General features: G+C 50.5%; 3 protein-coding genes and 1 non-coding gene across 9 annotated transcripts in view; 1 reads left to right on the forward strand and 3 right to left on the reverse strand.

The window, feature by feature from the left end:
* The first annotated feature begins 6,846 nt into the window (after positions 1 to 6,846).
* Positions 6,847 to 28,927, forward strand: CA6 (carbonic anhydrase 6). The gene is made up of 7 exons (XM_066374971.1): positions 6,847 to 7,003; positions 14,856 to 15,004; positions 15,681 to 15,773; positions 19,850 to 19,919; positions 23,414 to 23,571; positions 26,159 to 26,282; positions 28,486 to 28,927. The coding sequence occupies exons 1-7, from the start codon at positions 6,847 to 6,849 to the stop codon at positions 28,596 to 28,598; spliced, it is 864 nt and encodes a 287-aa protein (XP_066231068.1). The 3' UTR covers positions 28,599 to 28,927.
* Positions 21,867 to 21,942, reverse strand: TRNAA-CGC (transfer RNA alanine (anticodon CGC)). The gene has a single exon. It is a non-coding gene; the product is annotated as a tRNA-Ala (tRNA).
* Positions 28,928 to 40,826: 11,899 nt separating the features above from the next.
* LOC136399609 (solute carrier family 2, facilitated glucose transporter member 7-like) lies at positions 40,827 to 57,952 on the reverse strand. 4 transcript variants are annotated; one of them, XM_066374953.1, is made up of 12 exons: positions 56,993 to 57,952; positions 55,633 to 55,731; positions 55,377 to 55,537; positions 54,071 to 54,195; positions 53,524 to 53,676; positions 52,690 to 52,815; positions 52,061 to 52,248; positions 50,542 to 50,652; positions 48,201 to 48,302; positions 45,512 to 45,587; positions 43,604 to 43,731; positions 40,827 to 43,005 (listed from the first exon to the last, which is right to left on the reverse strand). In XM_066374953.1, the coding sequence occupies exons 1-12, from the start codon at positions 57,020 to 57,022 to the stop codon at positions 42,784 to 42,786; spliced, it is 1,521 nt and encodes a 506-aa protein (XP_066231050.1). In that variant the 5' UTR covers positions 57,023 to 57,952; the 3' UTR covers positions 40,827 to 42,783. The 4 variants fall into 4 exon arrangements, with proteins under 4 accessions (XP_066231050.1, XP_066231051.1, XP_066231053.1 ...); XM_066374954.1 differs by lacking the exon at positions 55,633 to 55,731; XM_066374955.1 differs by lacking the exon at positions 43,604 to 43,731 and having other exon boundaries at positions 42,780 to 43,005.
* Positions 57,953 to 64,660: 6,708 nt separating this feature from the next.
* Positions 64,661 to 69,600, reverse strand: part of LOC136397514 (solute carrier family 2, facilitated glucose transporter member 5-like) — a 25,848-nt gene continuing 20,908 nt past the window's right edge. For all 3 annotated transcript variants that reach the window (XM_066372009.1, XM_066372008.1, XM_066372010.1), the window contains 7 exons: positions 67,635 to 67,760; positions 67,343 to 67,530; positions 67,065 to 67,175; positions 66,460 to 66,561; positions 66,126 to 66,201; positions 65,561 to 65,688; positions 64,661 to 65,463 (listed from right to left, as the gene is read on the reverse strand). In XM_066372009.1, the coding sequence (XP_066228106.1) occupies positions 65,257 to 65,463; positions 65,561 to 65,688; positions 66,126 to 66,201; positions 66,460 to 66,561; positions 67,065 to 67,175; positions 67,343 to 67,530; positions 67,635 to 67,760 (938 nt within the window). In that variant the 3' untranslated portion in view covers positions 64,661 to 65,256. The remainder of the gene's footprint in view (positions 65,464 to 65,560; positions 65,689 to 66,125; positions 66,202 to 66,459; positions 66,562 to 67,064; positions 67,176 to 67,342; positions 67,531 to 67,634; positions 67,761 to 69,600) is intronic.

Here is a 69,600-nt window from a genome sequence, read left to right on the forward strand (position 1 = left end):
AAGTGCCACCACATAGGAATAACATTACTCAGTGGGATAAGCAGTTGAAGGAAACCGGCAGTTTGGTGGAGAAACCCCGTTCTGGTAGGCCATCAGTCAGTGATGAGTCTGTAGAGGCTATATGGGATAGCTACCTAAGGAGCCCTAAAAAATCTGTGCATGAGCCCACATCGAACTGCACTGAATAGGTATGAACCTGGGAGAGTTTTCCTTTTATTTGGTGCAGATTTCACATTTCTTTCGTCTTTTGTTGCTTTCCTGTGACCCATCAAAAGCGCACCATGACTTTATGGACACACTGTAGTTATAGGCCCTGTGGGCATCAATATATTCCAATGCAGGATAATAATTAATTTTCATGTTAATGGGCCTTAATCCCTAAGTAAAATTTTATTACATTCAGCTTTATCTGTTTTTTTTTTTTAAGATTTTATTTATTAATTTTAGAAAGAAGAGAGAGAGAAGGAGAGGGGAGGAGTAGGCAGCATTAACTTGTAGTAGTTGTTTTTTTTTCTTTTTCTTTGTGCCAGAGACAGAGAGAGTCAGAGAGAGGAACAGACAGACAGGAAGGGAGAGAGATGAGAAGCATCAATTCTTCATTGTGGCACTTCTGTTGTTCATTGATTGCTTTCTCATATGTGCCTTGACTGGGGGGCTACAGCAGACCGAGCGACCCCCTGCTCCAGCCAGCGACCTTGGGTTCAAGCTTGTGAGCCCGTGCTCAAACCAGATGAGCCCGTGCTCAAGCCAGTGACCTTGGGGTCTCAAACTTGGGTCCTTCACGTCCCAGTCCAATGCTCTATCCACTGTGCCACCACCTGGTCAGGCATGTAAATGTAATAGTAGCTTCTCATGTGTGCCTTAACCAGGCAAGCCTAAGGTTTTGAACCTGCGAGCTCAGCGATCTAGGTTGGTGCTTTATCCACTGCGCCACCACAGACCAGGCTCAGCTTTATCTTTTTAAGAAAGCAGGGAAGAGTATGATATATATTTTATAAGTTTTAATCCAAAATAGACTAAATGTCCTGCTGCTTATATAGAACTGAGCCTTTAACCATCTAGAAAACTTGCTTGTCCAGACTGACTTGTTCTTCACGATTCCAGGGTTGAAACTCCTAAAGAAAACAGAACAGTGTCCCGTCTGCATTACTTATAGCCAAAATGTACATATTTTTCTGTAGCCAGATTCATCCTTCCAAACCAGTCTGGTATAAACCTGAGCATTGGCTCACCTGGGCTGATGGTGCCACATGCTCACATGGGCTGGTCACCCTCCCTGTCCACCTGGGCTGAGGACTTCCTTGTTTATCTGGGCTGGTAGTACTTCCCCGTTCACCTGGGCTGACCACATCTCCTTGCCTTCTACTTTCTCTTTGCCTCAATGGGCCTTCCTCACGGAGCGGTGGCGGCCCCCAGGAAGAGGAACAAAAGCTCCTTTCTCATCTTTGACACTATGTCGTGATGAAAATGGCATGCTTGTCAACCCATCGCACAGATAGCCACTCAAACCCCAGGCCCTAGAGGAAACAGGCATTGAGGCTAAGAGACAGCCCTGATGAGCGGGAGATGTGGTTGGATCAAGGCAGAAACATGTTCGGAGTCTAATGTGTCACACTACAAAAACAAGGCACAAAACCCAAACCAAAACACACAATGAGCCTCACAACACAGGGAAACTCACGTTCAAAACTGATGGAAAAATTTAGGGTCGAAGAAGACAGTGAGTTAGAAAGTAGGCAACAAAGGTGACCTGCCTACCCCTGGGTGGATTGTGTCATCAGCCTGTGCGGAGCAGGAGAGGGAGGGAGCTCTTTCTTCAGTCACGTTTCCTCATTAGCAGATGGGTCTTAAACTTTATAAGGCCTGGCTGGTGATTGCTTAATTAACTTAATTGCTCACCCTAACCACCTATTATTAACATCGGCCAGGTGTACAGAGTGCCAGCCAGCTCCGACTCTTGCCCGAGCCAGGGATGTGGAGAACTCAAGGCAAAACCTTGGGCTCCAGGGTGGGGTCGCTAAAGTGACAGACTCACAGGGGAAACTGTGCCCTTACTGTGAGGACTGGGGCAGGGGCATCCCAGAGTGCGAACCTCAGGACAGTGAGACCCTGCGGGAAACGGAGGCTTGAAGCCATTGTTGGTGGGACACTGTCGTTCAGCCAGCACGGGCACAGCACGAGCTCCTGCAGCCCTCCTTTCTCTGAGCATCTGTTCCTGAGCCCTCTGGCTCCCACAACCCTCCTTCTTCCCGCCCTGGGCAGCGTTACGACCCCACACTGGGCTGAGCTCCTCCTCATGCTAGCCTCCCTTTGCCTCGGAGGACCCAAACCTCCTGGCTGCCACCATGTCAGGACCTTGCAGGCTCCGGCTCCCTAGTTCTGTCCCTGACTTCCCCGCACCCCCCCACACACATTCAGATGGCTCAATTTGTGTTTTCTTGCCAGGTAGATGTCAGGAGTCCCTGGCCTGCCTAAGGGTGAATGCCCCCATCCTTGTTGTCCTCAGCACAAGTGGGCATCTCATGGGATGCCCAGCAAGGCTGGGCCCTACCAGCAGGGTGTGACTTTCTCAGCTGAGACTGGAGAGTGGGTTTCTAATTCCTGAAAATGAGCTGGAGAAGGAGGTCTTCATTTTTGCCTTTAGTTCTCTCACTCACAGGCTGGGTGACAGTGATTAGTCACGTCCTTACTACATAGAACAAGGGGTCTGAATAGATAAAATTGCCTTCTGCCACACGCCAGCCATTGCTCTGAGTATGACCCACAAGTTTGTTGTTAATCCTCAGGAGGGAAGTACACCACCAAATCCTCGCAAAGGTAGTGTCGAAACGGAGGCACAGAGTGGTTGAGTAACTCACCAGAAATTACACAGCTTGTAATCAGGAGAGCAGGGATCAGAAGACTATCAGTTTGGCTTCGGAATCCCTGCCCTTCGCCACGATGAATTCACGTGGCCACGTTGCCCTTCAGGCATCTCTAGGGCCCCAGGGGCAAGCCGGCCAGGAAGCAAATGAGGCTGGGGGCTTAACTCTGTGCCAAACAGGATGGTCCTTCATATCCGGCCAGGGCTGCAGGCACCGTACAGGAACACCGCTGCCCTTTGCCGGTGCCCTCTCTGAAGGGCATGCGAAATGCTAGCCTGTCAGCAGGCATCAACTCAAATGTTTCTCCCTGAGCTAAGTTCAAGGGCTGTTTACCCAAGTGAATGCCAGAGGATTAGGCTACCCATTAATGTGACATGTTTGATTGGTTTGAGTGCGATGGAGCTCACCACTGCTGTTGGAACAAGGGCATCCCATGGGGACACAGGGGTGCCCACACCAGCCCAATGGCCCAGAGGCATGCCTTGGGACGTAGACCATGCTGGGGCATCAAGGTCAGTCATGGAGTTCAGAGTGGGGATAAAAACATGACTGCCTCCAGTGAGGAGTCTCCACCCCACACCCACATGCGAGAGCAGCCCCTTTCCTGAGGTACCCGGCTGAGGGCAGCCACAGTCTGCAGTGGTGACAATTGCTGAGACAGGAAACACCAAGAGGGATCTGGCAAGGGTTTCCAGGTCCTGGTGATGTCCTTCGCCAGGCCCCAGAGCACTGCTCACCAGGAACAAAGGTGTAGGAAGTGTCACTATCCCAGGAAACTCCTGTCCTTCTCTCTGCCTTGGGCCTTTTCCCTCCCCGGTGTCACCTGTCCACAAAGGTGGCTCTGTGTGGCCCTTCAAGTGGGTTTTCATAAGTTAGGACATGGGACAGCCGAACCCATGGGCTAAGTGGACGCGGTGGCGATGCCGACGGGAATCGGCATGTGCACATGGCCTCACCATGGGAACCGAGTCACGAGGGCCATTGGGAGGTGTTATTGTTTCAGTGGGTGCAGGAGAGGTGGATCAACCAGCCAGACTTGGGAAATTGTGACCGACTTTGTCTCTGAGCCTTTAAAAGAAGAGATTCCCTGAATTGGCCCTGCTTACAGACCTGCCTTGCAGCACCATGAGGACTCTGGTGATACTGCTGTCCCCGCTCCTCCTGGGAGCCCTGGCTGAGGATGGGCCCAGGTGGTCGTACTCAGGTAAGTTCCCACCCCAGGGGCTACACGGTCCCTAGTGACCCTCACGTGAGGAAGGGCGCACCACCAACTTCTGAGGACCTTGATCGATCAGTTGGTGAAGCCCGGCACTGCAGGGGGTGTGAGGCCGACCATGCACGATCATGTGCGGTCCCAACGCTGGGGTCTCCCATCACCAGCTGCATGTCCCAGGTGTGTGGAGGACACACTGAACTCAAACGTCGATTGAGGAAATGAGGAGCTGACTCTCCCCTTTGCAGAACCCCGACTCACTTGCAGCATTTTTTGCTTTAAAACCTTTTCTGCCCACTGTGCTGGTTTGGGAGCTCGCTCACTGCTTCAGGGTTGCAAAGTTCTTTCTCGATCTTTTAGTGGAAAATAAAATGGTTAGAAAGGGCTTCCTGCAGTCTCCCAGAGGGTGTGTGGGGTCTGCGAGAGCCTTCTTGGCAATTTCATAGCGTGTGGTTTGCCCACAAGGTCACGACCGGCTAAGACCCTGGTGACCTTTAGGAAACCTACAGGCTGCCCTCACAGGGTTGCCATGACCCTGCTGACACCGGAATCTATACTTCACTGAAACCCAACTTTTATTTTTATTTTTTGTATTTTTTCTGAAATGAGAAGCGAAGAAGCAGAGAGACAGACTCCCACATGCGCCCGACTGGGGGCGATGCTCTGCCCATCTGGGCCATTACTCCGTTGCAACTGGAGCCATTCCAGTGCCTGAGGCAGAGGCCATGGAGCCATCCTCAGTGCCTGGGCCAACTTTGCTCCAATGGAGCCTTGGCTGTGGGAGGGGAAGAGAGAGATAGACAGAAAAGAGAGGAGGAGGGGTGGAGAAGCAGATGGGTGTTTCTCCTGTGTGCCCTGGTTGGGAATCAAACCGGGAACTTACACATGCTGGGCTGACGCTCTACCACTGAGCTAACCAGCCAGGGCCGAAACCCGACTTTTAAATATAAAATTGAAGCCCCTGGCATTTAGCTCCTGTGTGAGCCAAAGATAGGAAGACCTCGTCAGTGGGGTGAGGACACAAAACGCTCCTTCCGTGTGGCAGTGCAGCAGGCTCCTGCCTCCCTTCCGCCCACCTTTTCTGAGCTGCCCCAAGGGATGGGACCCAAGGGGACACTTGTGCCCGCTGGCTGACGCAGGAACCAGGAGCAATCACAGTGTGGAGCTCTCTGCACAGTCTGCCGCCAAGACACAGGGGGAAGCAACACTCAGGGTGGATGGATGTCCTAAGTCAAAGGCAACAGAAATTAGGGATGTTGCAGGGAGACTGAGGACATGGAGCCTCAGGGGGCAGGACGGCCAGCTCTGGCCACTGCTCAGCTCTGGAGCAGAGGACACCCACGCGTGGCCAGCGGCCCACTGCTGGCAGGAGCAGAAGGAAGAGAGAGCGTTCCCACGTGGCAGGTCTCGGCCTCCCCGCTCAGCCCAGCCTCTCACTGTGGGCCTTCCGGAAAGCCAGCCAACACCCTCGGAGACTTGGGGGCAGTGACTGCAAGGAGCCTTCGGGAACGCTTGACATCCCCCTGCCCCGCACCCCCTCAACGCTGGCAGGGGCGCGGGCGAAAGACTTTTGATCTTGAGTTGTGTTCAAGATCTTTGGCCTTGATCCTGGCATCTGCCTCTAGGAAGGAATTATTTAAAAACTGGTTGGCTCTCCTGCCCTGGAACACACGCACGCCTGTCCTGCGCGCCTGTCTCTGCCCCCTCCCCTCCCCCTCCCTGAGCATGCCTCTCTCTTTCTCCTAAGCTCCCCCTTCTTTTGCCTCTGTAACTTGTTTCCTAAAGCCCATACATTTCTTCTGCCTCTGTGACTTCCTAAATAAACTTCTTATAAAAACAAAAACAAAAACTGGTTTGCATATTAAATAGAGAAGGGCAGAATGGGCTTTTCTATTGCCAAACCAAGCAGCTGTAAGAGGTCCCAGTACAAATGTCTTCCTTAAAACAAGCCGTGTCCTTACCACGCCACCACACCTCAGGGGGCAGGAGAGCTTGGATTCCCAACTGCATGTGGGTGAGACAAGGACCCACAGTGGTTTGGAGGCCAACACTCTTTCCACTATGGTTAGTAAGAGATACGCTTCCTTACCTTGATTTTTTTCTTTTTTAACTAATCATTTGCTCATCTTTGAACCTGGCGCTTCCTTTCTTGCCCCAAATCCAAAGGTGTAGGCCCCCCGGTGGTCTTCCCAGTACTGGGGACCAACTGAAAGGGGCTGGAGTGATGGAACAGGTGGGGGACGCCCTGCCATTGGGGGGTGGGGGCAGGCTGTGGCATGTTGGGGGCCGGGAAGGAAAATGTCATGGAGAAATGAGGAAAAGGCCCCAGGAAGCAGCACAGTGGTGTGGAACCCAAGGGGCCCCTGTTATTGGAGGAGGATGGTTCAAAGGGCAAGCTGCTACTTTGTAGTCAAGTTTGTTGCTTTCAAGACACTGAGTCAAGTTCTCGGGCAGGTGGCTGCAACTGCAAAGCTGGGCGTCAGCACCCAAGCTCCAGACACCAGGGCCCGCGGAGTGGATTTAGATGCTCCTGTGGTCTCCTTCTGAGACCCTGCGTCTGCTTTCTGGAAGACAGACCTCTGGCCTTGACCCTGGCATCCTGCCTGGGAGGCCCCTAGAAGCCCCCCCCCCCCGGGCGGGCCCTGCTGTGAGTTGCAGACTCTCTAAGTGAGGTGCCCCAGGGAGGGCCATGCCTGGCATCACCTCGAGCTGGGATGCCCTTGGCTCTCTCCCATCTCAGAGGGTGAGCTGGCTGAGGCACGCTGGCCCATGGAGTACCCCAGCTGCGGCGGGAAGAGACAGTCGCCCGTTGACCTGCAGAGGAAGAAGGTGAGGTACAACCCCTCCCTGAAGGCTCTGAACCTGACCGGCTACGGCTCAGAGAGCCAGGACGGCGAGTTCTCCATGACCAACAACGGCCACACAGGTAAGGGGAGGACGACAGGCTCCTGACCACTGGGTGGTCAGCAGGGGACCTGGAGTGCAGCCTGGAAGCTGGAGGCCCCGAAACGAGTTGGGGCATCCAGAGCTGGGCAGCCTGTCCTTAGACTCAGTCCCCCAGGGCTCCGTCAGTCAGCCTCCCCTGAGCTCACTCTGACCCCCCCCAACCACTACCACCAGAGGCGACGGTGGCACCTGTGTGCTCTGGGGTCTGTACCCCGCAGATTCCCTGCATTTTCTCAGTGGAATCTGATTAGCTCAGAGAGCCAACAGGTAGGCCCCGTATTTCCCAGAGGTGCAATTAGGCTCTGTCCCCTCCTAGAAAGGGGACGCAGGGTGGACAGGGAAGCCTGGGTTTTGATTACCTCACCCAGGAAGCCTGGACCGGACAGCTGTAAAACCCAGGCTTTCCGTTTGCAGAACCTTCTGGAGGCCAGAAGCCTGTCCCTTGGGGGGGGGTCCCTGGGGGGTGCCCTCTACCCCCCCACCCGGGGCTCCCCCCACTCCTACCTCTATAGCATGTCACACAGAATACACTCGTAGCTCTCGTTATTCACAGGTCTTCAATGTGTTCTGAAAGATTTTTTTATAATTTAGCTCTTGAGATTATTTGGCTCTGCTTTACAACTGGCTCTGCGCTCTCAGCAAGCTCCACGCACATTCAGGAATTCTACTAAAGGGGGAAAAGGAAACCCTAATCTACTAATTCTCAAATCTAATGAAATTTTGATGAATACTAAGTTTAACAATAAAGTTGATATGATGTAAATAAACATTGATCACTTTTGATTTTGCAGGGTTCTTTTAATATTTTGGAACCTAAGACATAAATACATGTATTTATGTAGCTACTTATATATTTTTTTCATAGACTATTTTTTAGAGCAGTTTTATTTATTTATTTTTATTTATTTATTTATTATTATTATTTTTTTGCATTTTTCTGAAGCTGGAAACAGGGAGAGACAGTCAGACAGACTCCCGCATGCGCCCGACCGGGATCCACCTGGCACGCCCACCAGGGGGCGATGCTCTGCCCACCAGGGGGCGACGCTCTGCCCACCAGGGGGTGATGCTCTGCCCCTTCTGGGCGTCGCCATGTTGCGACCAGAGCCACTCTAGCGCCTGAGGCAGAGGCCACAGAGCCATCCCCAGCGCCCGGGCCATCTTTGCTCCAATGGAGCCTTGGCTGCGGGAGGGGAAGAGAGAGACAGAGAGGAAGGCGCGGCGGAGGGGTGGAGAAGCAAATGGGCGCTTCTCCTGTGTGCCCTGGCTGGGAATCGAACCCGGGTCCTCCGCATGCTAGGCCGACGCTCTACCGCTGAGCCAACTGGCCAGGGCCAGTTTTAGATTCACAGCAAAACCGAGCAGAAAGTCTAGCAGCCTCTCAAATACTCGCCTCATGCCCCCCCCCCCGCGCCCTATGTGTACAGCTTCTCCGTTCTGAGCACTACTCACCAAAATAATTTTTTTTTTTGTATTTTTCTGAAGTTGGAAACGGGGAGACAGTCAGACAGACTCCCGCATGTGCCCGACCGGGATCCACCTGGCACGCCCACCAGGGGGCAATGCTCTGCCCATCCGGGGTGTTGCTCTGTTGCAACCAGAGCCATTCTAGCACCTGAGGCAGAGGCCACAGAGCCATCCTTAGCGCCCGGGCCAACTTTGCTCCAATGGAGCCCTGGCTGCAGGAGGGGAAGAGAGAGACAGAGAGGAAGGAGAGAGGGAGGGGTGGAGAAGCTGATGGGCGCTTCTCCTATGTGCCCTGGCCGGGAATCGAACCCGGGACTCCTGCATGCCAGGCCGACGCTCTACCACTGAGCCATCCGGCCAGGGCCAAAATAGTACTTTTTTAAAAAAGATGAACCTACATTGACATGCCATAATCACCCCCAATCCATTGTTCACCTTAGGTTCACTCCTGGTGTTCACAGGCCCTGGGCTGGACAGACACAGAATGACATGTAGTCATCGCTACAACATCGCACGGACTACTTTCTCTGTCTGCCTCATTCCCTGCACTTGGGCAGGTCCTGTCTCCTTCCGCCCCCACCCCTGACAACCACTCACCGTTGTATCGTCTCCATAGTTTGGCCTTTTCCAGAATGCCATATAGTAGTTGGAGTCACATAGCAGGTAGCCTTTTCGGACTGGCTCCATTCACTTAGTAAGGTGCATATAAGGTTCCTCTGTCCCTTTTCATGGCTTGATTGCCCCTGTCTTTTTTAGCATTAAATAGTATTCCATTGTCTGAATGCTTATTTATCCATCCCCCTACTGAAGGCCATCTTGGTTGCTTCCATGTGTTGACAATTATGAATATAGCTGCTATTCCCACCCACGTGCAGATATTTGTGTGGACGTAAGTTTTCAACTCCATTGGGTAAAATGCCAAGGAGTGGGATTGCTGGACCATATGGTAAGAGTTTCGTAGGAAACTGTCAAACTGTCTTCCAAAGCGGCTGCACCACGTTGCATTCCTGCCAGCATCGAGTGATTCCTGCTGCTCCATGTCCTCACCGGCACTTGCTGTTTCTTGTCCGTGCTCTGGATTTTGGCCATTCTAATTGGTGTGCACTGGTACCTCATTGTTGTGCTACTTTGCATTTCCCTATGGCATATGATGGAGCATCCCGTCATAGGCTTGTTTGCCATCGTATATCTTCCTTGGTGAGGTGTCTGTCAAGGTCGGTCTCTGACCCATTTCCTAATCAGGTTGTTCATTTTCTTACTGTTGTTGAGTTTTAAGAGCTCATTGTATATTCTGGGTGACAATCCTTTATCAGATGTGTAGTTTGCAAATATTTCCTCCCAGTCTGTGGCTTGGTCTTCTCATTCTCTTGATACTGTCTTTCGCAGAAAAGAAGTTTTACATTTTAATGTAGTCCAGCTTCATCAATGATTCCTTTTATTCACCGTATCTTCGGTGTGGTATTTAAAAAGTCATCACCATATCCAAGGTCATCTCTAGATTTTCTCCAATGTTATCTTCTAGTAATTTTATAGTTTTGCACTTTACATTTAGGCCTGTGACTCATTTTGAGTTAATTTTGGTGAAGGGCATAAAGTCCGTGTCTATATATATATATCAATTGATATATATATATTTATTTTTTGCAATGTAGATGTTCAGTGTTCCAGAACCATTTGTTGAAGAGACTGGTGCTCCATTGTGTTGCCTTTGCTCCTTTGCCAAAGATCTGTTGACTATAAAGATGTGGGTCTATTTCTGAGTTCTGTCCCATTGATCTATTGTATTTGTTCTCTCACCAATGCCACTCTGTCTTGATTACTGCAGCTTTATAGTAGGTCTTGAAGGCAGGTGGTGTCAGTTCTCTGACTTTGTTCTTCTCATTCAATATTGAAATGGCTATTCTGGGTCCTTCGCCTCTTCATGGAACTTTTAGGATCAGTCTATTGATAACCACAAAATTTCTTGTAGGGATTTTTATTGGGATTTCGTTGATTCTATCAATCAACTTGAAAAGAAATGATGTCTTGGCAATATTGCATCTTCTTAGTCAAGGACATGTAATATCCCTCCATTGATTTAGTTCTTTGATTTCTTTCATCAGAGTTCTGTAGTTTTCCTCATATAGCTCTTGTACATAGTTTGTTAGATTTCTACAGAAATATTTAATCTTTGCTAATGTAAATGGTATTGTTCTTCATTTCAAATTCTACTTTATAGTTATATTTTTATGTGCCCCATTTTTGTTATTAAATAGGAGTAAATTACATTTCAATGAAAAGAAGTTAAAAATCCACTCGGATGTTGAGACAAGTTGCTACAAATTTCTTAACTTTATTCTCCATTTCTCTATTTTGTTGTAGACTAGTAATAGCTGGTGGAGCAGTACTGATTAATATGTATTTTTTTTTTTTTGTATTTTTCTGAAGCTGGAAACGGGGAGGCAGTCAGACAGACTCCCGCATGCGCCTGACTGGGATCCACCCGGCACGCCCACCAGGGAGCGATGCTCTGTCCATCCGGGGCGTCGCTCTGTCGCGACCAGAGCCACTCTAGCGCCTGAGGCAGAGGCCAAGGAGCCATCCCCAGCGCCTGGGCCATCTTTTGCTCCAATGGAGCCTCGGCTGCGGGAGGGGAAGAGAGAGACAGAGAGGAAGGAGAGGGGGAGGGGTGGAGAAGCAGATGGGCGCCTCTCCTGTGTGCCCTGGCCGGGAATCGAACCCGGGACTTCTGCACGCCAGGCCGATGCTCTACCACTGAGCCAACCGGCCAGGGCCTGATTAATATGTATTTTTAATTTCTCCAAATCCACATTCACAGGCTCCAGGAAAACTTAAAAGGCTCAGCGTACTGGGCTTTTAGTGTTCAATGGGAAAACAACACTGTTCTCGTGCGAGGTGCTATTGATCCTTCCATTTGTGAGGCTCCTTGAGAGGAGGGACCATCCCCTCACTCCCTCCCTGTCCCAGCACCTGGCGGAGATGGGATACATTGGAGGGGAAAAGATTTGTGCAAGGAGGGGCAGAAACCCACGGGTGCCCAGAGGTCATGCAGGTTCTGAGCAGGTTTGGATCTTTTAAAGCTCTGCAGGGACAAGGCTGGTTTTGTCTTTACATTGTTTATTTATTTATTAAAATTTTTTTTTTAATTTGTTGATTTTTAGAGAGAAAGGGAGAGAGAGAGAAACACTGAATTTTTGTTTCACTTATTCATGCATTCATTGGTTGATTCTTGTATTTGCCCTGACTGGGGATTGAACCTGAAACTTCAGCATGTCGGGATGATGCTTTAACCAACGGAGCTACCTGGCCAGGGCCTGGTTTTGTCTTTTATTTATTTTTTTTAACATATTTTGAAATAGTTTTAGACTAGAAAAATTGCAACAATAGTAGAGAGAGTTCCCACACCCCCTTGTCCTACCTCCTCTAACATGAAACCTATACATCCTATAACCACACTGCACTAATAAAACACGATTAACTACTCTACAGACCTCATTTGAATTTCATCCCTTCCCTGTTCTTTTTCTGGTCCAAGATCTACTCCACATTGCACGTTTCTGTCACATCTCCTTCGTCTCCTCTAACCAGGGACAGTTCCTTAGTCTTTGACTTTTGTAAGCTTGACACTTTGCTGATGTTTCCTGAGCGCAGAAAATGTTCTGCTCACATTGGGCTTTCTAGTCTGATAAGAATCTGGTTAATTTAGTTACAAACAAGGGGGAGCAACTGGTTCTGGAAGTTAAATCAATGTTCAGGATCTGGAAGGCTCAGCAAGCTGACTTTTGGGGAGCAGAGATTTGGCCTCACCTTTTCAAAAGCAGTGACAAGCTCAGCATTGCTGTCATTTTCCAATCGGGCCTCTGCGATCCTGTCGCTCAAACTTGAGAATTGAGACATTCTGTCTGCAGGAAATTAGATTGTCACAGGTTCTCTGTTACTGCTCGTGTGAGGCTGGCTGTCTGTCCACTTAGAAAGCTATGGCCTGAATCAATGAACAACTAAAGTGACACAACTACAAATTGATGCTTCTCATCTCTCTCCCTTCCCATCTGTCTTGCTAAAAAGAAAAGAGGCTTTCGGCCGGTCCTCAGCTCGCCAATCTCTTGGCACAGCTGAATCTGCTTATCTCCCTATAAAGGCTTTTCCATTTTTTTCCATGTGAGCATTGATTTTGAGGTCAGCTACATTTTAAGCACTGAATACAAAGCACCTATTCTGTCCAAGGGCATGTGAAAATCTTGGAGGCCGGATTTGATTTCTACATTACAGCAAATTACATTGTGAATTGAATCACAGCTCCTCGATGCTTTAGACAACTTGGAAGGGAGGAAGGGGCATCGGACAGGGACCAAATACCCAACAATTGCTGTTTTAGAAGACTCACTTGTTTATAACCATCTCTGATGGCTTTAAAGACCTTGTGAACATGACGGACTCTGCCTGTCTCTTTCCAAGTCCTAAATTATATCCTCACAGACATTTTTCTTCGTCACTCTCTGGTGTCACTCTCCATGTCTTCCTTTCGCCTGGTTCATTTCAAAAGATCGAGATTTCTCGAAGGCCTGAGCCAGCGAAACGAAGTGCAGCTGGGGTGACCGGAGTGACCTTGTGACAGGAAGTGTGCAGGGCACAAGGCAGGAGGAAGCGGGAAGAGAGATCGTTTTCCCTTGGCAAGAACCTAACTCCGGAACTCACCCGTGGATAAGCACAGGCAGATTGAAGGCCAAGCCCAGGGTCTGCGTGTTTCCTGACTCACTGCAGAATTTGGTCTCCTGTCTTCTGAAGACAAGTTGACATCTGTAATGGTGACACTTGTCCAGGCCCAGGTCTGGCCCAGCTCTGCCCTGATTGATGACTCTGAGTGTCTTTCCACCTCCCTCCAGGTTGGTTTCCTTGTCCATAAAACAGGAGTGTTGAAGCCCTGCAGGGCTGCTGCCTTAGTGGAGGGGAGCTGGCTCTTAGTTGGACTATTTCTAGAAAGTTCTCTGGGAGGAGGATTTTAACCACAACTGGGAAAAGATAATGACCTTAACTTGGCCTCACAAACAGTGCTCAACCTGGGTAGTAAAAGTAATCAAAATAGTCCAAGAGACCCTGCTTCCTATTCTAACACCACAGGCAAGTTCCAAAATGGCCAGAGGTGGAGAGTGAAATTCTGGTTTCTACACCCATTGGCCATACATACATACATACATACATATATGTGTAGATATCTTTTTTTTAGAAACTTAAAAAAAAAATTGATGTTAGCCCTGGCTGGTCGGCTCAGTGGCAGTCAGCCAGCGTGTAGAAGTCCTGGGTTCGATTCCCAGCCAGGGCACACAGGAGAAGTGACCATCTGCTTCTCCACCCCTCACCCTCTCCTTTCTATCTCTCTCTCCCCCTCCTGCAGCCATGGCTCTGTTGGAACAAGTTGGCCCCAGGCACTGAAGATGGCTCTATGGCCTCACCTCAGGCACTAAAATAGCTTGGTTGCCGAGCAATTCCCTAGATGGGCAGAGCATCACCCATTAGGAGGCTTGCTGGATTCCAGTTGGGGTACATGCAGGAGTCTGTCTCTCTGCCTTTCTTCTTCTCACTTAAAAAATAAATAATTGATTTTAGAGAGAGAGGAAAAGCCATCCATTTTTTTTTGTTTCACTGATTTACGCATTCATTGGTTGATTTTTGTATGTGCCCTGACTGGGGATGAAACCTGCAACCTTGGTGTATCCAGATGATGCTCTAACCAACTGAGCTACCATATCTCTCCATGTATAAGATGAACCTTCTTTCAAAAAATTTGGGGTCTAAAAACCAGGTGCATCTTACACAGTGGTTGTACACAGTGGTTTTAGATTTTTTACTTGCATTTCCTGCTTTTACTCGCGGATGAGGAGTTGTATGAATTTTATGATGAATAAAACTTGAGTTCAGTAACTTTATGTAATACATTTTGTTCAAATTTTGGGTCCCCAAATTAAGGTGCATCTTATAAATGGGAGCATCTAATGCATGGGGGAATATGGTACCTGGTTCAGGGCCCCCATTGGCCATATTATTTCAGGGCCTCTTCCTTCCCTAGGGCCAAGAATCTAGCCCTGCCACTTTGGGGTCCTGCCCCTGCCCCTCTGTGTCTGGGTGGGAAGGTGTGTGCCCTGGAAGAGGTGCCTGCCCAGCCCCACTTACTCTGTGCCTGATCCCCATCCTGCCCTGTGTGCCAGTCACCGCCTCCCATGTGTGATCCTGCTCACAGCCTTCTAAGCCAGTCTGTAGTACTGTCTTGCCTTAGGACTGGGCAGGTGGCCGGGGCGGCTGTCTCATCAGGAGACCCGACCCATCCACACCTGCCTAGGCCACTCGCCACCCCTTCTCTGCTCTTCCAGTGAAGATCTACCTGCCCCCCACCATGCGCATGACGGCTGCCAACGGCACGGAGTACATCGCCGTGGAGATGCACTTTCACTGGGGTGGCACGCCCTACAAGATCAGTGGCTCTGAGCACACCATTGACGGGATCAGATATGCAATAGAGGTAGGAGGACCCGGCTGTGTCCGCTTTCCCTCATACCCCAGTCCCTCTTCTCATTACAACAGCCACAAAAACTTTGTGCAGTGGTGACATTCATGTCACCCTGAGGTCGAGTTTACTTTTCATTCATTCACAATGACGCATTGATCATGGCACTGTGCCAGGGCTTCAGGTGGGGTCCCCGCCCTCACAGAAGTCACAGCGAGGCACGAAGGAGTTTACGGCCCACACAGAGGGGCGAGCCCTCTCTACTTCTAGTTGGATGTCTATGTGTTAGATTTTCTGGGTTCCTCTCTTGCCCAGATCTGCTGTTAGGATGACCAGTGGTGGCCTCCTGGGGCAAGGGGCTCATGTCCACTCCATGGAGACCTCAGGAGAACCCAGGGCTCTCACACGATCCTTCTGGGCTCTGCCAGCTTATCTACCTACCCGGAGGGAGGTGGGGGTCAGGAAAATGACCTTGAATTGCCATATTCCCGGGCCCCAACTCATGTTTTTCCCGTTCTTGGAGAACTTTCTGGTCTTGATGGATCTATCGCCAAGATGGAGGTGGAGGTCACAGTTGTTTGTGTGGGACAGTCTGAGGCCCCGGGTGGAGAACGTTTATTTCCCTCCTTCCCTGAAAACCCTAAGCATTCAACATCTGTGCGGACTGACTCACCTTTGTTTGTCCCCCTAGATTCACGTCGTTCACTACAATTCTAAATATGGCAGCTACGATGTAGCCAAGGGCATGCCGGACGGACTGGCTGTGCTCGCAGCCCTCGTGGAGGTAGGCTGACACTGCGCGTGCGGAGTTCCAGACGGGTGTCCACACTAGGCGTTGAGTGTAGATGGGGGGGGGCCTTCCTTCCTGCCCCTCCTCTCCTGTTCCTGCGCGCACGACCCCTGGACGTGCTGACTCGATGGAAGATCGACCTTTTCCTGGCCCTTGCTCAGAGTCACCATGTGCCTTCTGTGTTCTGAAACTTAGGGCTTGCACACGTTGACTTAAAGGAGCCGGGATCAGAGAAGGGGCGACTGGACATCAACTGCTCCAAGGGTGAGGGGCAGCCTGCCAGCCGCCAGGCCAAGGCAACAGCTCTGCATTTCTAAGGAAGTCTGGAGGGTGGGCCCTGTGGCTCCGTAGCAAGTAGTAGTCACTGAATCTGATCCCCACTTCGCCCCCAACAAGTATTACAACTTAGATAAAATTGTCACAAACAACCGTGTCCGTGCTCTGGAAATGGACTGAAGGCAAGCATCCCCATGCCCTAACTGGGTCATTGAGGTAGTTTATCAGGGAAGCTGGACAGGAAAACCAGCCGCTTCGCCTCTGGGGATGAGGGCTGACTGGACTTGGACCCGGAAAAGTCACGGTACGGGGTTGGGGGTACTGTTAGTAAGAACAGCAAACTTGACCGAAAAGACAGAAAACAGGGAAAACTTGCAGCTCTGATAGGCTGGGGTTCAGCCCCAGTTGGGATGAGTGGCGGGGGGCCGTCCAATCAGATGTTTATCGGAGGTCCTAGAAACAAGAGTGCCACAGAGGAACTATAAGCCTCCCAAGAGGTGAGAAGTGAAAGGCAAGGCCAACTTGAGAACTGGCTGGACGCCGAATGGGCTTCTCAACCCTCACCCAGATCCATCCCGGTGCAAATCCCAGGGGCTCGAGGCACTGGGGCATAACCTCTGCAGAAAGCACTGACTGACCACAAGGCTCTGCTGACCCTAGGCCGCCCCTGGGAGCACAGGCTGAAAAATAAAAACAGTATCTAAGAACTGAGCAGAGATGGACACACGAGGATCTGGAGGGAAGAAGGCCGTGTGACGACGGAGGCGGAGACCGGAGTGAGGCAGCCTTTAGCGGAGGGGCACCAAGGACTGCCGACGATGACCAGAAGCTGGAAGAACAAGGAAGGATCATCCCTGGAGCCTTAGGAGGGGGCATGGCCATGTTGGCACCGTGGTTTCAGACTTCTAGCCCCCAGAACCGTGGCAGAATAACTTTCTGTTGTATTAAGAAAAAAATAAAGAGTAGAGCAGAGACATCAACTGCTACATCCTGCTGGGGAGGTATCCTGCCGATATGGCCCAGGCAGTTTACCGCACAGACACTCTGACGCAAAAACCCTCAGCACCGTTTTTAAAAATCAGAATTCATATTTGCTACCATATATGATCTAAAATATCCAGTTTTCAATTAAAAAGCTGGACATGCAAAGAAATAGGAAAATGTGACCCATCTGTAGGAGAAAGAAAAGCGGAAACGGACTCTGGGTGGACCCAGAGTGATTCAGCAGACCGTTGTTTTAAACAACTATCGTAAATCTATTCCCAGGATTGAAAGAAACTATGTTCAAAGAATTAAAGGAAAATATGACAATGATCCAAAAGGGGAACTCTCAGTAGAGAAGCTGTACCAACACACAGATGGGAAGTCTAGAGCTTAAAAGTGTAACAAAGAAAATGAAAAAAATTCACGACCTGGGCTCAAAGCAGATTTGAGGTAGTAAGTGAAAGAATCAGTGCATTTGAGGATAGACCAAATAAATTATTCAACTTGAAGAACAAGGCAAAAAACGATCGAAGAAAAACAGAAACATAGCCTTAGAGACTCGTGGGGCCAAGATCACACACCCCTTCATAAGGGGAGTCCCAGAAGGCAAGGAGAGAGAGAAAGACAGTGGGCAGAAAAAATGTTGAAGAAACAATGGCCAAAATTCTCCAAAATTTGATGAATAAACATTAATTTAGCAGCCCAAGAAACTCAACAAACCTCAAGTCTGATAAACACCCAGATGTATCAAAGTCCAACACTGCTGGAAGCATCAAGAGAAACAGAATTTGTTACATATACAGACTGACAGTACAATCCACGGTTGACTTCTCAACGGAAACAAGTCATCTTTAGGCAGTGGAATGGCTGTCAACCAGGACGCCTATATCCAAGGACACTGCCTTTCAAAAACCAGGAATGCCCAGGTAAACAAGAACTAAGATCATTGCTAGCAAACCTGCCTTATGAGAAATATTAAAGGAAATCCTTCTGGCTGAAAGGAAATGAGACCAGACAGTAACGTGAATCCACAGAGAGAAATGAAAAGAGCCAGGAATGGGATCAGTGAGTAAATTCAACAGACCAGCTATGTGTACTATTTTTTTTTTGTCTCAAAAAAACAAAAAACATAACCTATAAGATAGCTTAAAGCAGTGGTTCTCAAAGTGTGCGACAGGGTGCACTGGTGCACCTTAGAAGATTTCCAGGTGTGCCCTATGGTATTCCAGAGAAATATGTACCTGTTGGGGACCAAAAAAACCAACAGAAGTTTTAGAGTTTAGAATTTTGGGGGACAAAGGTGTGGGGAATTGGCTGCAAACTGACAGTCTGCACAACCTCCCACCTCACTTGCCTGATTAGGTTGCAAAAGGCTGTTAAGCTGTGGTGCTGGATTGTTTACACTTCCCCCCATGTTCCCCAGAAGGACTGGAGGCAAGTTTCTTCTATCCTTTGCTTGGTGTAAAGTTAAGATGATATGTGTGGTGGGGGTTTTCTGCACTCAACACAATTAAGAGTAAAAAGAGAGGGATTCTTCAATGTATTGACGAGGAAATGTGAGTTTGCCTTTCAAATATATGACCAAACATTGAAGAAATCTCTAGGACACATCAGGCTCATGTTTCTCATGAACCCAAGAATGAAAAAACTCAACACATTCAAGCCAGGACCTGCTGAATTTACTAAATCTTACTAAGAATGTATCTATATATATAAAAAGATAACTTTTTTGTCTTTTTTATTCTTGAACCCTTCTTTTTTATGAATTCTAAAAAGCATAACTCAAAAAATGTAACATAAAAATGTTTTTTAATGTCAGAATAAATTTAATTTTGTATTTATTTCATTTAATTGCCAGAAAAGCACACTTGGACTTTATTTTTTTCTTTAATATTTGACTTAATTATTATAACATATTTCTCAGAAATTTGTATATAGTGCACCTACAAATATTTGTAGGATTTTAAATGTGCCCCGACTTCAAAAAGTTTGAGAACCACTGGCTTAAAGCAATAATAATGCCCCTGTATTGCTGGGTTTATAAGTAGATGTAATTATAGATGACAAAAGATGGTGAAGAAATAGAGCTTATATCAGAGCAAAGTTGCTATATTTTACTGGAATTACGTTAGTATCAACCTGACTATGTTAAGTTATATATGGTAATCACCATGGCAACTGCTCAGAAGATAACAAAACATGCATGGTTCAGCAGTACACTAAAAGCGTGTGTTGAACACATAAGGTGGAACAGAGGAACAAAAAAAGATATGACATACTTAGAAAACAAGTAGCAATGGCAGTCATGAGTCCCAGCAATCTGAATTTAAAGTGGGAGAAGAATTGGATCAACCTCCGGACTGAAAAGAACCATTGAAAATAGACCTTTTTCACCAAAAGCTACTGTTCTGACTTTTTAAAAAAGTCAACACTCATACTGAAAATGAAGACATGTGACTTGGCAGTGGGCTGAACTGCAGTGGTTAAGTCCTGATAAGGTCACTGGGGATATTTTAGCAGTGACTTTTGGCCTTTCCCTGTGGGCATCACCAGTCTCCAAAAGTTGCCAAAATGCTTCAGATCTTGTCTCCCTGGAAGAGAGAGGGTAAGCCCAGGCAATCAGGACAACCAGATTGTCCCCCAACACAATGGCGATGGGAGGGGGTTGTGTGTGGATAGCTGCCTCCCCTCCTCCCAGTTCCCATGACTCTGCCCAACCAGCCAGCGCTCAACGCTGGCTCAGTGGAGAGGGTGCCACAGTCTCTTCCCGCTGCAGGTTACCAAGTTACTGCTCTGCATTTCTCTTGCAGGTCAACGACTACTTTGAAAACACTTATTACAACAAGTTCCTTTCTCACTTGAAAAATGTCAGGAATGCAGGTAAGGAACACCCACAGTGGCTGTCGGAGGGAAGAGGGATGAGTGTGAAGTGGGGAGAGGGGGGTCCGGGAAAGGATGGCGCTGATGGGGAGGGAGGCCCCTCTCCTCTCTCACCGGCATCCCTGTTTCTTTACGCTTCATCGAGTCATTCCGCTGAGCACACAATTCCACTCCAATACCTCCCACCTCAAAACACAAACAAAAGTCTCTCTTGACTCCACCATTCCCTCAGCTTCCAAACCATATTCCACTCCCCTTGGAAGAGTTGTCTAGCAACCCTGCTCTCTTTTCTTACCCATTACACCACAGAGCCTTCAAGGTCATCAGTGTTGTCAGATCTACTGGCCAGTTTTGTCCTTCTCTTTCTTTTCTTTTTTTTGGTATTTTTCTAAAGCTGGAACCGGGGAGGCAGTCAGACAGACTCCCGCATGTGCCCGACTAGGATCCACCCGGCACGCCCACCAGGGGGCAATGCTCTGCCCATCTGGGGCGTCGCTCTGCCGCAATCAGAGCCATTCTAGCACCTGAGGCAGAGGCCACAGAGCCATCCTCAGCGCCCGGGCAAACTTTGCTCCAGTGGAGCCTCGGCTGCAGGAGGGGAAGAGAGAGAAAGAGAGGAAGGAGAGGGGGAGGGGTGGAGAAGCAGAAGGGCGCTTCTCCTGTGTGCCCTGGCCGGTAATCGAACCCGGGACTCCTGCACACCAGGCTGACGCTCTACCACTGAGCCAACCGGCCAGGGCCTCTTTCTTTTTTTAAAGTGAGAGAGGAGGGGAGATAGAGAGACAGAGTCTCACATGCATACCGATTCACTCAGCATCCTCCATCTGGGGCTGATGATCAAATCAACCGAGCCACTGGCTGTGAGAAAGGAAGAGAGAGAGAAGGGGCGGGGGAGAGAAGCAGATGGTCACTTCTCATGTGTTCCCTGAGGGGGGATTGAACCAAGGACTTCTTAGGGCCGGACCCTAAGCCAACCGGCCAGGGTCTTCTCCTCGTCTCTTAATTGACTTTAAAACAATGATCCATGACACATGGCTCTCATTTGGGCCCTACCCCCAGCTCTGCTCTGTTTTTCTGATGCCTGCTCCCACGTTGGAGGGTGCCCAACTCTGTCCTTCCTTGCCACCTCATCCAGTCCTATGGCCCGAATTGCCATTGCCACCTCTAGGCTGTGGACAGCAAATATCTATACCTGGTCCCCCACTCAGTGACAGGATCTGGCAGGCCAGTTAAAGCAAAGTGGATGCAAGACTTGTCAGTCTGACTTACTGACCATGAAAAAAGTCAGCAGGAGAAACCTCAGGCCTGTGGCAAAACAGAGGAGTTTCCTTGAATTCACTGACCACAGATAATCTGTTTCTATCGACTGACTCTGACATGTTTCTTTCTCAAATTCAATAAATTCTGCTTCTGATCAGTACTGCCCACAACACCGGCCTCTCTCTGAACTCTGCTTCCTTTATCCAACTGTTTACTTGGTATTGCTATGTAGATCTAAAACTCAGCATAGCCACAACACGAGTCTGTGCCCCTGTCTGTTTCCAGGCTTGTTTCTAAACTGACTTTCTCATCTTAGCAAAGAACATCATCATCTGTTCCATTGTTTAAGCCCCAAATCCTGGAGTCATTCTTTTTTTTTTTTTTGTATTTTTCCAAAGCTGGAAATGGGGAGAGACAGTCAGACAGACTCCCGCATGCGCCCGGCCGGGATCCACCCGGCACGCCCACCAGGGGTGACGTTCTGCCCACCAGGGGGCTATGCTCTGCCCCTCTGGGGCATTGCTCTGCCGCAACCAGAGCCACTCTAGCACCTGGGGCAGAGGCCAAGGAGCCATCCCCAGCGCCCGGGCCATCTTTGCTCCAATGGAGCCTTGGCTGCGGGAGGGGAAGAGAGAGACAGAGAGAAAGGAGGGGGGGGTGGAGAAGCAAATGGGCGCTTCTCCTATGTGCCCTGGCCGGGAATCGAACCCGGGTCCCCCGCACGCGAGGCCGACGCTCTACCGCTGAGCCAACCGGCCAGGGCCCCTGGAGTCATTCTTGATTTTTATTTTTTCATTACTCCCCACATCCAAACCAAGAGCCCGTCCTATTTACCTCTCTGCTTTCAATGCTTCTGCGTATATACCGGTCATTGGAATCACGGGTTATGCAGTAATTCTATGTTTAATTTTTTAAGGAACCGCCATATTGTTTTCCACAGTGGCTGCACCATGGCTCTGGAATTCTTGACTCACTTAAAAATATTGGAGTTTTAAAACTAAATTACTCAACAGAGCCCTTTAGAAAGTTATATCTTGAAATCTTTCCGGTAACAACCAGAAATCTTTCGCTAAGTCATGGGATTATGTACTACTAGACTTCACAGCTTTGGATAAACAAGCCTGTTTGTGTATGCTTCAAAGCTGCATCCTCTATGCCAGGGGTCCCCAAACTTTTTACACAGGGGGCCAGTTCACTGTCCCTCAGACCGTTGGAGGGCTGGACTATAAAAAAACTATGAACAAATCCCTATGCACACTGAACATATCTTATTTTAAAGTAAAAAAACAAAACAGAAACAAATACAATATTTAAAATAAAGAACAAGTAAATTTAAATCAACAAACTGACCAGTATTTCAATGGGAACTATGAGCCTGCTTTTGGCAATGTGCTCCTTTCACTGACCACCAATGAAAGAGGTGCCCCTTCCGGAAGTGCAGTGGGGGCTGGATGAATGGCCTCAGGGAGCCGCATGCGGCCTATGGGCTGTAGTTTGGGAACCCTTGCTAATGCCATTAAAAAAAATACCTGAAAGTGCTCAGGCAAAGTGATGCAAAATTCACCTCCACTCCATGTTGTTTTGATAGTCTCCCGCTAAACTCAGGCTGACGTGAACAGTAGGGGAACTCTCTAGAAGCAGGTGTGGGAGCTGTGGGGGTTTCAGACAACCTCCCCCCCCCAACCCTAGCTTGGCTCCCAGTGGGCGTGGCAGGAAGAGCTCAGGACCCTGCTTGGATCTGATTTGGCCTTTCTGATCTCTGTCCACCCACTTCTCCATGAGCCCAAAACAAGGATTTTGTTTCTTTTTTGAGGGTACTTACGTGGAAGCCACTGGGGGTCACAGTTAATTTCTTTCAACGAGATTAACCTTTTCAAAGGCTCATCCTCGGGCCAACAGTAACGACGATGATAGGGTTATACTCATCATCCATACCAGCACCTTACCCCCCTAAGCTGATTGTTCCCTTGTTACAGATGACAAAGGGGCTTAGAGGACTGGACCCCAGCCGCGGCCCCTCCGCCAGGAGGAGGCAGCTGAGAGGGTCTTTCCCCAGCGTCTTTGCCCTTCACCCCTTCCAGGAAGCCGAGAACCGGGAAAGGTTTCCCAATCACCAGCTTCTGTGTTCCTCTAATTAAATCAGGGGATGCGAACGTGGTGAGGTCTGAGCCCGAGCTGTCTTACGGTGCAGCAGCCGCCCCTCACATGTCTTCATCTGTTGTCCCGACTCTCAGAACAGAGCACAGTGCTGAGTGGCCTTGACATTCGGACAATGCTGCCCGAAGACCTCCGCTACTACTACAGCTACCGCGGCTCGCTCACCACGCCCCCGTGCACGGAGAACGTCCAGTGGTTCGTGCTAGTGGATTCGGTCCGGCTCTCCCGGGCACAGGTAACGCGTGGTGGCATTGCTCCCCTGAAGCCTCCCCTTCTGGCTGACTTGGTTAGCAACGGTGCTCCCCCACATCTCACGTAATGCTAGCACCTGCGCTCCTCCAGTGTCTTCCTCGGACAGGGCTGCCATGCCTCACCTGTTCTGCCGCGGTGATCTTACCCGTGCTGTGGCAGAGGTGGGCAAACAGGCACCTCGGAATCCAAGGAACCAGAGCCGGTGCAGCGAGCGAGAGGTACAGGAGCCCGACCTAGGTCAGCGGGGGGAGAGTTGCTTAGTGAAGGCAAATATCTACTGAGTGCTGCTCTCAGAGGTGCCATTCTAGGCCCTTGAGATACAAAATCCCTGCCCTCATGGAACGTCCTCATTCTAACTTCATCGATGGCTTTAGGCAAGAAGGAGAGCTTCACATTTTAAGTCTTTTTTTTTTTTTTTTTCATTTTGGAGAGGAGAGAGAGAGTAAGAGTGTATGAGAGAGAGAGAGAGAGAGAGAGAGAGAGAGAGAGAGAAAGGGGAAAGGGGGGAGGAACAGGAAGCATCAACTCTCATATGTGCCTTGATCAGACAAGAGCAGGGTTTCAAACCGGCAACCTCAGCGTTCCAGGTCGACACTTTATCCACTGTGTCATTGCAGGTCAGGCACATTTTAGGTCTTTACCATCCTGAAATACCTGTTGCCTCTTGGGGAGAAGAGCCGTATCAGTAATCTTTTGTCCCTCAGCATAGCATAGGCACAAACACATTAGTTGACTTAAATAGAGGCCAATGGTACTGAAGTTTTAAAGCAAAGTTGACATTTTCTTCGGGTGATATTCTTCCTCAGGAAAATAAATATTTCTTTTTTTAAAATTTATTTTTTATTTTTCTGAAGTTGGAAATGGGGAGGCAGTCAGACAGACTCCCGCATGTGCCTGACTGGGATCCACCCGGCATGCCCACCAGGGGGCGATGCTCTGCCCATCTGGGGTGCTGCCCCGCTGTGACCAGAGCCATTCTAGCGCCTGAGGCAGAGGCCATGGAGCCATCCTCAGCGCCCGGGCAAAGTTTGCTCCAATGGAGCCTTGGCTGCGGGAGGGGAAGAGAGAGACAGAGAGGAAGGAGGGGGGAGGGGTGGAGAAGCAGATGGGCGCCTCTCCTGTGTGCCCTGACCGGGAGTCGAACCTGGGACTCCTGCACGCCAGGCCGACGCTCTACCACTGAGCCAACTGGCCAGGGCAAAAAATATTTATTTTACTTAAACTTTTCCCTACTTGAGGAAAAGGTGGGAAGTCCCATATTTCAGGGATATCCACACACAATAATGTTGCCAACCAGGTTGGAAGTGCCCCTGAAATATAACAGAAGCAAATGTAAATTATCTCTGGAAAAGTGCACCTTAAATCCATGCATCAAAGAATTTCTACAAAGTAACCTGAAATGAGCTAAAAAAGAACACCCCAAAATACACAAGGAAAAAGACACTATGAGTGTCAACAGAGAAGCAGACCTACGAAGATTTCAGATAATGAAATGATCAAACAATTAATATAAAATAAGAATTTTTATGTGTAAAAATGCATATGTATAAACATATTTAGTGTATTTAATAAAAGTTTTAAATATGAGAAAAGAACAAAAAGTATAAAAGTGACCAAGTAGAAAAAAGACTTGAAAAAATAAAACCCCCAAATAGAATTTCTAGACATGAAAAGATAGTTACTTACATTGACAACACAATGAATGGATTTAATAGCATCTTAGACACAGTTCTAGAAGGAATTAGTAAACTGGAAGACAGAGCTGAGGAAGTTATCTAAAATGAAGAACAAAGAGAAAAAGAGATGGAAATATGAAACAGAAGTAAAGAGACAGAATATAGTGGAAAGATGTAACAAATATCTGGTTGAATTTCTAGAAGAGAGGTAGCACAGAGAAGAGGTACAATTTGAGAAATATTTGCTGACCAAGTTTCAGAAGAGTTGAAAGACACCAAATTATATATTCAGCAAGCTCAGTGAGTCAACATAAATTAAAAAAACCACATTAAACATCACAGTGAAACCACACACACACACACACACACACACACACACACACACAAAATCAAAAACTAAGGAAAAATAAAAAAATCAGCAGAGAGGAAAAACATTATCACTAAAAGAGTTCTACTATTCTGAGAGTTGATTTGATATAGCAATAGTAAAAGTCAGAAAGCAGTGAAATCTTATTTTCAAGGCACCAAGAGAAATGAATAACTGATCTAGAATTATACATGCAGTGAAAATGGCTTTCAAGGAGGTAGACAAAATACAGCTATTTTCAGAAAAATAAAAATTAAGCTTGCTACTTGATATGTCCCTGTTTACTTCTTTATCTCCTTTCTATTGTTGACCAAATACTCATAGAAAAAGATTAAAAGAGATTTTTTTTGAAGAATAAATGGATGACTATCCTATGCCTGCCATATACATATAACCTCCTCTGGGCTTGAGATCTCACAATTGCTAGATCAGAGTTACATAAATCCAAGATTTAGTTCAATTTCTCACTAAACTTTTAAAAATCATCCAGTGTCTCTTCTCCATAATTTACTTCATGTTGCCTACAGATTTGGAAGGTAGAGAATTCCTTATTGGGTTACCAGAACAGGACCATCCAAGATAACTACCGCACTACCCAGCCCCTGAACCACAGAGTGGTGGAAGCCAACTTCATGTATCATCCTAAACACCGTAAGACCAATTCTTATTTACTGTTTGCAATTTGTTGACTCTGTTTCCTTCCTTCTTTGGTGGACCTATCTCTTCTGGCAAGAAATGAAAGGAGAATCATCTAAGCAGCAGAAGGCTCTGATGGACCAATCCACAGAGGGCTGGGCAAAGGGGATGTCTCACATTCCCAGTCTAGGCAGTGCTACCAGAGAGTAGAACAGAGGAGTCAGTGAGGGTGGGTGACTATATGATTTATGGTTTGCCTGTTCCTGGCCAAAGACAGGAGAAGCAAGATGTCAGCAATATCCAGACACTTCCCTAAGAGTGTACCCTCAAGTTAATGTTATTGAACCCAACTCAAATTATTTCCCATTCACCTTTATCTTGTTCTGTAGCCCAACTGCATATCAGCTCCTCCTATGTATTCCCCCAAGGTAGGGTTGACCACATTTTCTTGGGAATCAAGTCCTGATACCAGGGCACTAGGTGTAAGTATAGGTGTTCAAATTTCCCCTGGAATCGCTAATTCATTGAGTTGGGCTCCAGCTGTGTTCTTGGCTCACCTCATTTCTCTGGTTGTAAGAATATAAATATTCGATTCTTTCATCTTTATTTTTTGTCTGCTTCTCTGTTTTTTACAATGTGTTTCTTTTTCTTTTTTTCTAAATGAGAGGAGGGGAGATAGTGAGACAGACTCCCACATGCACCCTGATCGGGATCCATCTGACAACCCCCTTCTGGGGCCAATGCTCGAATCAACCGAGCTATTTTTAGTGCCTGAGGCTGATGCTCAGACCAACCAAGCCACTGGCTGTGGGAGGGGAAGAGGGAGAGAGGGGAGAGTGGGAGGGGGAGAGAAGCAGATGGTCATTTCTTTTGTGTGCCCTGGTGGGGAATTAAACCCAGGATGTCCATATGCTGGGCGGACACTCTATCCACACAGCCAACCGACCAGGGCCTACAATCTACTTCTGTTTGCCATTCCTGACGCCTTTACATCCTCTAACACAGTGAAATTGGGTCTCCAATCAATAATACCCCACCTTTATATGTCTTTTTCAAGATTTAAAACTCTACATACATCCCCACACACACACACACAAAATAAAGGCCCATTGAGCTTTTCTCCCCATCTTTCCTCCCTGGGTCATTTGTTGTATTTCCTTGCATCAGTCTGCTCCTCCAGTACAACACTATGAGAGAGAAAAACACCACCAGCTAGAATGATCATTTCCCCATGTTGTAGTGTATACCGTATTAACAGTAACGATTCCTTTTCCCAAAGTGTGACAATTTCCTAAACGAGTCCAGCTGCTAGCAGGCAGCTTAGACTCGCTCTGTCCCCTTGTTCTAATTTTGCCATGTTCCTCCATTTTTCCCAAATAAAATTTTACACTGTTCCTGCCACCTGCACAGATTGTACAGTTTACCATATGCCATCTCTCAAATGCTTTTTCTACATGGCAGGAGGGTGGGGGTAGGGTGTCACTCCAATTTCCCCACACGAAGGAGCTCAGATGTTCCTGATGCCTGGTACCTCTGAGACCACAATGCTCCATGTTGCTGTTTGCCCGTAGGTCCACTGTGGCGCTTCTGAGTCTCACTGTTTAGGGTTATTACTGTGACTCCCCGTAGATAGTAAGAGGGCTTCTTCCCCCTTACCCAGAGATCTGAGTGAGGGTCTGCCTTTGCTGATAAGAGAATGGAGAACTCAGCATCACCCCCTTGCACTTGCCCTCAGGCCCCGCTTCTATGTACCAGCGGCTGTGTCCATTAAAGCTCGGCCAGGTGATGCATGCAGTCACCCATCATTCTAGAGCTTATAGTTTTAGAATATAACCAACCCATCAGGGAGGAACGACCTGAGAATCAGTTACAAAAACAAGACAGGAAACACAGACCTCTTGTCACTTGTTCATTAGGAAACACCTAAGCACTCTGAGGTAAGGAACGGTGGCTGAGTACCATCACACGGGAAACTAAGGTACAGGAGTAGACCCTCTGTTGACGTGTCACCCCTTGGGTTTTGCCAGCTGGCAGCTTAAATTCAGACACAGGAAGACGCTTGAAGCCAACCAGATGGGCACATGGGCATTCTGGGGACTCACACACGCCGCCCCTGACCCCACAGGTGGGGCATGGCATCTGGCTCTCCAATGGTCTCTGTTTTCATGGGGACCTCCGAGGTTTTGACCTCTTTCTAAGTAACTCTTCTTTTTTACAGGATCTGATCTGGGCTTTGAGCTCCAGAATTTCCTAGGCAAGATTAACAGCAAACTCAATTACATTAGAGAGTATATCGAACAGGAGAACGCAAAGAGAAAAAGCCAGAATTAACGAGAATGCCGTGGGAGCAAGGACAGGAAGGGGCGGCCCGCCCCCAGCCCACGCCCTGCCCAGCTCCGGCTCCAATGACTCCTCCATTCATCTGGATCTCACTGCTCCTCGCAAGGCACCTGTTGAATATCTGACTAAAACAGTGGAAACCATTATCCATAAAAAGGACGGGAGATGGCTGAAATGTATGAGGAGGGATGTGAACGAGACATGGCCAATGGAAACCGATTGGAATGGAGAAGTTAGGGGCTGGCTAGACCCCTGTCACAATCATGCACGCTGATCTTCCTGCATTCTAAAACAGCCCGGACTTCCCTGTAGCATTTAGATGTAATAAATTACTTGGGAGATTTATCATCTGAAAATGTCTCTTTTCTCTTTGTATGGTCAGTAGCCGCTGCCATCATGGCCATTCACATGCAGGTTCCCATTAGATTCGGACAGACGGTAAAGAAACAGTGGAGCTAAAAAATGGTGGCCCATTCCTTTATTCTAGCTTCACACCAGCAGGCAAGTAAAACACACATAGAAGGAAAACACTTCCCTTCACTCAGAGCTCACAAAGTTACTGACACATCTGGGTTTTCCTAGAATCAAAGGCCCCACCAGTCTCAGTCATCTCTGGTTCCCCATCTGCACACCTTCTCCCTTCTCCTCTCTGCACAAACTGGCTTCTCCTTCAGCACCCTGCCATCTCGGCTTCCTTCAGCACTCTGTATCCTCTCTGCTCTCACTCTGCCATCTTGGCTTCTTCTTCCTTCTCCTCCTTCTTCTCTTTTAAAAATGTTTTGGTATGAAACCCCTCCTCCAGCAAACATTAGCATAACAATGGCCCTTCCTAAGCAGGAAGATAATCTACAATTTGCAATCAGCTGCCCTGCTCTGAGGGCAAGCGCGCGCGCACAAACACACACACACACACACACACACACACACACACACACACACACGTGCCTGCCCAGCGCCATTTTTAACATTAAAAGTGAGCAAACTAAGAAAAAACCCACAAGTTTTACAAACTCATTTGCCTGACACTCTTCCTTCAACCCTTTGAGTAGTGAGTTTTTTTTTCATGCTAACTGACCCTGGGAGTAAGCTTCTTTTCAAAAAATAAAATTAGTTCCAGTTTCAGTTTTATTAACTTAAAATCATGTTTCTTTGATAACCAATCTATGGAAACAAGAGGAACATACATTTGCCTTTTTATAATGTTGCCTTACATGTGTACAGTCGTACTCTGGACGGTCAGGAGGCATGAGGACGTACATGAACGTTTGTGCCGCTCAAAGGGTTAACACACTTCACATGCCCCTTCCGTGCCCTACCCCTGGGACCCGGGTGAGGGGGTAGAGACCAGGCTGGGAGGGGTTTCTGGGACCATGATTAAGGACACGGAGAAGAGATTCTTACTTGGGAATGTGCGCTGGGGAGGTTTGGAGCACCTGTGAGTAGGAAGGAAAAGCAGGGAGGTGTGGCTCCAGGGAGAGGCGGAGGGAGCAAAGAGGGTTTGTCCTTGGTGAGTGGAATGGTGTCTGGCCTTGTCGTCACTAGACCCAGGTTCAAGGGGTAGTTCTACCACTTACTTGTCATGTGGGATAATAAAGTAAGCTGCCTGTATGGCCAGTCGTTGCAGCCGTCGTGGCCATGCACAGGCAGGTTCTCACTGGATTCAGGCAGACGGTAAAGAAACAGTGCAGCCAAAAAATGGTAGGCCATCCCTTTATTAAAGTCTCGCACCGACCAATGAGCAAACAGGCAGGGGAAACATTTCCCTCTCACTCAGGGCTCCCAAAGCCACGGACACATTCTGTTTCCACAACCAGGAGAATCTTCTCCAGTTCCTCCTGGAATCAAAGGCCTCACCAGTCTCAGCGGAGCTTACAAAGGCCCTCACCTCTGGCTCCCCATCTGCACACCTTCTCTTTCCCTGCCTTCATGGCGTCTTCCTCAGCATTCTGCCTTCTCTCCCCACCTTCTGCTCCTCGCCACAAACATGACTTCCTTCTCTTTCCTTGCCAACATGGCTTCTCTCTCTGCCTCTCCTTCTCCCTCTTTTCAAAACTTTCTAGGGCAAAAACCTCTCCTCCAGCAAACATTAGCAAAACAATGGCCCTTCCCAAGCAGGAAGATAATTTGCAATTTCACAGACCACATATAGCTGGCGCTGCCCAGCCCCCAATGCAAAGTATAAGCAAGCAAACATAAAAATCTTATTTTACAAACTTATTTGGCTAGCACTGCCGTTTAGAACTGCAGTTTGATGAAATAAGACAAGGTTGAGATGTGCCCAGTAGAGTGGCCATTGTTGTTACCTATTATGAATTTCTTTATGGTTTGGACTCTCGAGGCAAAAGACACAGATTCAAATAACTGGGCAGAGGGCTGAAACTCTTAGGTGGATTCAGCCTCGAGAAACTGTGCCACTGCATATTTATTGAGTTCCAAAAGCCATAGCTCAGCAGATAAAACTAGAAAGTTACACAAGCCTTTTCCCCCATCCGTTTCATCCCCAACTCTGCACGTCTACTGTTTCTTTCATGAACAAGGACACAAGAAGAGTCAGAGTCCCAGAGCTTATCAATCATAAAGGACATCTGGTTCTTAGAGGCATTCCTCCTCCAAGAATCCTGCGTACTTGCATTCAAGTAACCCAGGCCAGTGTCTCCTATCATGGCTAATATACTCCAAGATCTCTTGTCTCCAAGTAGCCCTTGGTCTGCAGTTAACTGCCGTTTATATTGGTGCGGGCTCGTCTCCTACAGTTATCGGTCAGGTATGGGCACCCTCATCGAGGTCCCTTCCCCACTCTTTAGCCTCCGCCCCCTCTGCTTACGCCCCCCCCTTCCCCTGAATTCCTGTGTCTGCTGTCACTCCTACCTTTGCCCTTCCCTGCTGTCACTCACCACATCCTCAGCGAGGCTGTACTCTCCCCAGTTTACGCAAGGACCAGGTGACCTCCCAGGTAGTAGACAATCAAGCCAGAATTTGAACCCAAGTCTTTTGTAGCCAAGTTCTTTTAAGTGAAAAAGTCTTCCTGTTCATTTATTCAACAAGCTTTGTAAAGCACCTTCTATGTGCCAGATGTGGGACTAAGCACTGGGGTGCCCTACGATGGGGGGCACAACTGTGTAAAGCCTCCACAGACTGGCTGGTGCTCAGCCTATGTTTGGAAGGCTGCAAAGGACTTCACCGGGTGAGCCAAGCGCGGGAGGGCCGCGGGCTCCAGGCCGGGGAGCACTAAGGCAAAGTGAGAGTGATTGGGTGTGTGTGTGGCAGGGGGGGGGGGGCAGGTTCAAGGCAGCCAGAAGGGAGAGGGAGGTGTAGCAGGGTGGGAGGTCAGGCACCTGGTACCTTCGGTGCCACTAAAGGGGTTTGGATTGTCTCCCGTGTGGGTGATGGACAGCTATTGCATGGTAATGACATAATAAGATAAATTCTTTCAACAATGAACGAGCGTCTATGACGAACAGGAGGTGAAGCAGTGAACAATACAGCTAAGGAGCTTCTGTTCCTCTGGGGACAGGTGCCATAAACAGGTAAACCAACAGGATTGCACATGTCTGCATGTGCTTGAAAACAAAGGAGTAAGGAACCAGAAGAGGCAGGGGAAGGACTGGCTGGGGGACAGGTCAGGAGACGGACCTTTTTTGGCTGCATCCTGGTTGGTAGTTTAGACCTGGGAGTATTGAATTTTCCATAATGATAAAACCAAATTAAATGTAAAAGATTATTTAAAACCTCTAAGACTTTTAACTTAAAATATAAAAACACAGTAAAACGATCAAAGAACAACTGTACATTGAGTCAGTAGCACAGAAGTGGGAGAATTTCTCCAAATTATTTGAAACACAGTATATTTATCATACCTGGTGGGGTTTACCCTCAGGACAAGGAGAGCCGCAAGGAACTCCTAAACAGTGTGTGTGTGTGTGTGTGTGTGTGTGTGTGTGTGTGTGTGTGTAATTACTATACTATATCACTATATATACATAAATAATCGTCTTTATGTCCTTAGTGGAAAGATGTTCAGCCTAAGGAATCAGAGATCTAAATACAAAAATAAAAAAATGAAGTAATTTTCATTTTAGCGAAAGGCTAAAAAATGAAAGTTTCCAATCACCAATGGACATTTTTATATTTTTTTCTTATGGAGAAGTACAGTTATTACGTTTTGTGTTATTGTTTACCGTTAATTTGTGATTTCAGCTTTCTACCATGACAAGCCACACAGAGTCAAGTAGGATGAATTTACAAACGAACACAAACCAATAAAAACATTCAAGGGAGGGGGGAAGACTCTAGGTGATATTATTTTGGGGCTAATATTATTTCCCTCAGATTGTTCTTGTGAACAATTTTCTCACAATTTCTGAGGTGTTGTTGTCCAGGTTTCTCCCGGGAGCCGCCAAGGTCAGAGGACACATCCTCAGAGCAGAAGGAATCTCTCTGCTCTTTCAACAGCCACAAAAGCCGATTCATGGTGCCGGCGGGGAGAGAGCCACCTGACCAGGGTCCCCCAAGAGCCTCTGTCTCTCAGGCCAGCAGCGGGGTGGGCCCTCAGCAGGCCCTGGGATTTCTGTGCCCCAACCCTGTGACTTCACGGTGCTTGAGAAAAAGCGCGAGAAACAAAACATCTCTTAGAAACAGCCCATCTGCTGCTCGGTGGGTGTTCCTCTCACCAGTGCCAGAAATGTTCCAAAGGGCTTTCTGTGTTGGTGCCACTTTGTGGAAACCTCACCAAAGCAGAGAAACTTTGCAGAGGACTGGTCAGAGGGTGAGCTGACTGGCTGTGTCTGTAGAGAAGGTGCTGCCCTCCAGTGGCCACTGTGAGGATGACCGGGCCTGTGCTCAGGGGACCTTAGACATCTATAAATATTATCCATTCCTCTCTCGCATCCTCCTCCCGCTTTCCATATTGGTAAATGGAGGCATTGACGAGGAACTACATATAAAGGTCTCGTGATAACTTACAGGCATATTAGGGACAAACAACACAGTGTGTGTGTAAGATCTGGATTCTGTTGGGTAATGGTCTTGGGTCCAAGCCCTGCTCTTTGAAATTGAAAGCACCTTCACACGTGGGTGCTAGATGCCTAACCCTCCCTTCTCATCACCAGCCCCCCTCCAGTTGAATGGACAAGCTGCCCACGCATGCCTGCCTCTTGAGCCCAGCTGACATCTGCGTGCAGAGGGGACCAGGACTGGCCCTGGCAACCCTGAACCTCACACAAGTGTACATTGGGGAGCAGATACCAAGTTCTTCCAGGGAAAGCTGCTATTTGAGAGGAGGCGATGGGCGCTGGAGGGAAGCGAGAGAGGCAGAGAACCCTCCGGGCCTCAGATGGGGGCCAGTGTGGCTGTGGGAGATGGGCCATGACTGCTGGTGACCGCTGACCCGGGCAGTCCTCCTGCCCTTGGCTCCCAGAGTAATTTCCCGCTGGCCTCGATCGAGCGGATTTGGTTACATTTCTGCTCTTCACAGACACAAATCTTCAAAGAAGGCATGACTGGTCTTTCAATTTGAGCCTCAGAGGCAACCAGGGAGCTGGAGGGCCCAGTGTTCTCAGGGCCCAGTTACAGCTGAGGAACCAGGGCCCAGAGAGTGGGCTCGATGCACAGCCCCTGGGGGGGGGGGCAGAGCGGGGCTCAACTCCAAGTCCTGTGCCCCAGCCCCTTGGTCCCTGGGACTGGCCTCGGGGACAAGGCAGTAAGAGGTGTTTTCAGGTACATTATCCAGGTTGCTGCCCAGAAGCCAAGGAGGACCCTTGGGCTGCACTGTAGGGTGTTGGGACCCAGCATCTTCCAAGTGCCCCAGTGGCTTGCTCACGAGCCCCTGTGCCCTTACTCTTAACAGTATAATGGGCTCCTGCGGGTAGAAACTGAGAAAGACAGCCCCCAGACTGCTACGGGGGGGGGGGGGTACATTAGCCTGGGACCCTCTTTCAGCGGGGTCATGAGAAAAGCTTGCTCATACATATCTCTCTTAGGGACAGATGAGGTGGACAAACAGTCAGCACGAGGCCCCAGATCAGAAATACCAGAAGGGGCTGTTAGCCCTTGTCCAGAACTAAAGGACCCGGCATCCACCGAGGGGGCCTGAGGCACTGCCTCCCTCCCCCTGTGCAAGAATGAGGCGGGGGGTGTTGTATGTGCTGCTCACTGTTATCCACTCTGTACCTGGTGAGCTCCCCTCACCCTCAGGACGCGAACTCCCCACCCACGACACAACAGTAAAAAATGAGGCACACATGTGCAGGGAATTACATGAGTTGCTCCAAGTGCCGCAGGTACGGAATAACAAGGCAAGATCTGGCACCCAGGTCTCCTGTTTCTCAGGCCAGGAATCTTTCTACTCCATTCCCCGTTGGAGGGGGACGCACAGGCTCCTGTTAGAAGTTTACCAGCAGCGGTTTAAAAACCTTTTTGCTCACCAAGCTTCTGAAAACACTACAGGGGAAGGTCATAGATTAGGTCATTACCAGTCATTTGAAGCTTAGTGTGAATTAAATGGCACAAGCATGTGCCTAGTAAACATCTGCAGAGACCGGAGGCCCCTGCCTAGAGCGGGACCCTGGAGGGAATACCTTCAGCCAAAGGGAGAGGAGAGGGGAGGGGAGAGGGCAAGGAAACCACAGGTCTCAGACCGGGGGTGGGGGTGCGGGTCGGGGTGCGGGGGTGGGGTGGGGAAGAGCGTGGGTCTGCAGTGTTCACAAGCACCAGCTGGCCTGTCCCCGGATTCAGGGCTCCAAGTCACATCACCTGCATGCTAAAAGAACATGAACTCAATAGCGCCTCCTGGTGCCTGAGAGGAGCAAACGCAAAAAATATCTCGGGCAACGGTAGCTCTTTGAACACGGCAGGAATGGTAGATGTTATTTAGGGCTTATGTAAAATTCTTGTATGTGAAATAAAGGTATTATACAAAAACAGGACTTTGAAAAAATCCACAGTGAGCTAGTTAGGGGGAAACTGTCGTGATATCCATAATTTACTTCAAAATATTTTAGCAAAGAAGGGGAGGAGAAAGAGAGGAAATATGGCAAATTTCTAAGTTTTTTTTTTTTTTTTTTTTTTTAAAGAATCGTCACTGGGATGCGTCTAACAGCTGAGGATCTGGGAGACTCTCCCAGCCTGAGAATGAGGAGCAGGAAACCAGAAACAGAGCCTGGGACCCTTGGAGTTGGTCACATTCTGTCCCCTCCCAGGGAAGCAAAGCCAGGAGCCCTGCCCCGTCCACTGCTGTCCCTGACCTGTTCCTCTCAGTGACCAAAGCTGGTGAAACCGGGCACAGGGCCGGCCCAGCTCCCAGCACCCAGCTCCTAGCACCCAGCACGCGCAGACCGACAGCGCCCAGGAGAAGAGTTTCAGCTCAAATGTCTTTTCCATGCTGAGCTCCCATCAGCGGGGCTCCCCTCCTGCAACAAGGGCATGGCCCAGGGTCAGACTCTGGGGACAGAAGATGGCTGAGATGGCAGTATCTCTGTGGACATTAAAAACAAACCAAAATAGGCGCTGGCCGGTTGGCTCAGCGGTAGAGCGTAGGCCTGGCGTGTGGGGGACCCGGGTTCGATTCCCGGCCAGGGCACATAGGAGAAGCGCCCATTTGCTTCTCCACCTCCCCCTCTCCTTCCTCTCTGTCTCTCTCTTCCCCTCCCGCAGCCGAGGCTCCATTGGAGCAAAGATGGCCTGGGCACTGGGGATGGCTCCTTGGCCTCTGCCCCCGGCGCTAGAGTGGCTCTGGTCGCGGCAGAGCAACGCCCCGGAGGGGCAGAGCATCGCCCCCTGGTGGGCAGAGCATCGCCCCTGGTGGGCGTGCCGGGTGGATCCCGGTCGGGCGCATGCGGGAGTCTGTCTGACTGTCTCTCCTCGTTTCCAGCTTCAGAAAAATACAAAAATAAATAAATAAATAAATAAATAAAATAAAATAAAATAAAAACAAACCAAAACAACAACCACAAAACACTATAACTAACTGAATGCCAAGGGGGCTGTGTAACATCTGACCCCACCCGGAGGAAGGCGCGGGAGCTGTCTAGGGCAGGATGTCGGGACAGGGCGAAGGCAGAGATGAGGACCAAAGGGCCTTATCCCAAGGAGGAAGGTTTGAGATCAAAGTAGGAAGGCCCCTGTATTGTGCGAAGCTGCCCACAACAATAATCGCTTACTGAATACGCAGCCCACCCGGCCAACCAGCCACGTGCGAAGCGCTTCGCAGGGTGGCTTAGTTTGGTTTCCCAGAGGAGGGCCCGAGTCCAGGATTCCAGGACAAGGGGTTCACTGGGGAATGGAAGGAAGCACGGGTCCAGGCGTGCAGCAGCGAGGCCGGGAGAGAAAGCAGCCAGCACAGGGTGTGTTACAGGGCCAGCGACAACAGGCACCTGTGGCTTTAACTCCCAAAGGTACGAGGAAGCGCGGAGAACACACTCAGACCGGGCCATGTGAGGGAGGGGCGAGAGAACTGCGTGCTGACACACCAACCTCATCAGCCACAGGGCCCTGGTGGGGGTGGGGGTTGGGGGTGGGCGGGGCTGGGGCGGGGGCGGGGTCGCCACTTCCGGGGCCCTCCTGGCTTGGCTCGAGCTCAGGAACCCCTTCAGGGGAAGGGAAGGAGGGCAGACAGGGACACGGAAAGGTGTCTGCCCCATACGCGTGGACACGGTCATCCCCTCGGCCATCCTATGCGGTAGACACGAGTACTACCATTCCTATTTTTCAGACGGGGAAATGAGACAGAGAAGTAACTTACCGAAGCGCAGAGCCAGGATCCTAAGACAGGCAGTCTGGTTCCGGAGTCTGTGCCAGAACTGGCCGGCTTTGGAGGTGAGGAGCTGCCTGTCCACGGAGGCATCTACGCAGAGGCCTGAAAACTGTAGGACTGTTAAGACAAGCAATTCCTACTGGGGACAGGGACTGAGAGACAGCCAACCCGGGTCCCTTCCAACTGAATTCCATGATTATTGAAGAGGAACGGGAAATATCTGAAAAACAGGTCCAGGCAGCCAAGCTAGGAAGGGTTGATGCCAGGTGGAGGCCCACCCACCACCGCACTGAGTGGGTTTTACAGTGGACACATGGCCCCACACCTTGAGCCAGTTTTCCCTCCCTCAGGGGCTGCTCATCAGAGCCCACACCTTGTTAGCTGTGTAATCAACTTGCCCCTCGGCCCCCTCCCTCAGCCCTTCCTGAAGACCGGGAGCTGACTCAACCTCAGGGAAGCTCCAGGCTGTCAGGACCCCACTAGCACAAGGCCGGCTCCACCCCACACCTCATGGCCCAGGGTCCTCATCGGCAGAATCATGGAGGTGATGGGACCCATCCTGAAGTTTCCTCTGCTGCCAAAGTTCTGTGACTGTGAGACCAGGCAAGGAGGCCAAGCCTGGGCTTCCAGAACAGTCCAGCCACACTTCGTGTGGCTGAGAACACAGTCTGAATTATAAAATAGCCTGGACTATGGCATAATTACATCATACTGAATGTCTTCTTCATTCAAGTGCACAACATGTGGCAGATTGTTATTCAAGTATCTAGAAGAAGAGGTCCTATTGGTGTGCTTTAACAAATACTGAATTTCCCCATGTATAAGATGCTCCCATGTATAAGATGCACCTTAATTTTGGGGCCCAAAATTTGAAAATAAATGTATTACATAGAGTTATTGAACTCAAGTTTTATTCATCATAAAATTCATACAACTCCTCATCACTGTCAAAACACCCATCCATTAGCTTGTCCTCATCTGTGTCTGATGACAAATCACTGTCTTCATATATTGCCTCATCCTCAGTTCCATCTATGGTATTTGAAATACCACAACCACTGTATAAGACGTACCCTGATTTTAGACCCCAAATTTTTTGAAAAAGGAGAAATACATGGGGAAATACAGTAACTGGTTTTCAATGGCAGACATTTTCTTCCTTGCATGAAAACTGAATTGCTACATGTTGTGGACCGTAAATAGCAAAAAGCAATTGTAGATTCGAGGCTTAGCAAAAGGCTAAGTTCTCCCTCCACCACCTCCATATTGGCTATGATGCTGAGTATTTGCACCCACTTCACTTGCTTCCTTAAGTTGCTGGAAGCAATTTACACGTCCTTCCTCTAACTCTTTGTTCAGATGTTGGTTGATTTCACTTATGCATGGTGGGGGGATTTCTGTTTATGCCTTGGGAGAGTTCTTTTAGCCTTGGATGTGTAACTTTGTATCAAGGACTTTCTTGATTTGCATATGGCTATATAATAAAGCAAACTGGGGCTATGAGGCACTCAGATATTGCCATCAGCATTTGAAGAGTCCTCCCAGTCCCATTTTTTCTTAATAAGTATTTTCTTAATTTCACACCATTATTAGGAGCCGCGCTGGTCCGCGGCAGCTACGGTTCTTTAAAGGTTCATTTGTTTTAGCCCTGGCCGGCTGGCTCAGTGGTAGAGCGTCAGCCTGGCATGTGGATGTCCCAGGTTTGATTCCCGGCCAGGGCACACAGGAGAGGTGCCCATCTGCTTCTCCACTCCTCCCTCTCTCCTTCCTCTCTGTCTCTCTCTTCCCCTCCCGCAGCTGAGGCTCCATTGGAGCAAAGTTGGCCTGGGCACTGAGGATGGCTCCGTGGCCTCTGCTTCAGGTGCTAGAATGGCTCCAGCCACAACGGAGCAACACCCCAAAGGGGTAGAACATTGCCCCTTGGTGGGCTTGCCAGGTGGATCCTGGTTGGGCACATGTGGGAGTCTGTTTGTCTGCCTCTCTGCTTCTCACTTCAGAAAAATACAAAAAAAAAGTTTGTTTGCCTTAGAGGGTTTTCCACACACACTCACAGACCACCAGCCTTGGCGTATCAAGTCCAAGTGTAACTGAATTCCAAAGAGTGGGATGTGGCCAGATGGCCCTCCCCAGTGCCTCACCCTGAGACCTTGGCTCACACCCTTCTCTCCGGGGGACCTTGACCCGGGCACCCTTCCTTATCTCGGGGTCACCTCCGTGCAGCACCTGGCCTTAGGCTCAGAGATTAGGGAGCCATGCAAACCAGGCAAAGTACAAAGAACTACTGTTCATTCTCAGAGAAGACACGAGACAGGGATGTATGGAGTGACGCAGTCTGAACCCCGGTCCTCAGAACAACAACACGATGAGGCCACGCAGGGAGAGGCTGCAGCTGTACAGCCTGAGCCCCGGGGCACCTGAGCATGAATGAAACCCAATCAACAGGCATTTACTGAACGCTCACTACGAGTGCTGACAGGGCACTGCATGAAGCGTCGTCAGGAACTTTGCTCTCAAGGGCTGTGCCAGGGCCCTGGGGTTGATGATTGAGGTTTCCATGCTGCTGCTGAGGGAAGAAGTCCCAGGAAACTCAGGGCCTTGCTTTCAGGGCATAATGTCTGTGACAATGTGTGGACCAGACTTCAGGCCTCCTGATTTTTAAGGTCACACCACTCCCCATCTCATGCATGACCACCAAGAGACAGTGCGGTTTACCAACGTGAAATTTAAAATGTTTATTATTCATCATTTCTTTTCTCCTTTAAAATGGACAATCTGATGTTCTGACACCTGTAAACGTCCATGTTATCACCATGATGAAGATAATAAACATTTCCACCATTCTGCAAGTTTCCCCCAGTAACTGCGGGTCCGTTTTCTGTCATTACAGGTTAGTTGGCATTAGTTCTCTACAATTTTTATATAATTAAAATAATAGAGTATGTATTTTTCAATTTGGCTTATTTATTGAGCAGAATTACTCTGAGGGTCATGCATACTGTGGCACGTGTCAGCAGTTCGTTTCTCTGTGTTGCTGAGTTGTATGCAATTGCACAGACTGACTACAATTTATCTATTTATTCACTTAGAGATGCACTTTTATGTTGTGTCCAATTTCGGGCCATTACAAGTAAACCTGCTGTGCACATTTGTGTAAATGCCCTTGTGTGGTCATGTGCTTTCATTTCTTTTGGTAAATACTTAGGAGTGAAACACTGGATCATATGGTAGATACTTAATTTTTCAGGAGATTGGAAACCTGGTTTTGGAAGTGGTCATACGCTTTTACATTCCTACCAGCGGTATAAAAGAGTTCCAGTTTTCCCATATCCTTGTCAACACTTGATGTCTTCTTTTTAATGTTAGACACTCTCACAGGTGTGTAGCAGTATCTTACTGTGGTTTTAATTTTTATTCCCCTAATTGCTAATAAACATGGAGAATCTTTTCCTTTTTTTAAAAAAAGGATTTTATTTATTCATTTTAGAGAAAAGAGAGAGAGAGAGAGAGAAGTGGGGAAGGAGCAGGAAGCATCAACTCCCATACATGCCTTGACCGGGCAAGCCCAGGGTTTTGAACCGGCAACCTCAGCATTGCAGGTTGATGCTTTATCCACTGTGCCACCACAGGTCAGGCTAAGAATCTTTTCATGTGCTTCTTTACCACGTATCATCTTTGGTGAAGTATCTATTACAGTCTTTGGCCTATTTTAAAACTCGAGTTGTTTGTTTTCTTGCAATAGAGTCCCGAGAGTTCTTCATACATTGCACATTTATACATGCAGATACAAACCTTTCTCAGATACATAATTTGCATACGTGTGCCTATGGCTTCTCTTTTCATTGTCCTAACAGCGTCTTACACAGAGCAGAAGTCCTTCACTGTGTCTGAGTTCAATTTATCAATATTTTCTTTTGTGGGTTGTGCTTTTGGGGTTGTTTTCGTGTAACCCAAGCTTGCATATTTTATCTTCTCAGTTCTCTTCTAGAAGTTTTATAAACTTTTAATTTAGACCTGTGATGCATTTTGAGTTAATTTTTATATAGGATGTGAGGTTTGGATAAAAGTTATTCTTTTCACATAGGGGTTACAATGATCCCAGTACATTTGCTAGCATGACTGTCCTGTCACCATGCGATTGCCTTTGTCAAAAATCAGTTGTCTCTGTATGTGTGTTTATTTTTGGATTCTTTGTTGTATTTTGTTGACCTATCTGCTATACCATATTGTGTTGATAACTGGAGCTTTATAATGAGTGTTGACATGAGGTAATCAGCCCTCCAACTTTGTCTTTCTCAAAGTTGTTTTGGTCTTAGGTTATTTGCATTTCCACAGAAATTGTAGAATCGGCTTGTCGATTTCTACCCTCCTCCCCCCAAAAAAAGTCTGCTGAAATTTTTATTGTAATGGTGTTGGATCTCTAGGTAAATTTGGGAAGGATTAAGCCAAGCTTGCATTCCTAGAAAAAGCTCTACTTGGTCAGAATATATATTATCCTTATATTATTGTATTTTATTTACTAAGATTTGGTTAATAATTTTCATTTTTATGTCCATGAGAGGTATTGCTCTGTAGTTTTCTTTTAACGTCTTTAGTTTGGTTTTGGAATCAGAATAATGATGGCTTCATACAATGAGTTGAGAAGTATTCTATCCTCTTTAATTTTCTGGAAGAGTTTGTCTCAAATTGGTATAATTTGATCCTTATATGTTTGGTAGAATTCACCTGTGAACCCAATTGGGTCTGGAGTTTTCTTTGTGGGAAGGTTTTTAACTACAAATTCAACTTCCTTCATTGAGGTAGGACTATACAGGTTATCTATTTCCTACTTGAGTGAGCTTTGGTACTTGGTATCTTTCGATATAGTGCTCCCCTGTTTCCAAGGCAGATATCAACTACCCAGCCCAGGGAGGGCATTTTCTAAACAGCCCCAAGAATGCTCTTACCTCTCTTGTCCAGCTTCCCTGCAGGCTATGATGCCGACCAGGACATGTGTGACCCACAGCCATGTAGTATAAGCAGCAGCTTCTGCAGGAAGGCGGTGGAATCCAGAACCTTGGCCTCTAGGGCCTTCTATCCTCAAACCAATATATTGATTGGGATTCGGGCTTCCATATCAATAGCTGAACTTGAAAATTTTTTACTTTATAAAAGTGCGACCATTTGAGTTTTACGGCTAATGCCGAGTCAGAATCAGGTCCTGTCAATCAATGCTCAGGGACCTGCCCATCCTCCTGAGTCATTCTGCTCAGCAGTTAGTGCCGGGAGCTGTGTCTCAACCAAATCGGCAGCTAATCTTTCCAAAGCCTTCCAGTTGCCACCAGGGGCACAAAAGGCCCAGAGCTGTGACCCTCTCTTGAAGCCTGGGACAGGAAGTCCCCTTCCCAGAGAAGGAAGACTGACGTGGCAGCTGGGGCCAATGCAGAGCCATTAAAAGGAGGTCTCTTTGGCAGGCAGAGATGGTGCGTGAGGCTCAGCACCTGTGACGTCTTCTTTCCTTTCCAGAATCTCCACTCGGTTTCTCTTGGCAAAAGTTCGGTTTATCTCCACAAATGTCTTTCCTTTGGTCTCAGGAATCACCACATAGATGTAAATAGCAGCGAGGAGGCAGATTCCGGCAAACACGAGGAAGCTGTAGGCCCCAATGGCCTCCTAAGACAAGAAAGCAGGGGGAATGGAGGAAGAAATGACAGGGACAATTCCAGGAGAAGCCTTTGTGAGTCATAAAGGAGTTTCCGGGTGGCCAGTTTTATTTTTCCTCCCAGAAGAGTGGAACAGCTAGAAAACTGGGTCCGCCTTCATTTCAAAAAGGACTTTTAGCCTTTTAAACTAGGGAGGTTGTGTTCTCGGGCCTTGAAGGGTGTAGAACTGGGAGTTGAGGTGCCCGCCTTCATACACAGGGAGGGGGCAGCAGCAAGGTCTGTCCCCTCAGCCTGGCTCCAGCTTGCCTTCTATTGCCTCTGACCTTGGCAGACCAGAGCCCTTAGTAATTAGCCCTCCAGGACTGGAGTGAGGGGGCTCTGGCCAGAATGTGGGAAACTGGCATGTTCCCAGTTTCCCCAGGCGCCACGTATGTTTAATGGGTCTCAAGCGTGTCTGCGAGCCGCCCCCTTGTCGGATTTGCAGATGGTTAGTAAAGGGGAAGCAGGGCTTGTTTCCTGAAGCCCCTTCTGCCTGGGGGAGGGCAGGGCGGGACAGGGACGGGGGCAAGGGGCCGCCCTCTGTGCTTCCCGCCAACAGCCGCACTCACCTGGATGGAAGGGAACACGAACCCCACGATGAAGTTGGTGAGCCAGTGCACAGCCCCGTCCACCATGAAGGCGGCCGGCCGGGAGGACTGCAGGAAGATCTCGGTCCTCACCACAGAGGGGACGGGACCTCGAGGGCAGAGAGCATGGGCCCGTGGAGCAGACGGGGGCTCGGAGGGCTCTTGCCCCAACCTCAGACCCTCCCATCGTGGTCTGTTCTAGACGGCAGGGGAAGAAGCTGACATCTCTCAGCTAGCGCCCTGCTTGCTCTCCCCTGTGGCTTCTCCTAGGTGCCCCCATGGCTGCATAGCACAGGGCAGGGGTGAGACTCCTGCCTCTGAGGGCCTCAAGGCCACACCATGTCCACCCTCTCCTGGTGTCCACGTGGTATTGAGACTCTCAGGGAAGGGAGCAGAGTTCAGTGAGCCCTTGTGCCTGGAAGTGCTGCCCCTGTGGCAGGTCTGGGGAATGACAGGCACCTGCTGCAGGCTCCTCTCCTTAGGTCAGTTTCCCCCCTTTTTCCATCAAAGAGACTTGCCTAAAATGTCTAAAGCCATTTTTTCCCTCATCATCTCCTATACGCTGTATATCTGTTTATTTACTGTACGTCTATCTATGACCTTACACACAAAAAGAATAAGGTCCTGTCGGTCCTCTCAGCCAATTTCCAACTCCCGGGGGAGGCATGCCCACGTTGAAAATGCACAGCCTCAGTGGATAGAGAGGAATTCAAAGCCCCGACATGAGCCGCCCTTGGGACATCACTAAGACTCCTACACTCCAGTGAGGAGGGGCCTTCTTCAGTGGGGAGGGAGGTGGTCTGGGCCCCCGGCCCGTCCTGCCTCCATCCTCCCAACTAGGGGACCAGGAGCAAAGCAGTCCTCTAGAGCCTGGCTCACAGGTCACGTAGGGCCAGGATCCGATCCCCAATCCGCCAGCACGTGATTATCCACGTTCTTCAAATGGGAGCCTGAGGCCCAAAGAAGCCAGCGGCTCGCTCCAGGTGACACAGGCAGTCAGGGGCAGAAACGCTTAGGACCCAGGTCTCCAGCACACACCGGTCCTTTTCCCACTGGGCCCTCTGCCTCCGCATTCAGGACACAGGCCGAAAACCCCACTTAAATACCCTACAACATGACTGTCGGTCTCGTCCACAGCTCTGTCCCCTGACATGGCACTAAGCAGGTATCCCACCAGTGTGTGCTGAACGGATCAGTATTTTGGTTTATGAACAACTCTTTCAAAACCATGATTTTGCAAGAATATTCTAGTCCTAGGAATCAGGGGTGCTTTCCCCCAGGCAGTGAGAACAGGGTTTGATTCTCGAGACACAGAGGACGGAGCCTGGAGTCTGGAGGCTGACTGAGAGAGGTGAGCCCAGGAGAGGGTTCGAGGCTGCCTGTGTGTGGACGTGGGGATAAGACAACAAAGAGATGTAACTAGAAGTCAGGGGACCAAAGACAGTTGAGCCTTGGGTGGGCTGTGCACTTGGAAGCTACAGGGAGCATGTAGAGGGTTTGGACATAAACCCAGATGTCCCCAGTGGGACTGGCCAACATGAGCTCCCTCTTGGCAGAAGCTCAGCTCCACACTGGGTACTGGACCCGAGGCTGGACACCTCTGGGAGCCACAGGAGATGGGTGGGGCCTGCCCTGGCTATGGCACTGGCTGGCACTTAGTAAATGTTTGTTGATGAATGAAAGTGAACTGGAATGGACTTCAAGAAAAAGGTAAATGGAGCCCAGCCTTCAAGTGTGAGTGGGGTTTGTATAGGTCAGAGGAAAGGGGAAAGAGAACATCAGAGCGGCCCCCTAGTCAAGGACATTTAGTCATTCAACAGCTATTTACTGAGCTCCTCTGGCTGCTACGTGCTGGGCCCTGGACGGCTGGCGGGGTGTGCAGGTACTTACTGGGCCCAATGGAATGTCCGGCGATGTAGGCGAAGACGCAGATGATGCCAAGGTAGGACAGCTCAGGGACTGTGCTCTGTGGGGAGAGGCAGGGCTGTCGGTGCCTGACGGGGCCTGGCCTGGGACCTCAGTCAGCCGGAGGCCAAGAGCCCCACATGCAGATGAGTCCACCTGTGCCCAGGCTGCTCTCCCTGCCACCCGAAGGAGCCACACCTGGAGTTCTGAGCACCCACGTGATCGCAAGGGCTCTGTGGGCAAGAGCCAGACAATTGTGAGACCAGGCACTGACCCAGCATTCTAGTTTACAGAGGGCTTCCATCAGCCTTGCTCAGTTGGGAGGAAGGTCACAGGCTGTCTCTTTATTCTCTGCCCATCACGAATGTCAACCCATTTATCTTTATGACACCCCTGTGAGCGAGGATATTATTGCTTCAACCCTACCAATGTCGCCTCAGAGCACAGAGAGCCTGAACACAGACCAGGAGGACCCCTGAGTCCTCGGGGGTCCAGTGAGGGGCCACATCAGACACTCAGCAGGGATGGTTCTGGGACCCCAGACTCTACACTAGCTGAGAGAATCCTTCTAGAAGCCACGGGACCAGGATTGCTGGCAGACCAGGACAACGGGAACCCAGGTGAACAGACTTCCACCAACCTAACTATGCAGGTAACCAGTTCACTACAGTTACGGAAAATTCCGCGGAGGAGGAGTTGGCGTGGCGCTGGCGGAGGAGGTGGGCCAGGAACACCTCACACATCCTTCCATGAACTTGTCCCTAAGCCGCATGGCTAAAGACGAGAGGGGAGAAAGCCTCCAGAATGCCGGATGACAAGGGATAAAGGACCAGCGAGGCTTCTGAGCAGAGGAGCCATAGGCTCTGGTTACGAGACAATGGTGAAGCAAAAGAGGACAAGGCCGAGGCTGGAGGGGCCGTCCTGGACACGGGGCTACCCGGGAAGCTGCTGGGCACGTTTCCAGGCAGAGCCGACAGGACCGGCCGATGTGTGGACGAAGACAGATAAAGAGAATTGCTGGGGACATCATTTAGGTTTCCAAAATGTGACTAACAGTGATCTCTCTGTCTAGTTTTATTATCTTCTTTTCATTTGTGTGAATTCCCTAAATGTCCTACTAAAAAAGTCAGAGTCATGTTAAAATAAAAAAAAAAACCCAAAAAGGTCTTTAAAAAGAAAACTTTAGCCTGACCAGGCGGTGGCGCTGCAGATAGAGCGTTGGACTGGGATGCGGAGGACCCAGGTTCGAGACCCCGAGGTTGTCAGCTTGAGTGCGGGCTCATCTGGTTTGAGCAAAGCTCACCAGCTTGGACCTAAGGTCACTGGCTCGAGCAAGGGGTTACTCGGTCTGCTGAAGGCCTACAGTCAAGGCACATATGAGAAAGCAATCAATGAACAACTAAGGTGTCGCAATGAAAAACTGATGATTGATGCTTCTCATCTCTCTCCGTTCCTGTCTGTCTGTCCCTATCTATCCCTCTCTCTGACTCTCTCTCTGTCTCTAGAAAAAAAAAAAAAAAGAAAAAGAAATGTAGCCATTCTGGTGGGTGTGTTACAAAAAAAAAATGAAATAATTTTTTTAAAAAAGAAAACTTTAATTAAACCAAAGCAGGAATGTGACCAGTCTCCACTCGCCTGTTCCTCCACCGGCACCCCTGTCTGCTCCCTCGTCCACCTGGAGGTTGTTGCTCTCAGCTCCGTCACTGAAGGAGGAAGTCGTCACAGAGAGGACAGCTTGGAAAAGGAGGCAGCCACTCTCCGAATTACAGACATTCTCTTCCTCATATATATTGCGCTTCCAGCAATATATATTGCTCACAAAAATTAGGGGATATTGCCAAATGAATATGAAGAGATAAAATATCCCCTAATTTTTTGTGATCAAAAGTTTGAATTGAAAAGGGCTTCTGTCTGCTGGCGTGGCCACTACAAAAGCTACAATGACCAGGAAGTAGCCAAAGACGTTAAGATATGCTGGTTGTTTGCAGAATACTTCATGTTACAGCCATCCTATGTATTTTCAGGATTTTTGCAAAAACACATCGTAAATATTATGCTTGAGAGAATAACAAATTAAAACGATGTACATATTTCTTCTCCGGGCGACCTATTGCGTTTAGGGATTACTCCGACCTGGTGGCTCAATTCCAGGTTACTTTGGGGCTTTTCATAGTAAGTAGGCTCTTTCCCCACTTTATTCCGGCCAGCTCTCCAAGTTATCTTAACTTTTAATACCAGAGACCAACAAACATCTGGACATGCGGTAGGATTTCCAGGTGAGAGCTTTGTTCCCAGAGTGGGGGGTCATTTGAACTTCATGTTTTTGTAAATCTAGCCAAGCGCATTGGCTAGAAGGTCGCGCTCCTTCCTCTCGTTGTCCCCTGTCCTAACCTCCTACTCTGCCCACATCGGCTAAGGTTGCGGCATTCGGTCCGTATTTACTTTTCCCAACACGAGCTGATTCTGTCATCCACAAGACTCAGTTCTCATTTTCTTCTCCTTCAATGGAAGGATCTTCCTCCTCTGAAATCTACTCCAGTCTCTCATTGGTGGGAACTCTCTAGGGCAGTTGTGCGTAGGCATTTTCGTAGGTAACCAGGACGTCCCACCCACCTGCGGGCTGCGGGTCCCATCCCTTCCCCGGTGGGAGTGTAGCAGGGAAATGAGGTCCGACCTGGAAGAGGAGCGCCAGCATCAGCGTGAGGCAGGCCGAGCCGCAGATGCCGTAGCCGACCAGCAGGAGGCGCCGTCTTCCCAGACACTCCACGGTGCTAGCCTGCGGGAGAAGTGAGGGAGTGAGGCACCTCCATGGCCCAGTGGGCGCCCAGAATTCTTGGACCTGGCGCCACCACTCCCTCCTCCGACCCCTCCCAAAGTGCCCTTTCTTATTCACATTTTCCCCATCTCTGTATTTGATGCTTTGACAACTGGGGGTCCTGTGGATCCCCTGCACCGTCCCTCCCACGGTTAGCCAATTTCTAGAGAGAGGGAACAAATCGCCTGGGAATGTGCCTTTCATGTGAATCTAACCCATCCAGAGCTCACACCTCCACCCTGCTCCTCTAAGGGGCTGTCACAGTCAGGGCCCCCACACCCTGCGCTAACCACCCAGGACCGGTACCAGACAACCGGGGCAGCCCCTGTGTCCCAGAACCACCAACACTGTTCAGCCTGGCCATTCCTGAGCCTGCTGACCCAGCCTGGTCTGCTCCTTCCCACAGAAGCCACAATAAAGGCTGCTGTCCACGTTCCCCAGGCTCTCTCTGCCTCCTGGCTGGCCCTGGGGCCTCCCCACCTGGCCCTGTGTGGTGTGGCCTGCCCGTCTCTCCCTTCTCTCACAGTTTGGAACTGTGAGTGACAACCTATCTTTTTAATGGCAGTCACCTACAGGTACGCACCACACCTGAATAATAATAAAACCTACGTTTTAAAATAGGCCCTTCCCGTTACCTGCTCACCATCCAGAGTCTGACCGCCCCTTGTGAGGGAACCAGTCACCCACACACTGCCTTTCCCCCTTCCTGGACACCCATCTCTTTCTCAGCCTGTACCTTCTCAGATATTCCCAACTTGGGCCACAGTCCTTCTGGCTGGCATTCCCCCCTTTCTCCTGGTTCTAACAGCATTTCCAAGCCTACATGGGTAACAGGGCCACCCGGGGACCAACCCAGTCCCTCCATGGTCACTTTACACACGTCACTCCCAATCCTCCCAACCACCTTACAGACGGGGCTTATCACTGCCATTCAGAGAGGCCCGCCAGGAGCAACCCCAACACCGTGGACAAAGGTTAGACCCCTAAGGCCACCTTCATCTCTACGCCTAGTACCCAGCCACTGCTCTTCCGGGGTGGGGGGAGGCTCCCCTGTCTTCTGGCCTGGGTTCTCCAGGTAGGAGGGTGGGGAAGAGAGTCCTAGTGATGACAATGGACCCTAGAGGAGGGGGACTCTCAGGATGGAGAATGGGTCTGCCCAAGGGACTCGGCAGGAGGAAGGGTGGGCAGACCCCAGGAAGGGTGGGAACTGGGCCTGACCCCCCCATCCCCAACCCTCCCATCACTCTCTCCAGATGTTTCCCTTTACGTCTCCTCTCCCTCTCCACCCTGTTACAGCCTCTGAAAGGTGACTGGGGCTTAAACTAGCTCTGGGGAAAATACAAATATCTAACAAATAATTTTCTAGAGCATCTTGGACTTCACAGGTAACTCAAGAAGCAGAAATCAAAATAATAGGGAGATAACTATTGGAAAATTGTGTTCTTGAGAAAGGAACGTCCTGGGCACCTGACCTTGTAAGTGAGCAAATGTACCTTTTTTTTTTTTTTTTTTGTATTTTTTTTGTATTTTTCTGAAGCTGGAAACGGGGAGGCAGTCAGACAGACTCCCGCATGCGCCCGACCAGGATCCACCCGGCATGCCCACCAGGGGGTGATGCTCTGCCCATCCAGGGCGTCGCTCTGTCGCGACCAGAGCCACTCTAGCGCCTGGGGCAGAGGCCAAGGAGCCATCCCCAGCACCCGGGCCATCTTTTGCTCCAATGGAGCCTTGGCTGCGGGAGGGGAAGAGAGAGACAGAGAGGAAGGAGAGGGGGAGGGGTGGAGAAGCAGATGGGTGCCTCTCCTGTGTGCCCTGGCTGGGAATCGAACCCGGGACTTCTGCATGCCAGGCCGACGCTCTATCACTGAGTCAACCGGCCAGGGCCCTTTTTTGAGTTACTTTTTAACACAGCGTGTGTTCAGCAAGGAGTAAGTGGTTCAGATTTTAAATATAAAACTACATAATGACAGTTTTACATCAGCAATAAATAACACCTACATGGGCATGCTGGGTATTGCAATCACTGTGGCCATTTTACAAAGGAAGAAAGTTGTATTGGGTGCATCCAAAAATCTGTGTCCCTCCAGTGACCTAGCACCAGGGTCACCAGCATGTCTCAGTGAATCCCGTGGGGTTCCTGTCAGCCCGCGGGACACCTGCTCGAGTCCCCCCAGTGGAGAGGGTATTCTGGGTCGCTCACCGAGATGACAGTCATCACTATGTTGACCACACCTGCACCCACTGTCACATACTGGGAGCGAGCGGCCTCCACGCCAGCAGATTCGTAGATCGTGTCCGCGTAGTAGTTGATCTAAAACAGAAGCCCAGGTGGGGGCTGTGAGGCCAGGCCCCACGTGTAGGCCACCGGCTTAAGTTTCCTGACTGCAACAAGCCGTCTTGAGAGCGCAGGGGACCCTTGGACAAGAAGGAAGCGGTTGGAGGTAGGGAAAGAGAGCTGTGAGTTGGTGTTAAGAGATTGGGATAGAGCCTGTCTCTGCCTGGAATCCCAGGTGACTATAGCTCTGCTCGACCCTGAGCCTCGGCTTCCGCATCTGTAAAATGGGATCTGGATCGGACGACCCGAAGACTCTCCCTCTGCCGCTGTTTGTCTACGTAAGATCTCAGGCCCCTCAGAGTGATGCCCCGACTCTCATTCCAGCCCCAGCTCAACTCCTCTCTCGGCCCCGCCCCAAGGATGTGGGGGCACACCATCCTTCCGAAAGCCTGGCGTGCTGTTATCCCATTTGGTGGCTCCCACTGGGGCTGTCTCCCACTCCCGACATCACTTGTTAAACATCCCTGAGTCCCTGATGATACCTCTTCCTGACACTTTCCATGAGTTCCTGCATTACCCGTCCAACCAACCACTGATGTTTCTGGAAGCAGCCCCTACCCCACCCCTGTTGTTTTCAGGTCTCTGCTCTTCCCTCCACACCATCTATAAATCCAGTTACAGCCAGAGAACCAGGTTCACAGAAAGCAATGCCATCCACTGTCGTGGCTGAGTAAGTCCAAGGTGGCTCCTGAGCCAAACTGTGCCCACGTCCCACCCTCCCCTGGGAACCTGGAGTTGGTTCCGGGAGCTCTCCAGCTCATCTCAGCCAACTGGTCCCTTGTAGAGAGGGGAGAGGACTATTGGCAAGAGAGAACTCCTGGGGACAGGGAAGCAAAGGAAGGTTGTGTAGCAGGACTCTGTGCAGCGGGCATGTTGAAGAGGCCGAGGGGGGAGACGGAGAGAACTTCCCAGGCCCCCCGGGGACGTTCGGTTCTTGCTTTCCGTGGGCTCCTGACACCTGGCTGCATCCCAGAGCTGCTTCTGTGAGTTAAGTCTGGTTTTGCTGACACTAGTTCCAGAAGCACCTTGTTCCTAGCAGTCAGAACCATCCCGAGTAATCGGGTATGACTGCCGGCAGCCCTGTGTCCAGGACTCAGGTTTACCCCAGCTACGGAGGAGCTGCCTGTGTCCACCAGCTTCTCACTGCCATTCCTCCTGGATGCTGAGCTCAACTTTGCACACTTGACCGCTGCAATAACACGCACACCACAGTACCGACACACACACACACACACTATTCATGGTTCAGTGAACGTTGCTGGGTCTAACTGAATCAAGGGGCTTTCAAGGGAACCAGAGTTCTTGCCGGGACACCCCACCACCACCCTGCCCCAGCTGCCGGGTTAATCACCCCGCCTGGCTGCCCTCTCACGGCCCCACACACCGCGTTGATCCCGGAGAGCTGCTGGCCAGCCATGAGCACCACGATGGAGATGAGCTGCCACCGCACAGACCGGAAGGTGAACAGGTTGAGCACAGACAGGCGGCCCTCGGCCCTCTCGGCTTGGTCCTCCACACGCATCTCTGCCATCTCATCCTCCACGTCAGCCCAGCCCCTCAGCTTCCTCAGAGCTGTGGAGAGCAGGGCAGGCCCCCTATTGCTGACAGCACTTATTCGCAGGGGAGGGAAGCTCCCCACCCGCTCGGCCCAGGCCCGCAGGCTCACTGACTCCCCAGTGCAGAAAGGGCTCATGACCCCAACGTGACGGTGTTGCCATCTCCAACCACACTGCACCCTGGGCAAGCTCTCGGCTCTCATCGGCGGTCAGCCATGACCTGGACCTTGTCTGTGCTCTGCGCTGGACCGCACCCCAAGCTGCCTGGACTGGCCAGCACCAGGTGCCCCTGCGTCCTAGCCCATCAGTGCCTGCCTCTTGGCGCCCCTCTCCCCATCAGGCCACCCGCCTGGCCTGTGCTTTGGGCGCTGTGGAGGGATGTCCTGGCAGGTGTGGGAGGCATCAGGGCAGTGCAGGAGCGAGAGGGTCTTGACAGAGCAGCCCGCATCTCCGGTACCTTGTCGGGCGGTGTCCTCATCTCCTTTCTGGATCAGGGTGTATCGCGGGCTCTCGGGGAAGAAGGGCAGAGACAGGAGCTGCAGCAGCGCGGGGACCCCCGTGAGGGCCAAGAGCACGGGCCAGCCTGGAGGGGACCAACACCGAGAACTGGACACTGGCCCACCACAGTCTCTGGGGGTTCTAGGCTTGCTTCAGCTGACCTTCCCCATGTCCTGACTCTCTTTCCTACAAGGTCACTCGCCCACGATGTTCCAGCCCTTGGTGAGAGCCAAGGACAGCAGGGACCCAGGTCTTGGCTGAGATGTGGCTGCTCAGGACCCACCCACACAGGGGTTCCACTCTCAAAAAATGGAGAAAATAATTATACTTTAAAAAAGATATGTTATTAATTCCTTTTGCCAGAAGAGCATCGCTTTTCTTGGGAACAGTATTTGACCTAAAAGTGTGAACCCGAGGGGAAATGAAGCCATGACTGGTTTCTAACTTCGTGTCTGGACACGACAACGCCCACCTCTCTGGAGGCTGGGTGGGGGCCAGGAGAGGCCCAGCAGCAAAGTTGTGTGGCAGGACCCTGCGGCAGACACGGGTCTCCAGTACTCTCCTCCCACTCCCAGGCACAGCTTATCCCCATCACTCACCAAAACTGGCCTCATCAAGGTCACCCATGTCCACCAAGCTGCACACTGTGCAACCCAAAGGGCATCTCTCGGCCTCAAAGGCCTTGATCCGCCAGTAACCTGGGCACAGCTGAGCCGTCGACTGGACCCAGAGCCCACGGCCCTCACGTGGCCCTGAGGACCCTCTTCCCCTTTGACCTTGGCATGCCACCTACCAGTGGGATTGCCCAGGATGGCCTGTAGGCTGAAGATCTGCGCTAGGAAGACTCCCACAATGACAAACACCTCAGTCATCGTTCCCAGAGTGCCCCTGAGGTTCTTGGGCGCCAGTTCTCCCAGGTACATGGGGAGAGCGCTGTAGGAGATGCCTGGTTCCAGCAAAACAAAAGTTAGGGGCGGGGGTGGATCTATAGATGGTGTGGAGGGAAGAGCGGAGACCTGAAAACAACAGGGGTGGGGTGGGAGCTGCTTCCAGAAACATCAGTGGTTGGTTGGACGGGTAATGCAGGAACTCATGGAAAGTGTCAGGAAGAGGTGTCATCAGGGACTCAGGGATGTTTAACAAGTGATGTCGGGAGTGGGAGACAGCCCCAGTGGGAGCCACCAAATGGGCAACAGCACGCCAGGCTTTCGGGAGGGCGGTATGCCCCGTGTCCTCTGCTTCCAACCTTGGCCCGTGGGGCTGGGCATGTCAGCCTCAAACCCTAACCCCCCTTGGTGAACCTGGGCACGGCCCTGGGGCTTTGCTGTTACTCCGGGTACCTGCACAGATTCCCAGCACCACTCGAGAAAAGATGATCAGCTCAAAGGCCTTGGCCACTTTGCTGACTCCCATCAGGATGGCGGGGATGATGGCGAAGACGTTATTGATCAGCAGGGTTCCCTTCCTGTAAGGACAGCAGAGCCCAGAGGCCAGGGGGCTCAGGAGGCAGCAGTGTTGCCCATGCCAGCTCCTCTCCCCCCAGGCCACTGTCACAGGGGTGCTGGAGTGTGCCCGAGAAGGCTGGCAGCCGGGGAGAACAGGAATGCTGGGACCAATGGACACAAGTCCCAGGAAGGACCAGCTGTGCAGAATGGCTTCCTCTCCTGGGGAAGCTGTTCCCCTGGGAAAGCTGAGCCCCGACCAAGGACAGGGGATCAGCCAGCCCTGGGGCCCGAGGAAAACAAGCAGCTACATATGCCCAGCCCTCCCCAACCCTCCCTACCGACCGGGAGCCACAGCTCCGCTTGGGGCTCTCTGAAGAAGAGGTCCTATCGGTCCCACTTTAACAAATAACTGGTTTTCAATTGCTGACATTGTCTCCGATGCATGGAAACTGAATTGCTACAGTTCTTTAAAAGTTCGTTTGCTTGAGAGGGTTTTCCACGCACACCCACAGACTGCCAGCCTTGGCGTATCAAGTCCAAGTGTAACTGAATTCCAAAGAGTGGGGGGTGGCCAGATGGCCCTCCCCAGTGCCTCTCCCTGAGACCTTGGCTCACACCCTTCTCTCCGGGGGACCTTGACCCAGGTACCCTTCCTTATCTCGGGTTCACCTCCGTGCAGCACCTGGGCTTAGGCACAGAGATTAGGGAGCCGTGCAAACCAGGCAAAGTACAAAGAACTACTGTTCATTCTCAGAGAAGACACGAGACAGGGATGTGTGGAGTGACGCAGTCTGAACCCCAGTCCTCAGAACAACAACACGGATGAGGCCACGCAGAGAGAGGCTGCAGCTGTACAGCCTGAGCCCCGGGGCACCTGAGCATGAATGAAACCCAATCAACAGGCATTTACTGAACCCCCGCTACAAGTGCTGACAGGGCACTGCGTGAAGCGTCGTCAGGAACTTTGCTCTCAAGGGCTGTGCCAGGGCCCCGGGGTTGATGATGGAGGGACTGAGGTCCCGGGGCTGCCGCCGAGGGAGGAAGTCCCAGGAAACTTGGGGTCTTGCTTTCAGGACATAATGTCTGTGACAAAGTGGGGACTAGGCTATTCAAGATCATAGGAAGTTCCCACCACATGCACAATCACCAAACAGTGTGGCTTACTAACGTGACTTCTGAGAACAGCACACCTCCTGTTTACCTGCCACATTTGTCAACCAGCACACCGACTATCAGCGACCCCAACAAGCCGCCCAGAGGAAACATGGACACGGTGCAGGACCATAGGAGCAGCATGACCTTCTCGTCCATGAATGTTCCGTGTCGCTCAAAGTAGGTGTCGTTATAAAACGACTTCAGGACCTATAAAACATTGGCCCATCCATAGCCAAGATACAAGGCAACTCACGAGTGAACTTGAGGAAGACGGCGCTGCCTCCCAGTCACCGTGGGCTCACCCTGTGCGGTGTGTTGACCACAGCGATGTTGTAGCCATACTGGAAGGCTGAGCCAAAGGCTGCGCTCAGTGTCGCCAGCACCAGCGTGGGCTGCAGCCTCTGCGGAGATGAGGTCTACAGTCAGGGGCTCTGTGGGCTGGCCCTTAGACCTCTGAACATAACCCCTGTCCCAGGCTGGGCCGGAACTAGGGACCCCCAGGCCACACCCAGGGAGGGTGGGGCTGTGGCTGGCTGGGGGTGGGGCTCTCAGGAGTGTGAGATGTAGGGGGCTGCGGGGAGTGTGGCTGGCATGGCTTCTTGTTCCTTGCTCCTGAGCCTGAAACCATGTGCCTCGCCATGAATGAAGTCCGGGGGATGCTTCGCGAAAAGGTCCAGCATCCCGCTGGCCTTGTGGAGTTTTCATTCTAGTGAGGGGAGCCCCAAAAGAAAAAACTAAAACAAACAAACAACCCACTCCAAAAAGTTAGATACCAGAATTGCAAACAAGATAATGCTATGAGGAGAGTCAAACAGGGTAATGGGAAAGAAGCCCGTGGGGTGGAGGGACCGTGTTCAGGAGGGGGGGCCAGGCAGGCCACCCTGAAGAGGGGCCTTTGAGCTGAAACCTGGATGGAGGAAAGGCAACAGCCTGTGAGCGACGTTGAGGGGGGGGGAGTTTTCCAGGAGGAGGGAGCACACGTGAGGCTTGTCTGTCACTCCAGGAAAACCAAGCTATTGCGCTTCCACGGCTACCACAGTTCCAGGGCAGCTCAGGGGCACTGGCCTCAGAGCCAAGTCTGGGGAGGGGGTGGCTGAATTGGGGGGCGGGGTCTGTGGCTGCCTGAGTCCGTGCTTCCGGGACTCCAAGAAACCAGCTGATCAGAGTCACAGCTCTTGGGTCATCCCCGCACCCCTCCGCTTGCCTGTGCACTGCACCCCTAACCCCCACGCCCACCCCTCCGCTTGCCCATTCGCTGCACCCCAACCCCCACACCCACCGTCAGCTGCATGACTACCAGCAGCCCTCAGCCCTGCCACCTGGGGACCAGCCCCGCAGAGGAGGGCAGCGTGCAGGAATACAGAACCTTCAGAGGCTGGGGAATGGGACAGGGAGGGGATTAGGAGTTGCAAGAAGGGTGGAATTTGAAGGCCATTCAGTTTTCCACACACCATTAGAGCTGGACTCAACCTCCCTCTCTCCTGTCTGAGCTTGGCTGTCTGAGCAGGCCGCTTTCCCCACACTGAGCTTCCGGGAAGAGCAGGGGGCAGCAGTCCTCTCCTCGCTACAAGCATTTCAGGAGCCTTCCCCTCCCTTCACATGTCCCCTCTTCTGGTGGGAAAGGGACAGTGACAGTGGCAGTTTTCTAGACTTGGCACTTACCCCCTCCCTGGGTGGGCTGGGCGTCTCCATCTTGTTCAGGTGAGAAACCAGGGGCACTCTACTGCCTAAGCGACACTTGAGTCTGCTCTGCTTGACCGCTGACCACTGAGGGCTTGCCCAGGACCAGCTGTTCCTCCCCTGGGTCTACGTGGCTTTATTATCCTTCTGGCCTCTGGACCTTGCTGACTTTCCCTGGGGCACGCTTTCTTTAGATGTACTGATAAGATAGGTTTCACACATAGCATGAATTTTGTCTTTGCCTCCAGCAGGCTCCAGACCAGAAGCTCTCCAATCACAAAAACAAAAACAAAAACAAAAACGCTTTCTGCCACTAGTCCCTAGAAGTGAGGAGACCCGGAAACCTGGTGGGGCCTGGATCTCGGAGGGTTTCCCTGTGTGTGTTCTCTGTGCCTCCTCTTACAAATTTGGACTAAAATCGTTCATTTGTGGGAAAGAGCAAACAACATACTTGGAAAGAAATACAACTTAGCCCTGGTTGGGTCGCTCAGTTGGGACACCAAGGTTGCAGGTTTGATCCCGGGGTCAGGGCACATACAAGAATCAACCAATGGATACACAAATAAGTGGAACAAATCGATGTTTCTCTTCTCTCTCTCTCTCTCTCTCTCTCTCTCTCAAATCAATAAAATAAAATTTCTTTAAAAAATGTAACAATTTATTTCCAATTACACCTATTGGTATTAAATAAGTAAAATGCTGAACAAGGGTGTTCATTTCAGAATTATCTCTATTAAGAAAAAATAGAGTAGGCGGTGACTGAATAAGTATGACAGGCTGCTGTTTCAGGATCATTAGGAAAATTATGTAAGGATATGGAAACACTTTATGAACGTTTGTTAAGTGACCAAAGCAAAACGCATGAGGGTGCCTGGGTGGAACTGTGGGCGTGCAGCCAATGGCATGAGGCAGCGCTAAGCACAGGGTGGGAAAACGTGAGCTCCTTACTTCCCCTGCTGGTTTGTTCGTGACACCTTAGGTATTCTCTACTCTAATTACGTACTAAAATTCTGCAGCACACCAAAAATTATATTTTTTGCCATGTTGACAAAAAAAAAAAATTTAAAGTATGATTTTGATTCCTTCACACTGACAGCTATTGTTGTGTTGGCTGTTGTCCTTTTTTTTCTGTGACAACCTAAGGGGAAAGAAGTCAGTGCCCCTGAGTCTTTCTTGCGGCACCCTGGTTGAAAATCGCTGCTCTGAAGGGCTATGTGTTTCCTCTGCTGGGCCCCTTTGCTTCTGAGACCCGGCTAGCAGAGTCGGCAACTGTTAGGAAAGACCTGTGTCTCTCACTCCTGCTAGCTCTGTCACATAAGAATGCGCCCTGGGCTGCGACACTGCCTGACCCAAGCCATAGAGAGTCCTGCTGGCCTGGGCTGAGCTGGCCACCTTGGGAGGGACTCTCTTTCTGTTTCAGGCTCAATCTGTGCTCCGGGGTTAAAGTGCTTAAAGTGCAGCCAGCAATGGCCCGTAGGCACGCCCCCGGCCTTCTGCATTTCAGACCTCGCTGAGAGGAGTCAGGGTCCTTCTGCTGCTGCAGGAAGTGGGTGTGGGCAGCCACACTGCCCACCACGGTGGCATAGGGCGGACACGGACACACTGCCAGGGGCTGGACCTTGGGCAGGCTCTCTCTCCTTCCTGGTTCTAAGTCGACGCTGCTCTACGAGAACCTGGTATGTGAACTGCCTGTCCTCAGTGACCTGGGATCATGCCCTGGTCTCTCCCCTGGGTGGCACTTCTCTGCCACTTAACCGTGGCTGCACAGCCTGGCCACCCAGTGAACAGGGAAAGATTCGCCTTCATATCTCTACGAACGGTCTGTTCAGGGGCAATCTTGGCTCTTTCTAGCATGCTCTTCAAAGTCCTTCCAGCCTCTCCCCGCTGTCCGATGCCAAACCCATGTCCATATTTGTAGATATTTGTTAGAGCTTCCCCCACGTCCCGGGATCAAGGTCTGTATGAGTTTTCTGTGCCTGCTGTTACAAATTAGCACAGACTCAGTGGCTAAAACAACACACATTTATTACCTTCTAGTTCCGGGGGTCATAATTGTGACAAGAGTCTCATGGGGCTGAAATGAAGGTGTCAGCGGAGCTGGTTACTTCCTGAAGGCTCTATGAGATAATCCATTTCTTCGCCCTTCCAGGTTCTAGAGGTTCCTGCATTCCCTGCTCATGGCCCCTGCTCTGTCCTCAAAGCCAACAACAGGAGATGGAGTCTGTGTGTGTGACAGAGACCGAGAGAGAGTCAGAGAGAGGAACAGAAAAAAAAAAACAAACAGGAAGGGAGAGAGATGAGAAGCATCAATTCTTCATTGCGGCACCTTAGTTGTTCATTGATTTCTTCTCATATGTACCTTGACTGTGACCTCTTGCGCAAGCCAGTGACCTTGGGTTCAAGCTGGTGAGCTGTGCTCAAACCAAATGAGCCCACACTCAAGCTGGCGATCTCAGGATTTTGAACCTGGGTCCTCTGCGTCCCAGTCCAACGTTCTATCCACTGTGCCACCACCTGGTCAGGCAACGGAGACTTTCTTGTTCTGTCTTCTTGGTCCTCCCTTCTCAGCATGGTTACAATGGACCCATTAGTCCCATCTCAGAGTTAGCTGATTAGCCACCTTAGTCCCATCCGCAGTTTCCATTCCCCTTTGCCATGTGACATCACGCAGTCACAGGTTCTGGGGATTAGGACGTGGACACATGGTGGGTGCATTGTTCTTGTGACCACACTCATATTTCAGCTTGTTCCTAAAGACTCTTGGGTGCTGGGTCACCAGACCTTTCAGCTTTACCAGCTGATTGAATTCTGCCTTCCTTTGGCATGCCTCCTTATCTGACTGTTCACAATGTTGCTTGCTCATGGTCTGACGGCGTTATGTCTGGACATCTCCCCTGCCTTTCTCTGTGGACCACAGTGACAAAGATGGTCAAACCACACTCCTTCTGGCTGTTCCTTATGCTTGAAAGACCCTCTGTCCCTAGGTCTCAGCTGAAACATCACCTGCTTTGGGGAGATCCTTTTGTTTATTCCATGATATATGACTGCTGCTGGACCCACGAGTGGACTGGAGCCGGGGTGGGGGGTAAGTGCTTACCACAACCATCCCCTGACCCTTACCTTTAGGGACTGTCTGACTGTAACTGATATTCCTTCTGACGGACACCAGCACATCTTCCCTTGTCTCCTGCTATGTGCTGGTTCCTGGGACAGGCCATTCGCCTCACCTGGTCAAGTACGTTATTTCCCGTAGCTCGGAGCATTCTGTGCTAGTGCCCGTGAGGACGCAGCCCCGCTGTTACCCTATGGCACGGGGAGCCGTTTCTTGTTGCAGCCCCAGGAAATGGCAGAGCTGGCAGCTCGGTCTCCTTTGGTGGCTCCTGTGCCCCTTGTTTGATAGAGTTCCACCTTCCACTGGTTACTGCCTCAATCTGGGCACCAGGGCAATCCTGTGCAAACCGGTAGCTTTAACCTTGTCTGGAACTCTTTTGAAAAGGATTGCTCTTTTCTAGGGCAGCTGGAATGACTCTAAACTGCAGATCAGATTGGGACACTCTGCCCTACCAAACCTTCTTCCTGTCCCCTCTCCCTTTCTGCTCCAGTCCACCGCCCTCTCGTCGCTCTCCGAACCTTGGTCAGCACTCTCTCACCTCGAGACATGTGCACCTGCTGCTCTGTCAGCCGGGCCCACGCATGTGCAGCCTCTCTCCAGGCTGGCTCCACTCCACACCAGGAAGGTCTTCCTCAACTCCCTGCCACCCTCATGTGGCCCCATTTTTCTTTAGTGCACCTCTCTCTCCACGACATGGTTTTCTCCATTGCTGTAGCCCCAGTGAGTGGAACACCAAGTAGGTGCTCAACAAACATGTGTCGTTTCCCCCAGATCTATACTCCTGCTCTCCGCAGTTCTAGAGCCATGTGGCCAACTTCCTTCTAGACATCTTCTGTGTGTCCCATGAGCTCCTCCATCTCAAGATGTCCAAACATTTTTGTTATCTTTTTCCGACACCGGCCACTCAGCTCCCAAAACCATTCACCAGTAGCCCATACTGGAAACCTGGCAGGGACACCAGACACCTAACTTGTGATGGCCTAGTGGTCCCTAACTCCTTCTGAGTTTCTCTCTGAACACTCCCTCACGGCTGGGCCTGACCACTGCTGGTGTGCAGGCCCCTCGTTATTTCTTACAACTTATCCCCCTCTCCAGGTTCCAGCCCGTCCTTGCTCCTGCCACAACCCTCTCTGAAACTCAGTGACCATGAAAACGGTGAGACGATCTAGAGGACCAAGTTCTGACTCAGTTCGGCTCATGAGGACCCACAGGGTCTAGATCAGTCTCCTACACATTTCTGGCTTCCTCTTCAGACTTAAGCTACCTGCAGTTCCCCCAGACACCACCCCCTCTCGCCTGGGACATCCACCCTTCACTTTCCCACTGCATCCTCTTCCCCTGGAGAAATTCTCTTTGTCTTCCCTAATTCCACCTCTTCCTTCAGTGTGACCATAGCAGCCGGCCCGAACCTTTCTCTTCTCCCTGCATTTTACTAACCCATCCAAATACACGCCTGTAAATATTTACCTACATGGCCACCTGCGTCTACAGTAACCTGAACATGAGCTCTCGCCAATATCTCCAACTCTATAATCTTTGACCACGTGGATCATTCTAGATTCCCTCTCTTGGCTTATCTGCCATTCCCCACTGCCACAGTGAAGTGGCTCCTAACATCTGCCATCCGTTTACTTGACTATTCGATCTCAGTCTACATGTATGGCACAGGTCTACACACTGTAACTTTACCTGTGGGTTTATTCGCCCTCAAGATCAAAGCTCATTCCCAAGTCCTTAAAAATAACTAAGTACTTAATACACGCCAGGGACTGATCTAATTTTCATAACTAACTGGAGGAAACAGGTACAGAAAAGCCAGAAGGTACAGAAAGAGTTCGAGCCAAGTTACTTGATTATGAAATGGCAGAACTAAGGTTGACTCCAAGTGGTAGACGTTCAGTGTTACCAACTCCACCGCCTTCCTATGCATGAGGTGTTGCAGGGAACGTGTGCTGAATTAATAACGCCAATAATGCCACAGTCCCTTGATTTCTGACACTCTGGCCTTACAGCTCCCCCAGAGTTTAGAGCTTCCACCTTGGCCTGTTTTGGGGGGCCTCTCCCCTCCACACTGCTGATCCTTGCTGCAGAAAGTCAAGGATGGTTCAACCCCAGTGTCATGCTCTTTACTTCGTCAGCACCTTTAACACTCTTAGAAATTTTTTTTTTTTTTTTATGGGCCATTAGCTTTAATTCTAGTTTGCACCCGGCAGGCAAGTAAAAACACACACTAGGCTCCAAAACCTACTCATATTCAGTGCTCACAAAGATACGGACTTATCCGAGTTTCCTAGAATCAAAGGTTTTTAGCTCACCAGACTTTATTCACCTCTGTTCCCCATCTCCTTCCTTCTCCCTGCATAAACTCTGCACTAACTGGCTTCTCACTCAACACTCCGCCATCTTGGCTGCTTCTCCTGGCCTCCTCCACGTGGCCTTTCTCTGCTCTCTGCTGTGATCTCTCTGCTCTCTCATGCTAATCTCAGGAACCGAGAGAGCAAGCTCCCGTTTTGCCCCTATTTTATAGTGTAGAAGTCTAAACCTTTAATCCAATATACAAAATAGGGAAGTCTCTAATACAAAGTCACTTCTTTGAGGCATAATTGGATTGTACCACCCCACATCAAAAAGGGTGGGAAAGGCTTAATCCCAAAACCAAGCCCCAGGCTACAAGGATTCTGCCTGCCCACAGCCCGTCCCCAACACACATTAATATCACCTGGGCGACGGCCTCCACGTGGGCAGCGCCATCTTTAACAAAGTGAGCATAATATATTTTATCTGCCCAACAGTCCAAAATCCGTAATTCATAAGTCCATCCAACAAAGGAGCCAATGCCCACTCTGGTTGTAGTCCAGGAAATCAGTCCACGCACATGGGGCATCAGCCACCCCCCTCATTCCTGCCATCCTGGCAGGTCTTACACTGTCCCAAAGAGGGGCACATGGCGTCCAGCCCTATATCCCAAAATCGCAGACATACTAGGGCCGTAGTAGGTGCTCCTTCCAGCTGGGCTCTCATCTTATGGACACTGCAGATTGCAACTCCAGCCCGATTATTCTCATCCTCCAAAGAGGAACTGAAAACACCAGCTCCCGTTGCCGGTCTCAAGCCCCGGGCTGCCGCAGCCTTCTGCTCCGCAGACCTTGCAGCTCCAGACCTGGCCTCAACCCCGGCCCCAGCCTCTTGCCACTGCTGGCTCTCCACAGCATCCAGGGCAATCTGCAACTTACGAACCTGTGAATCCTCCTCCAGCAGCTGCTCCATTTCCAGGCAAATCTCGCAAACCTGGTCGGCCTCCTTCTCCAGCGCTTCCTCCAGCTCCAGGGTCAGCATCTGTTTCTCCTGCGTTTGCTTCAGCTCCTTCCACTGCTCCTTTGCAGGTCCCGGGCAGCCTCTTCCATAGAGCTCTCAGTTTCCTCACGCATGGCTATAAAAGTCAGCCAGCCTACAATCCCCAAAAGGACATAACACCATAACACCAGCCAGTCCTCTATTCCACCATTCAAAGGTGGTAGTGGCTCCTTACCGATTTGTATCGAATCCTGCCAGACTACGCCAAATGTAAAGCCAGAAGCCACGGCCACTATCACAGCAGCCTGGCCCATGCAGGTTCACATTGGATTCGGACAGTCAGTAAAGAAACAACGGAGCCAAAAACTGATGGGCCATTAGCTTTAATCCTAGCTTGCACCCGGCAGGCAAGTAAAAACACACACTGGGCTCCAAAACCTACTCACATTCAGTGCTCACAAAGATACTGACTTATCCGAGTTTCCTAGAATCAAAGGTTTTTAGCTCACCAGACTTTATTCACCTCTGTTCCCCATCTCCTTCCTTCTCTCTGCACAAACTGGCTTCTCCCTCAGCACTCCACCATCTTGGCTGCTTCTCCTGGCCTCCTCCACATGGCCTTTCTCTGCTCTCTGCTGTGATCTCTCTGCTCTCTCATGCTAATCTCAGGAACCGAGATCTTATAAATTATTTAACTCATCATTCTACTCCCACAAAAGCTGTTCCCAATCCCACTTCTGTCTCACCTGGTCCCAAGCCCTTGTCCCACCCAATACTAGATTTTTTATTCAGCAGGTGTTGCCCCTACCTTCCTTTCCCACACCTCAAAGTTTTCTCCACCTTCTTGTACACACCCTTTTCACACACACAGGCCTCTCTTGCAAAGCCTTCTAGCTCTGCTGTATTTGTGAGGAGCACTCCCTCCTCTCCTCTTCCTCCATGTCTCACCTTTAGGACTCCTTGGTATTCACTATGCACCTGAAGACATGCAGAAGCTTCCCCCATCTTCAATTTAAATAACCACAACTTCACAATCACCTCATCTCTTGTCTCCTCTCCTTTCAGAAGATAATTGCCCGAGTGCCTCCCCCCTGCCTGCTCTAGGCAGTGGGGGATTCTGGGATAAACAACACTAGCCAAACCCATCTCCTCATGCTCCAGGGCAGCCACACAGCTTGAAGCAGCAGGGAGTGCCCCTTCCCTCTCCCTTCCACCTTCTCACGGAAAGAAAGCACATCCTGGTGAAAAGTTATCACATTTGTTTTTATTGAGTATAGAGAGGCAATTCCATTGTCTTCTAACAATATAAATTAGGATTAATAATCTGACTTGGTTCAAGTCTCCATAGGGATCCGTTCCCCAACTTCCCAGACATCATGGCTTGTGACATTGCGCTTTTCCAGGAGTGGTGGTTCTGGAGGGGGGTCTGATGAGAGGGTGAATTCTGCTCTGAGCACACGCCTGTGGTTCACAGATGACCCACGGGATGGGGGAAGATTTTATTTCTCTGGGAAAATTTGTTTCCTTCTATCTCACCACCACAGTAATGATTTTTTTGTTGTAAGAGCTGGTGTCACCAGGAGCCACACAATGGCTACCCCCGCCATGGCTGAGGAACAGCCACTCACTGTGACTTGGGGTTGCTGATGGGTCAGTCCAGAGAGAGACAGCCTGGCTTGAAGAACTGTACAGAAGCCCTCTGCACAGTCCCAGTGGGGCCTGCAGTCCACACAGAACTTGTCCCAGTTCTTGATATCGAGAGACAACTATTAGCCAGAAAGAAACCCCAAGAAGGGAGCTCCATCCACACAGACCCAGTTAACAGGTGCCTCGTCTTGAGTTACTGCTCCAGAGCGGAGGGTGGTGGAAGTTCCTTGAGCTCCTCCTTGTCTGGGTGCACCTCTGACTCCTTATTAATCTTAGCGAAGATCTGGTTGATCTCTATGAATGTCTTGCCTTTGGTCTCGGGGATAATCATGAATATGTAGATGGTGGTGAGAAGGCAGATCACAGCAAAGATGATGAAACTGTAAGCTCCAAGGCCCTCCTGTGGGAAGGGGGGCCAGGTTCACTCTCTTGAAAAGGTTTTCCCTTTATGGCCAGAGGCTTTCATGAATCCAGGGCACCCCGGGAGTCACACTTACTTGAATGAAAGGGAAGACCAAGCCCACGGTGAAGTTGGACAGCCAGTGGACACTGCCCCCCACCATGAAGGCAGATGACCGGGAGGACTGCAGGAAGATCTCGGTGATAATCAGCGCTGGGATGGGGCCTTGGGGGGGGGGGGAGGAAGAAGAGGAGGGCGAGGGGGAGGGGGAGGATGAGTTGTAGTTCCTGAAGGCAGTGCAAGCCCCCCAAGAGTCCTGAAGCCCTAGCTGCATGCAAGGTGCCTTAGGCATGTGGCCTAAGGCAGGAGTGGTGGATCTCCAGGACCCCTGGTACTGTGGAGAAGCTGTGTGAGAAGGCCAAAGCAAGAGTTCAGCACAATAAGTGACATCCTGTGATACTCCTAAAAGGGGCCTGTGACCACCTGTAAGGCTCTCTTGACCTGTTTTTGCTCTGATTATGCTCTGCCCAAACCCCAGTGCAACAGGAAGACGGGCCTTCCCCAAAGCCCCTCAAAGGAGCTCACGCCAGAAGTGTCTATGGCTGATGGTGCATGGGGTGGGGTGGGCAATGGAAGCATCAAACCAGCTCTGGGGTACATACTGGGCCCAAGGGCGTGTCCTATGACGTAGATGACGATACAGGCGATGCTGAGGTAAGGCATCCAAGATATTGTGTTCTGTGGGGGAAAACTGAGTTGGATCACACCTGGCAAAGCAGAGACAACCTGGGACAGGCAACATCAGGAATCTTGGTTTCCAGGGGGCCAGCTACTCTGCCTGGGTTGGGGAAGGGGGCTCCCCCGGATCCTTCAACAGGCGGTGCCACCTGAAGCCACTGAAAAATTGGCAGGAAGCAGGCAGCGGCCCCTGGGGGCGGGGCATGGGGCTGCCCAGGAGCCACCCTGGCCCTCCCCCTCCTACCCCTGCCGCCTCACCTGCAGGGCTAGAGCAGCCGTCAGCACGCAGCAGGAGGTGAAGCAGGTGAGGAAGCCCAAGAGGAGCAGGAATCTCCTCCCCAAAAGCTCCACTACAAACACCTGCAGGGGACGGGCCCAGGAAAAGCAGGAGGCTCAGGATCCCCTGCCCAGCCAAACACCGCCCCCCCCACCCTGCCCGGGCTGCCTTCGCAGGAAGCTCCTGCCTGTCTGCCCCACATACCCCTTCTGAGGGGCACCTGTGAGGGGCATCTGTGACCCCAAGGGTGTGCCCCTGAATGGCCAGGTGGCCACAGCACTGCTTAGTCCAGGGACCCGCCTGCTCCTGTCACAGTGTGGCACTAGCCTAGGCAGTGGCTTTCAGGAGGTCAGAGAGCCACCGCACACAGGGGACATTTCTGGATTTGGGCGGGGGGGGGGGTTGTCTCTATCTTTGAAGAGCCACAGGTCGCCTCCCCCAGGAGAGTCTGTCATTTAAGTAGAGCCCAGAGGCTACACTTGAAGGCACGGAGGGACATGTCGTGGCCTTAGATGCTCCTCCCTCCACTCTCGAGATGCCCTCCGTCCTTGGCAGCTGATGGGACTCGGCTCCCCGGGACACTCACAGCGCAGACGGTCATCACCACGTTGACAGCCCCCGTGCCCACCGTCACGAACTGGACATCGTCCTCGTTCACGCCAGCGCTCCGGTAGATCTGGTCTGCATAGTAGTAGATCTGCAAGGTAACCCCAGAGGCTGGTGGGGCGGCCAGACCGCAGCCTGGGTACTGCCCTCCGCCTGCTGGCCCCGCCCCCAGCCCTCCAGCCCCGCCCTGCCCGCCGGCCCCGCCCCCAGCCCTCCAGCCCCGCCCCGCCCCGACCCCGGCCCCGGCCCCGCCCCTACCGCATTCACTCCTGACAGCTGCTGGCCCGCCATAAGGATGATGATGGAGATGACCTGCCACCACAGGGACCTCATCCTGAACAGCTTTACAACGGAGATGAAGCCCGCGGCCTTCTCGGCCTCATCTTCCTGCCGGATCTCCTCCATCTCCACGTCCACGTCGTCCCAGCCACGCAGCAGCTGCAGCGCTAAGGGCAGGGACCAGGGGGGCGTTCGCGGGTGGGCTGCAGCCTCCCAGGAGCCAAGATGCTGCAACGTTGTCCCTTTTCCTCTTCCCACAGGAGAGCCTCACCTGTCCTGGCGGCTTCTTGGTCTTTCTTCTGAACCAGCAGGAACCTGGGGCTCTCGGGGAAGAAGGGCAGCAGCAGGAGCTGTATGGCGGCTGGGATCCCGGTTATCCCGAGGAGGATCGGCCAGCCTACGAGGAACCAGCGTCTTCCATGAGAGCTGGCCCACCGCCAGATCTCGGGGGAGCCCCGCCCCCAGCCAGGCATTCTGCCCCTTGCCCCCAGCAGCCCCCACAGCGTCCTGTGGGCCACTCTGTCCCATTACCCTGACTGGTTTACTTCAGAACTGGAACAGAGGCCCTGAGGGACGAGGGTCTTTGTCTTTCTTGTTCCTGTGTCCCCAGCACTTAGGATGGTGCCTAATGAACACTCTGCAAATACTTACAAAATGGACGGTGATGAACAGCCAGTGGCCACCTACCAGGTGGACAAAATGGAAAATTCTTTTTTTTTTTTTTTAATATATTTTTTTAATTTATTATTTTTATTTTTTATTTATTCATTTTAGAGAGGAGAGGGAGAGACAGAGAGAGAAAGAGAGAGAGGAGAGACAGAGTGAAGGGGGAGGGAGGAGCTGGAAGCATCAACTCCCATATGTGCCTTGACCAGGCAAGCCCAGGGTTTCAAACCGGCGACCTCAGCATTTCCAGGTCAACGCTTTATCCACTGCGCCACCACAGGTCAGGCAAAATGGAAAATTCTGATGCCACGCAAGTGCTGGCAAGAATGTTGGCCGAGTGGGAAGTCACCGCACTGTCATTGTGTGGACACGTAGCATCTTTAGAGGACAGTTTGGCAGGAGCTGGTGATGCTGGACACCCTCCCGCACTCCGCCCGGCCATCCTGCTCTGGTATATGCCCGGGCCACCAGGACACCCAGACTAGAATGGTCAGAGCAGCCCCGATTGTAGGATAAAACCCAGGAATAACACAAATGTCCATAGTGGCAGAATGGATACACACATCATGTGTGCACAACATGGAACTCAACAACGCAATAGGAATGGAGCCAGACTCAAAGGAGCCATCTCGCAGACGCGATGCTGGATGCAATCCTCTACACGAGACATCCAGACATGGAAAGGTAACTCCATCTTTGCAAAAGGTGGCGGAACTACAGAGCAAAGCCAGGATGAGATAGATGATCATTAACATGGCCACAGTGTCTCCTTGGGGGATAGGAAGGCCATGATGGAGGGGCATGCAGCCAGATTCTGGGGGAGCTGGATCTAGTTCTGGACCCAAGTGGTGCTCACACAGGTGCTTGACTTCTATTTGACTAAGTGTACACTTATGTTTCAGGCATTCTTCCTTCTGTAGGCTCCATCTCCCAATAAACATGGTTCAGTTTGGGGTCCTTCTACGAGATGTCAATGCCCCAGTTCACCCCCTTCTCTCCTCGGGCTTGCAGTTGGTGGTAACTGTGAATATCTGTGTCCTGCCTATGGGCTCTTCATGTGTTAACCCACTTCTCCACCCCAGCAATGTCATGAGGCAGGTATCAGGACCAACCCCATTTTACAGATGCAAATGCTGAGGCCTGGAGGGTATAGGTCTCTTACCCAAGATCAGTTATTTAGGAGCAAAGCTGAGATGTAATCCCAGGCCCATTCAACCCTGACATTCCAAACCATGTGTTGTACAGACTTTCATTAAACGTAAGGCGATGACCGCCTGACAACCAGTGATTTACCACTGGGCTCTTAATAAATAGGCTCCTACTACTGACATAGAAGAGAAAGAAATGAAGAATACCCTCATGTAGACATGATCTTTCTTCAAGTCACGTTTCAGCCTCTGACCCCTCCCCCCAGCCCATAACCCCGCTGCTCTTCACTGAGAAAATAAGTGCTATGCCTTGTCAAGTTCAACGTTGCTCTGCCCACTGCTGCCCAGGCTAGACCATCGTCTTCCTGACCTCAGCTCAGAACCGGGGCCTCGTCAATCCTGGCTCCTGCTTCATCACCCTGC

This window comes from Saccopteryx leptura, chromosome 3, assembly GCF_036850995.1.
Source record: "Saccopteryx leptura isolate mSacLep1 chromosome 3, mSacLep1_pri_phased_curated, whole genome shotgun sequence".
NCBI lineage: Eukaryota > Metazoa > Chordata > Mammalia > Chiroptera > Emballonuridae > Saccopteryx > Saccopteryx leptura.

Coding starts and splice junctions, on each gene's coding strand:
- CA6 (XM_066374971.1), top strand. CDS start 6,847: ATGGAGTACCCCAGCTGCGGCGGGAAGAGACAGTCGCCCGTTGACCTG. Junction 15,774..19,849: donor TGCTCGCAGCCCTCGTGGAG/GTAGGCTGACAC, acceptor TTTCTCTTGCAG/GTCAACGACTACTTTGAAAA. Junction 19,920..23,413: donor GAAAAATGTCAGGAATGCAG/GTAAGGAACACC, acceptor CCCGACTCTCAG/AACAGAGCACAGTGCTGAGT.
- LOC136399609 (XM_066374953.1), bottom strand. CDS start 57,022: ATGGAGACGCCCAGCCCACCCAGGGAGGGG. Junction 55,538..55,632: donor TGGTCAACACACCGCACAGG/GTGAGCCCACGG, acceptor AATGTTTTATAG/GTCCTGAAGTCGTTTTATAA. Junction 52,816..53,523: donor CATCCTGGGCAATCCCACTG/GTAGGTGGCATG, acceptor GGTCCCCTCCAG/GCTGGCCCGTGCTCTTGGCC.